The sequence below is a fragment of the Salvelinus namaycush genome, chromosome 23, assembly GCF_016432855.1.
Source record: "Salvelinus namaycush isolate Seneca chromosome 23, SaNama_1.0, whole genome shotgun sequence".
Classification (NCBI taxonomy): domain Eukaryota; kingdom Metazoa; phylum Chordata; class Actinopteri; order Salmoniformes; family Salmonidae; genus Salvelinus; species Salvelinus namaycush.
This window is the reverse complement of record NC_052329.1, coordinates 17,556,292-17,628,380: the sequence shown is the minus strand read 5'-3', so window position 1 is coordinate 17,628,380 and position 72,089 is coordinate 17,556,292. Positions and strand designations below refer to the sequence as shown.

The window sequence follows — 72,089 nt, the reverse complement described above, 5'->3', positions numbered from 1 at the left end:
TCCGTGCAGCTCCAGCAGGGGACAGGCCACTAAAAACGGGGACTGTCCCCGGAAAACGGGGACGTCTGGTCACCCTATTAGAGTCCTGAGTTGATTATCCCTGTTATACAATGTCTACAAATGAAAACATTTGCTACTAAAAATGTTTTCATTTGCCAGTAGAAATGTGTTCAACATCCACTGAAGAAGCTAGAAAGTTTACTAGATAGCTACAGTTGTTGCCGTGGTAACCAAATAACCAGACTTGCTAATTTAGCTATCCAAACCATCAGTCCTAGCTTGCTATTATGAAAACTGAATTCAACAATAGCAATACTGTTTTCAATTTGTCATTTGCTTTCAAAAGCAGCTCAAACATAACTTGTAAAATGAACTATAGCTATTGAATTCTACCGTGCAAATATAGTGTGAGTTATTGAAGCAATAAGCCCTAAGGGGGTATGGTTTAGGGAAATAATGCACGATCTAGAATGCCCTTTAAGCCAATCAGAAAGGAGTATTCAACAATGCCATGGTACACACCATGATAACATCATACAAAAATCATATCTTTGAATACTGTTTGTAAATAGGGTAATAATATGTATTTCATAGATTGCAGGGGATCATTTATAGCATACATGCCAGATAAATGTGATAAAGGGCTATATACAGGATCATATCTCTATCCATGGCTCTACAGTTGTTGGCTAGTAGCGTTGGCATTTCATGCTTCTCATATTGCCCTTAACCTTTTGAAACCCAATGAGGATGAGACAGGGAACATGCATTTGTCATTTTATGTGGTGGACAGGGAATTAATTTGTGGCTTTTATTTTGAAAATTATTAGGTCTGCTGTTTTGTAAAAAGCCATTTGATTTCTGAAACAAATGACAGCCACTATACGTCAAGTTGCCAACGTGTCAACGGTAACCTTTTGAGGAAATTTATGAAATTTGAAAGCCCAGGCAACATTTGAGAGCAGTGGAGTGTATCATCATTGGTCATTAGTTTGAAGCTAAACCGTCCAGTGGTTTTAATTTGCAGCCACAGAATGTAAGTTAATATAGGCACTCAGTGGAAAGGCTTGTGTGAAGCAAATTGTTATTCGCAGCCACAGCTTCATAGGAAACGGTTTGTATGGTTTTTGTGAACTTTAAAAAGGTTAGTGTCAAAGCAGATAATCCTGACTAAACAATGAGGGGTTAGATGATAAGATTCTAAAGACCATTTTACAATAATTCCTGTCTTGCCTGATCGTGGCCTGTTGTACATGTCACTTGGTATCCACATTGTATTATGTGTTACAAAAGAAGGGGTCTGTGGAGGAACAGATAAAAAAGTCTTGATTGTTCCACCAATGGATTAGGGAACATCCGTCGTAAATACTGGGGACTACTTTCAACCTGTCTGTCCATATCCTATACAGTAACTTGTTCACACAAATCTACCACTATAGTAAATTGATGATTTTAAACTGTACATTTCAAGTTGTCTTTCAAGTATTTAATGGTCATTTTCAGCCATACATTCATATGTCATTTTCAAATGAGAGTGCTATCTCACTCTCCAGACATTTCTAAGCAATATATGGATGAACAGCCCTCATTGATTATATGTAAATTCTTAACAAGAGGTGTATTATTTGTCCAAGGCACAAAGGATGAGCCTTCCTGTGCCAATATGGAATAAGGACTTTGACAACACTGGGTCCTCCAGCTGAGAGAGATAGTGTGTTCTGTGATCTCTGTCGGAAGCTTCAGCTTTCACAAGCTCAAATGCAAACTGTGGCCTGCTAAATAGCTCCTTTTGTTGACATTCCTTATGTTTTGTTTATGTGGAGCTCATGAAAAGTTTTCAGAGATTAAGATTGCACAGCGGATATGTTATGGACACAGATCTGCCAAAATAATAAAAATAGGAAAAGTTAATCTTGCTACAGTTGGGATTTCTTCTCTAACTGTAATTAACTGTTGAACAAGTTGGAGAATTGTGTGAATTGCAGTCATACATTGACCATTCATCGCTGCCAATGCTTGAGAGGTCAAAAATATATATATGGGGCACCGGTTAGCCTAGTGGTTAGAGCGTTGGACTAGTAACCGGAAGGTTGCAAGATCGAATCCCCAAGGTGAAAAATCTGTCGTTCTGCCCCTGAACAAGGCAGTTAACCCACTGCTCATAGGCTGTCATTGAAAATAAAAATTTGTTCTTAACTGACTTACCTAGTAAAATATATATTTTGTATTTTTTGTAATTGGGCCACACAGAATACGTACTCCCTTCAACCTGTTATTGTCCTTTTAAAGGTCTTGATGCTCCAGGTTGCCTGAGGTACTTGAGTAACTCCTTTTCCATGATAAGAAAAATGATGCAGAACAAAATAAAGTGTCCTTAATCAGTAGATGTATTGAGCTGTGACATGCCACAACCGGAGAGTGAAGTGGAGGATTTAAACCACTGTCAGTTTCATCCATGGTCCGGTCGGCTCTGATAACAAACCGTGGAAAGTGTTCAATGTTTCAATGGGCGTGATTGAAAGGTTGCCTTCCAAACTTTTCACAGAGCCTTTCAAATGTCTTGTCTGGTGTCTGGAACAATGTTTTTGTCTTATTCCATCTGACCGGTCATGCTTGACAAGAGAGTACTGTGTTGAAATGTATCTGAACTGAGATGATGAAATGTGTGTCTGATCAGATATGAAATAGGAAAGAAGTAGTCACACATTGAACAGTCTGCCGAGTGCGCCTCTACTGCATCAGATGGGTGTTAATTCTGTCGATGGTTATTTCAGATTACATTATAATCTCCATTATGCCCAATTAAATGCACTAACAACAGACTCTATGCATTAATCAAATATAATACTGAGCTAGACCTTTCCTGTTGACTTCATCATAACTTACTAATTGGATTCCTTCCATAGATCTCATTTCTAATTGGCTAATGAGTCCATTTAATAGGAATGGGTCCAATCTCAAATTGGTAATTTCATGACCAAACACTTCATGACCAAGGATGTTACACAAAACACACACAAAAAAAATCACAGATACTTGTTTTACATACAGTGGTGCCCGAAATTATAGACACCCTTGAAAAAGATTAGCAATAATGACTATAAAATAAATAATTCAAATACCGAGCTCTATTATATGCTCCAAAAAATTGGGAAATTATATTATCTTATACTAATACAATTGCTCACAGAAAGAGATTTTGTTTAACATGTAATACTTTTTTTCTAAAAGGTATGGGTCAAAAGTTTAGTATTTGGTCCCATATTCCTAACACAAAATGACTACACCAAGCTTGTGACTGTACAAACTTGTTGAATGCATTTGCAGTTCATTTTGGTTGTTTCAGATTCTTTTGTGCCCAATAGAAATTAATGGTAAATAATGTATTGTGTCACTATCATTGTAAATAAGATTAGAATATGTTTCTAAACACTTGTGGATACTAATGTGGATGCTACCATGACTATGGAAAATCCTGAATGAATCGCGAATAATGATGAGCGAGAAAGTTACAGAGGGTGAAAGATGCTAACCTGTTATTGGTAATGGTGAGAGGTAATAATAATCTGAAAATAATCTGAAACACAACCAAAATGAACAGCAAATGCATCCAACAAGTTTGTAGAGTCACAAGCTTGATGTAGTCACAGTTAATAGCCTAACTACCAATCAAGCAACATTATGAACTAAACATTAAAATCCTGTTGCAGCAGGATTATTTTGCTGCAACAATACTGGTCAAATTAAGATCCTACATCTGTATTTGCAGTTCGTGTAACTGGACATTTCCCAATGTAATCAAAAGGTCTTCTAGCCATACATTTCAGCACCTGACAAGGGCATACGGTCTGTATTAATTACAAAGCATATGTGCCATGGAGAGATATTACTCTCTGGATTTTGTATATGAATATTCATATCTGAAAATATTAATGTTAATCTGGCTGTTCTACGATTCGCATGTTTATTTAATGTCTTACCACTGCTCCCATTTGGATAAAAACCATGTGGGAGGTGAATCACTGAAAATCTGTTAAATAATTAAGAGGTATTTTTGCCGTTTGGACAGTAATATAGTTTGTGCTTTGCTTCCAAGGTGAGTAGAGATGGCTGGAGCGGGACCAAGGCCTCTCTGTGCTCTACTTCCCATATTGGACAGCGAAACACATAACTTCTCATTTTAATCTTCCTTGACGTTTCCCCTGGGATTTGAAACATAAGGCAATTTACCAAAATACTGTACTCTGACAGGTCTCTCAAAAATGTATTTTACAAGTATTCTCATAAGTAAACACTACTGTTCAGTGGCAGTAGCACATGTACATTCACAAATTGTAACCCCTTGCATCTCAACATAATCACCTGCACACTCCACACTGTTCCTTTTCAAAGCACTTACATTTGGGATTCTTCCCCCCCAATGGAATTGCATATCTCACAAAGATATCTTGCAAGTCTGGCCCTGCTTTGTACACAACCATTTGCATTAATAACTGCCTGCAGCACCAGCAGCACTCTATACTGAAACGCTGATTACTTCAACTCCGGAGTCCCAGCCTCCCAGTCAGTGTAACCAGGCTGTAACCAGGCTGTAACGAGGCTGAAGTACATGACAGGGACTGCTGTACTGATTGTGTTGTCTCTAACTGATTACCTGTCTGACCCTGTGTGATAGCCTATTATGCACTGAAGGCTAATATGAAGCAAGGCAACACTGCACAAACAGATGAGTGTAGGTATAGGGTGTATGTGCAAATTGTGTGTATAGTATACAGAAGTCAATTGAAAACCTCAGCAATTCTTTCCTCACTCCCTCATTCCCTCACTCCTAGTTGTTTATGCCAGTGAGTGAGCCCTGAGGAGAAAGTCGGGTATGTATTTTAGGGATTAAGGGAGGAGGAAATGAATGCACAGCACTCAGAGACATGATGGTTATTTGATGGGGTAATATCAAGACATGATGTATGATGATGAGCATATTTTAATAAATACTTAATCATGAGTGGACCCTTTTTATTCCCCATGAACATGACTGGTTTCTTTGGCATCCACACATTTTATTTTGCAGTCTAATCAATAGGGAAATTACTTACAATTCTGATGTCGGATATAGAGTGGAATCTATCTATACTGAACAAAAATATGAACGCAACATGTAAAGTGTTGGTCCCATGTTTCATGAGCTGAAATAAAATATCCCAGAAATGTTCCATATGCACAAAAAGCTTATTTCTCTCAAATCTTGTTAAGAAATTTGTTTATATCCCTGCTGTGAGCATTTCTCCTTTGCCAAGATAATCCATCCACCTGACAGGTGTGGCATATCAAGAAGCTAATTAAACAGCATGATCATTACACAGGTGCACCTTGTGTTGGGGACAGTAAAATGCCACTCTAAAATGTGCAGTTTTGTCACACAACCAAGGCCACAGATGTCTCAAGTTTTGCTCACTTCAGGAATGTCCACCAGAGCTGTTGCCAGATAATTTCATGTTAATTTCTCTACCATAAGCTGCCTCCAACATCGTTTTAGAGAATTTGGCAGTATGTCCAACCAGTCTCACAACCGCAGACCATGTGTAACCACGCCAGCCCAGCACCTCCAAATCCAGCTTCTTCACCGGCAGGATTATCTGAGACCAGCCACCCGGACAGCTGATGAAACTGAGTAGTATTTCTGTCTGTAATAAAGCCCTTTTGTGGGAAAAACTAATTCTGATTGGCTGGGCCTGGCAACTCAGTGGGTGAGCCATGGCTGCGTCCTTGCCCAGTCATGTGAAATCCATCGATTAGGGCCTAATTTATTTATTTCAATTGACTGATTTCCCTATATGAAATTGTTGTTCTATTTTTGGTCAGTATATTTACAATCATACAAGTGATAAAGTATATTTGGCAAAACCATGCAGTAGTATAAAATGGATACATTAACCACACTCTAAAGAAAGGTTATTGTAAATTACTTGAAATGACACAACACTGATTTATAAAGCATTCCTTGCTTTTAAAATTGTTTTAATTTGCCAATACAGTTCACAATACACATGCTTTGTTGTGATATCATTTTACACTTTAACCACAGCTACTTGAGTAAAAGATTGCGTGAATTCCTCTCATAGAAAACCAGGGAGGGAAGGAGGGCGGGAGGGACGCCATGCCAGGCATGCTGGGAATGATCTCCATGTACCTGATCATCACCTAGCCTGCATTAGTCCAACCAATCCCCAAAAGGCTGCCAGTCTACCGACAGAAACTGATGGTATCAGGTGGCCCCAGAGAGAAATAACCCCCATCGTTCTATTCTCCACACCATTCCGTTCTGCGTGAAAGTCTGAGGTCTGAATCATGCGTTTCCATGACCTACTGTCTCTTTACACTACCTGGACTCTGTTACATTATCCAAACCAATCTGAGGGTGGGCTGTTGTTTTAAATTGGCCTGTTTGTCTGTTTCTGTCAGCATCTGTGAAACCCTATGGTGATGAAGCACGGTTACTCATAACCTTGACTTTTTTTGATGTATTCCATGATGGTTTGACTGGCAAGTGAGCCATCCAAAACAAATTCCTCTTATATAAATGGCTGGTAACAATTTAAATGGCGATGCATTTTTTATGCTGTACTTCCCACTTCCTACTCAGATCTTCTCTGAGAGGTACAATGGTTATCACCTTTGCCTCTTTACTGACCTCTCTAAAATCTATCAAAATCTCCTAATTAATTTTCACCCTTTTGGTTATTAACCTCTTTTTTTATTTTTTTATTTTATCCCATTTTCTCCCCAATTTTCGTGGTATCCAATCACTAGTAATTACTATCTTGTCTCATCGCTACAACTCCCGTACGGGCTCGGGAGAGACGAAGGTCGAAAGCCATGCGTCCTCCGAAGCACAACCCAACCAAGCCGCACTGCTTCTTAACACAGCGCGCCTCCTACCCCGGAAGCCAGCCGCACCAATGTGTCGGAGGAAACACCGTGTACCTGGCCCCCTTGGTTTAGCCCGCACTGCGACCGGCCCGCCACAGGAGTCGCTGGAGCGCGATGAGACTAGGATATCCCTACCGGCCAAACCCTCCCTAACCCGGACAACGCTATGCCAATTGTGCATCGCCCCACGGACCTCCCGGTCGCGGCCGGCTGCGACAGAGCCTGGGCGCGAACCCAGAGACTCTGGTGGCGCAGCTAGCACTGCGATGCAGTGCCCTAGACCACTGCGCCACCCGGGAGGCCCCATTAACCTCTTTTTATATAAATCTCGGCAGGTCACATAGCAAATGGACTCTGACACAGTATCAGAATGAGCACCCGCTCTCCAGGCCTGCCTTTCCTTTTAGTTAATCTGCTTATCGTTCACACATAGGGAGCTTGAACGGGCCTCGGTAATGGTGTCAGGCTCATATAATGGTGTTTTCAATACTAACCCTTGGGAACTGTGTGTCTGTAAATGGTGTGCATATGCACTAGCCTCAAGTTTTATATGAACAATAACATCTGAGAATGTACATACAACCATTAATCCTCTTAGCCTACTGAGATGCTGACGTCCACAGCCCTGGTATCTCTAAACAATGACGATAATGTTAACGTAACTTGAATTAATGTTAGCTTTCATCTGACTGTACAGTAATATCACGACGACAGGGATGATGGGTGTTCTGCTGAGAAATGGAACAACTGTAGCTTCCACAGTTAGCAGTGCCTGCCTCATGAGCTGAATAGCAGCCATTAGATGGGGATCAACAAGCCTATTCCCCTTAGTTTGATTTATGATGGCCTTATCACTGTTTGTGTTATTTTATTTGCCTACATGATAGCGCTGTCAGACATAACCAAGATAAAGTGCCAGCAGTATGTCGAGCATATCTACAGGGATTCTCTCGCTGTCATATTCGCAAAGCTTGTCTCCTTTTTTTCCCTTTTTTTTTAACAGCCTGTTTTCATCCCTGCATCATTCCATTTTAGAAGGTAATGGGAGATTTAAAAGGCTTGGATTCATAAATCCTTGATTTGAGTACGGGTTGATTTAAACTCTGTGGTGCTAATGACAATGTTTGCAAATACAGTGCATCCAGCAGCAGGTAGCCTCGTGGTTAGAGCGTTGGACCAGTAACCGAAAGATTGCTGGATTGAATCCCTGAGCTGACAAGGTAAATCTTTTGTTCTGCCCCTGAGCAAGGCAGTTAACCTACTGTTCCCTGGGCGCCGAAGATGTGGATGTCGATTATGGCAGCCCCCCGCACCTCTCTGATTCAGGGGGGTTGGGTTAAACGCGGAAGACATATTTCAGTTGAATGCATTCAGTTGTACAACTGACTAGGTATCCCCTTTACCAGTGATAACAGAGAATGATCTGAGATTTTCTCACTGCTATAACTTCTATGGAGTCCTTGAGAACAGTTATTTACTGCTAGATTTGTTTACGTACAGAGACTGTAACGCTTAGCTGGGCTAATGTATGAATACCTCTGTGAACTACTTTATTGATAATTAGATGAAGTAGAGCCTGGGTACTTTCCGTTCATGACTTCCAAAGCTTGTCATGTCTTCACTGTAAATTGGCGCTACTTGAGAGTTGGGTCCGGGTGGTGAGATAGTATCCCTTCTGGGGTTGAACTGGATCCACTCTGGCACTATACTGTGCTCATTAGATAGTGCTTTAGCTCTCGTAACACGGAGAGCTGCCATTCAGTCAGCACATTAATCACGTTTCCAGTGGTTGACTGGAGTTTGGAGTTGGCAAGCTCACAGAATGCAAATCCGAAGATTGAAAACCATGAGCACTCGTTTCCCTGAGACCAAAAGGAGAGCATTCTCTACCTTTGATTCAGCTTGTTCACTTCCCAGCTAACAAAATGAGAAAATTAGGAGGGTATTAACACAAGAGGATACTTAGTTGAGTAACCTTACATACCATAGAGTATTCTCTGCAAAATAAACAGATTGTTTGATCATGGAGGATTGCTCAGAAAATGCTTTGGGGGAATACTCATACCATGAGCTGAAATATAGTGTGCAATGAATAATACAAAAAAACCTCATTAACATGCATGCATGTCTTTGATACGTGACCGAAATAAACATTTTTGTATTATTTTTGTCCGATTTGAAGAAAATGATGAACACTGCACTGTCAACTACACATTTCTAGACGCAGTTTCTAGTGTAAACTAGAATCAGCAATTGCAGGAAACAGAGTCAAGTTTGCCACTGAATAATAGATTGCACTATATTGATTGGCAGTCCTCCTCCACTGTTTAGTCCCAATCCTCTGGTTTAATTGGTTGGGTTGAGGTTGATGCGTCAGGTATTTGACAGACAATTCCAGGAGGAAAGAAAACAACATTAATATTGAGTAGAGTATGTAGTGTTAATAATTGTCTGAGTCTCCATAAAACTTCATTTAATTTAGATTCATTTCAGCTTCCTTATGCCTTGCTACTCTGAATCACATTTTATCTGTATCTGAATGACCAAACCCACTATTTCAGTCACTGCACAGGAGCTCCAATAGACCCCTCAAACAGAAGACTGCAGTACTGTACCTATACACCTGTTGTACTTGGCGCATGTGACAAACACAATTTGATTTGATTTGATACAGTATGTTCTGCTGCAGTCTTGCCCACTCTCTGTGTGAGGCCCATCCACAGAGTGTGTTTTGCCTCCAACTAATCTCCTAATTACCACATGAGCTAATTATTTGCTCTGTTGGCTCCACAATACGTTGGTGAGATAGAAGATAAGTTCTAAAATAAACAGGGTTTATGCCATCATCCCTCCATGTATTGACCTAGGCTTTTAGGTGAGATTTGGGGAAGTATTGTGTTTGGAAAAGAGCCTGTCAATTGGTGAATAGTGGAGGAACTTGCCTATGCTTGTGTCGTGTCTTTGGCACATGCTATGCTTTGTTGTGGACACAATATAGGGTCCCAGGTTTGAGCCTATACCATACACTGAGGATTATTGAACGTTATCTAACACATATCCCCGAAGTATAACCATGAAAACAAAACAGCAAATTCTAAATTGCCTTATCTTCAAGAGACATATTTCTGCACTTTCTGCTTCAAGAAATTTTGACCACGTTACATGACACCGGGCATCATGTAATCTTATGGGACTTTATCAATGTTGAGAAGTGTCCTATAAATTCAATTTGAGGGCTTTTTTCTTCCCACTGCACCATCACACTTTACACAGGTGTAATTGAATTTGAAGAAAATTGCTCATGGAACCCCTTGAGCATTATACTGTATATATACAGTGCCTTCGGAAAGTATTCAGACCCCTTGACTTTTTCTACTTTTTTAAAGTTATAGCCTTATATTAAAATGTATCAAATAAAATAAAATCCTCAGCAATTTGCAAACAATCCCTCATAATGACAAAGCGAAAAATAGTTATTCTGTGGAGATGGGAGAACCTTCCAGAAGGACAACCTTCTCTGCAGCACTCCACCAATCAGGCCTTACGGTATAGTGGCCAGACGGAAGCCACTCCTCAGTAAAAGACACATGACAGCCCGTTTAGAGCCAAAAGACAACTACAGTGGCTTGCAAAAGTATTCATCCCCTTTGGTGTTTTTCCTATTTTGTTGCATTACAACCTGTAATATAAGTGAATGGATGTACACAAAATAGTCAAAATTGGTGAAGTGAAAATAAAAAATAACTTGTTTCAAAAAATTCAAAAAAGAATTGCCTGAAAAGTGGTACGTGCATATACGTTCACCAACTTAGCTATGAAGCCCTGAATAAGATCTGGCGCAACCTATTACCTTCAGAAGTCACATAATTAATTAAATAAAGTCCACCTGTGTGCAATCTAAGTGTCACATGATCTCAGTATATATACACCTGTTCTGAAAGGCCCCAGAGTCTGCAACACCACTAAGCAAGGGGCACCACCAAGCAAGCGGCACTATGGAGACCAAGGAGCTCTCCAAACAGGCCAGGGACAAAGTTGTGGAGCTGTACAGATCAGGGTTGAGTTATAAAAAAATATCTGAAACTTTGAACATCCCACGGAGCACCATTAAATCCATTATTAAAAAAATGTAAGAATATGGCACCACAACAAACCTTCCAGGAGAGGACCACCCACCAAAACTCACGGACCAGGGAAGGAGGGCATTCATCAGAGAGGCAACAAAGAGACCAAAGATAACCCTGAAGGAGCTGCAAAGCTCCACACCGGATATTGGAGTATCTGTCCATAGGACCACTTTAAGCCGTACACGCCACAGAGTTGGGCTTTACGGAAGAGTGGCCAGAAAAAAGCCATTGCTTAAAGAAAAAAATTAGCAAACACGTTTGGTGTTCACCAAAAGGCATGTGGGAGACTCCCCAAACATATGGAAGAAGGTACTCTGGTCAGACGAGACTAAAATTTAGCCCAACACCTCTCATCACCCCGAGAACATCATCCCCACAGTGAAGCATGGTGGTGGCAGCATCATGCTGTGGGGATGTTTTTCATCGGCAGAGACTGGGAAACTGGTCAGAATTGAAGGAATGATGGATGGTGCTAAATTCAGGTAAATTCTTGAGGGAAACCTGTTTGTCTTCCAGAGATTTGAGACTGGGATGGAGGTTCACCTTCCAGCAAGACAATGACCCTAAGCATACTGCTAAAGCAACACTTGAGTGGTTTATTAAGAGGAAACATTAAAATGTCTTGGAATGACCTAGTCAAAGCCCAGACCTCAATCCAATTGAGAAGCTGTGGTATGACTTAAAGATTTCTTTACACCAGCAGAACCCATCCAACTTGAAGGAGTTGGACCAGTTTTGCCTTGAAGAATGGGGAAAGGTCCCGGTGTCTAGATGTGCCAAGCCTATAGAGACATACCCCAAGTGACTTGCAGCTGTAATTGCAGAAAAAGGTGGCTCTACAAAGTATTGACTTTGGGGGGATGAATAGTTATGCGCTCTCAAGTTTTCTGTTTTTCTTGTCATATTTCTTGTTTGTTTCACAATTAAAAATATTTTGCATCTTCAAAGGGGTAGGCATGTTGTGTAAATCAAATGATACAACCCCCCCCAAAAAATCAATTTTAATTCCAGGTTGTAAGGCAACAAAATAGGAAAAATGCCAAGGAGGTGAATACTTTTGCAAGCCACTGTAAAGGCTCTCAGACCATGAGAAACAAGATTCTCTGGTCTGATGAAACCAAGATTGTACTCTTTGGCCTGGAGGAAACCTGGCACCATTCCTACAGTGACACATGGTTTTGGCAGGAACATACTGTGGGGATGTTTCTAAGCGGCAGGGACTGGGAGACTAGTCAGGATGGAGGGAAATATGAACGGAGGAAGGTACAGAGAGATCCTTGATGAAAACCTACTCTAGAGCGCTCAGGACCTGACTGTGGCGGACTTTCACCTTCCATCATCACAACGACCTTAAGCACACAGCCAAGACAACGCAGGAGTGGCTTCTGGACAAGTCTCTGAATGTACTTGAGTGGCCCAGCCAGAGCCCGGACTTGAGCCCGAGCGAACATCTCTGGAGAGACCTGAATATAGCTGTGCAGCAACGCCCCCCCATCCAACCTGAGAGACCTTGAGGGGATCTGCAGAGAAGAATGGGAGAAACTCCCCAAATATAGGTGTGCCAAGCTTTTAGCATCATACCCAAGAAGACTGGAGGCTGGAATCGCTGGCAAAGGTGCTTCAACAAAGTACTGAGTAAAGGGTCTGAATACTTATGTAAATGTGATATTTCCATTTATTTATTTTGCTAAAATAAAAAAAATAACCGTTTTTGCATTGTAATTACGGGGTATTGTGTGTAGATTGCGGAGGGAAAAAAACATTTAATCAATTTTAGAATTAGACTGTAACCCAACAATATGTGGAAAAGGTCAAGGGGTCTGAATACTTTCATAAAGCACTGTATATATATATATATATATATATATATATATATATATATATATATATATATTCATAGTTGAAGTCAGAAGTTTACATACACCTTAGCCAAATACATTTAAACTCCATTTTACACAATTCCTGACATTTAATCCTAGTAAAAATTCCCTGTCTTAGTGTCACGAATACCACCGAAGGTGGCTCCCCTTCCTGTTCGGGTGGCGCTCGGCGGTCGTCGTCGCCGGTCTACTAGCTGCCACCGATCCCTTTTTCCTTTTCGTTTATGTCTGTCTAATTGTTTTCACCTGTTCCTTGTTGGGGTTTTGGGAAGGGTGCTATTTAGTTTCGTTTTGCCCGCTAGTGTTTGTGCGGGCTTATTGGTTGTTACGTTTGGTGATGTATCGTGTCTTGTTTTGGGTTTTTCGCTGTCCGGTGTTTGTAACAAGGTTTGGGGTTTGTTTAGCGCCAGTGTTTTGGGCATTCACCCATGTTTGGACCTTTTACGTTTTTGAAGGACATTAAAGCGCTTTCCCGTACATTTCGCTCTCTGCAGTTGACTCCTCACTCATTTCACTCACCCGTCGTTACACTTAGGTCAGTTAGGATAACCACTTTATTTTAAGAATGTGAAATGTCAGAATAATAGTAGAGAGAATGATTTATTTCAGCTTTTATTTCTTTCATCATATTACCAGTGGGTCAGAAGTTTACATGCACTCAATTAGTATTTGGTAGCATTGCCTTTAAATTGTTTAACTTGGGTCAAACATTTTGGGTAGCCTTCCACAAGCTTCCCACAATTAGTTGGGTGAATTTTAGCCCATTCCTTCTGACAGAGCTGGTGTAACTGAGTCAGGTTTGTAGGCCTCCTTGCTCGCACATGCTTTTTCAGTTCTACTCACACATTTTCTATAGGATTGAGGTCAGGGCTTTGTGATGTCCACTCCAATACCTTGACTTTGTTGTCCTTAAGCTATTTTGCTACAACTTTGAAGTATGCTTTGGGTCATTGTCCATTTGGAAGACCCATTTGCGACCAAGCTTTAACTTCCTGACTGATGTCTTGAGATGTTGCTTCCATATATCCACATAATTTTACCTCCTCATGATGCCATCTATTTTATGAAGTGCACCAGTTCCTCTTGCAGCAAAGCACCCCCACAACATGATGCTGCCACCCCCGTGCTTCATAGATGGGATGGTGTTCTTCGGCTTGCAAGCTTCCCCCTTTTTACTCCAAACATAACAGTGGTCATTATGGCCAAACAGTTATATTTTTGTTTCATCAGACCAAAGGACATCTCTCCAAAAAGTACGATCTGATCATGTGCAGTTGCAAACCGTACAAATCTGACTTTTTTATGGCGGTTTTGGAGCAGTGGCTTCTTCCTTGCTGAGCGACCCTTCAGGTTATGTCGATATAGGACTCGTTTCACTGTGGATATAGATACTTTTGTACCTGTTTCCTCCAGCATCTTCACAAGGTCCTTTGCTGTTGTTCTGGGATTGATTTGCACTTTTCACACCAAAGTACGTTCATCTCTAGGAGACAGAACGCGTCTCCTTCCTGAGCAGTATGCCGGCTGCGTGGTCCCATGGTGTTTATACTTGCATACTATTGTTTGTACAGATGAACGGGGTACCTTCAGGCGTTTGGAAATTGCTTCCAAGGATGAACCAGACTTGCGGAGGTCTACAATTTTTTTAATGAGGTCTTGGCTGATTTCTTTTGATTTTCCCATGATGTCAAGCAAAGAGGCACTGTTTGAAGGTAGGCCTTGAAATACACTTCCAATTGGCTCAAATGATGTCAATTAGCCTATCAGAAGCTTCTAAAGCATTGACATCATTTTCTGGAATTTTCCAAGCTATTTAAAGGCTCAGTCAACTTAGTGTATGTAAACTTCTGACCCACTGGAATTGTTATACCGTGAATTATAAATGAAATAATCTATCAGTAAACAATTGTTGGAAAAAGTACTTGTGTCATGAGAGAGAGAGAGAGAGAGAGAGAGAGAGAGAGAGAGAGAGAGAGAGAGAGAGAGAGGTGGATATGACCCTGCCTGACTCTAAACAGCAGGAGTCAGGATCCGAAGCAAAATTGGAATACGGGCTAATTCCAGGCGGTGCATGAACTTTACCGTGCCTCATACTTTTATTGCCTTAATTCCAACAAAGGTTAGGAGTGTGAAGCAATTATTCTTCCAGACCTCAAGTCTCTGCAGGTGCACAACGGCACGCTGTGAAGTCTATGTACACAAATATAATTTCAAAGCTCCTCAACCTGTCACCTGACTTGTCAACAAGGCAACCACACTCACAGTAATGGATACATGACTCCTTATAAATGCTTCGATTCTGCAGGCTTCCTCTGTGCATGTTAGGTGAATGAGGAATTTGATTGCCTTGGATTCGGCCTAGGAATGTTCAATAAGTCAAGGGCTGATTTCAAGGTTTTACTGCTAACCTACAAAGCATTACATGGGCTTGCTCCTACCTATTTTCCGATTTGGTCCTGCTGTACATACCAACACGTACGCTACCGTCACAAGACGCAGGCCTCCTTACTGTCCCTACAATTTCTAAGCAAACAGCTGGAGGCAGGGCTTTCTCCTATAGAGCTCCATTTTTATGGAATGGTCTGCCTATCCATGTGAGAGACGTAGACTCGGTCTCAAACTCTAAGTCTTTATTGAAGACTCATCTCTTCAGTAGGTCCTATGATTGAGTGTTGTCTGGCCCAGGAGCGTGAAGGTGAACCGAAAGGCACTGGAACAACGAACCGCCCTTGCTGTCTTTGCCTGGCCGGTTCCCCTCTCTCCACTGGGATTCTCTGCCTCTAACCCTATTACAGGGGCTGAGTCACTGGCTTTCTGGTACTCTTCCATGCCGTCCCTAGGAAGGGTGCGTCACTTGAGTGGGTTGAGTCACTGACGTGATCTTCTTGTCCGGGTTGGCGCCCCCCCTTGGGTTGTGCCGTGGCGGAGATCTTTGTGGGCTATATTCGGCCTTGTCTCAGGATGGTAAGTTGGTGGTTGAAGATATCCCTCTAGTGGTGTGGGGGCTGTGCTTTGGCAAAGTGGGTGGGGTTATATCCTGCCTGTTAGGCCCTGTCCGGGGGTACCGTCGGACGGGGCCACAGTGTCTCCCGACCCCTCCTGTCTCAGCCTCCAGTATTTATGCTGCAGTAGTTTATGTGTCGGGGAGCTAGGGTCAGTCTGTTATATCTGGAGTATTTCTCCTGCCTTATCCGATGTGAATTTAAGTATGCTCTCTCTAATTCTCTTTCTTTTTCTCTCTTTCTTTCTCTCTCTCGGAGGACCTGAGCCTTAGGACCATGCCTCAGGACTACCTGGCCTGATGACTCCTTGCTGTCCCCAGTCCACCTGGCCGTGCTGCTGCTCCAGTTTCAACTGTTCTGCCTGCGGCTATGGAACCCTGACCTGTTCACCGGGCGTGCTACCTGTCCCAGATCTGCTGTTTTCAACTCTCTAGAGACAGCAGGAGCGGTAGAGATACTCTGAATGATCGGCTATGAAAAGCCAACTGACATTTACTCCTGAGGTGCTGACCTGTTGCACCCTCGACAACCACTGTGATTATTATTATTTTACCCTGCTGGTCATCTATGAACATTTGAACATCTTGGCCATGTTCTGTTATAATCTCCATCCGGCACAGCCAGAAGAGGACTGGCCACCCCTCATAGCCTGGTTCCTCTCTAGGTTTCTTCCTAGGTTCTGGCTTTTCTAGGGAGTTTTTCCTAGCCACCGTGCTTCTACACCTCCATTGCTTGCCGTTTGGGGTTTTAGGCTGGGTTTGTGACATCAGCTGATGTAAGAAGGTCTTTATAAATACATGTGAGTGATAGAGTTATAATTCTGTCACAAAAACAGTCGTGTGCCATGTATATATCTTTTTATATATCTCTATATATCTTTTGTATTTTTCTAAATCTCAACTTCAAAATATTCTCCTGCAACCCACCTCACCCAATGTAGTGTGGATCTGTCTCTTCTAAAGTATTCTTATCCACCTCCGAACAGTTACTCCCCAACAGAAGCTAGCCAGCTAACTAGCTAATTAGTCAGCTAACCACTGCTAGCGATCATCAGCTAACCTTTAGCTCGGAAAGCTCTCGCCAGTTTGTACAACGCGATTCAAAACAGAGCATAACGGACCTATCTTCTCTCCATATCCCCGGCTTCCTACCGCAATCTCTGAACCTTTTCACCTGGATCACCACAGCTAGCTAGCTGCAACCAAAGTGACTATTCCTGGTTTAACTTGACGTCCCTGTCCCGAAGCTAGCACCAATTAGCCTGGAGCTAGGCTCATATCCCGGCTAGCAGAAGAAGCCCAACAGCCACTCCTGGGCTATAATACCCTTTTTGCCAACTGGCCCGGACCCCCTTCTACTGCCGGTACGGGGCACGGAACCCCGCTGATCCTTCACAACTGGACTACCGACAAAATCTGCTCGAGGGGGTACTCAAACTGGCCTGCTAACGTTAGCTGTCTAGAGCACACCGGACTGTTAGCTTAAGAGATCCATCGGACAAATTCTTTGGCCACTATACCTATTTTGCCAATTGGCCTGGTTTACCACACGGAGCCCTGCTGATCCATCTGCCGACATATTCAGCACGAGGGGGCCACAACAGACTTTCTTCCGTCGCGATGTCCTTCTAAGGCCCTTCTGCTAGCTGCTAGCCCCGGCCCTCTAGCTGTCTGAAGCCATTCGCTGGACTCCCATGATTACTCGGCTACGCATGCCTCTCCCTAACGTCAATATGCCTTGTCCATTGCTGTTTTGGTTAGTATTTATTGCCTTATTTGACTGTAGAGCCTCTAGCCCTGCTCAATACGCCTTATGAAACACTTTCATTCCACCTCCAACACATTCGGTGATATCACCTGGTTTAAATGATATTCCTAGAGACAATATCTCTTTCATCGTCACTCTATGCACAGGTTTACCCTCACTGCATTCACATCCTACCATACCTTTGTCTGTACATTATGCCTTGAATCTTTTTTTCCACTCCCAGAAATCTGTTCCTTTTACTCTCTGTTCTGAACGTATTAGGCGTTCAGTTCTTTTAGCCTTTAGCCGTACCCTTATCCTACTTCTCCTCTGTTCCTCTGGTGATGTGGAGGTTAACCCAGGCCCTGCAGTGCCTAGCTCCACTCACATTCCCCAGGCGCTATCATTTGTTGACTTCTGTAACCGTAAAAGCCTTGGTTTCATTCATGTTAACATTAGAAGCCTGCTCCTTAAGTTTGTTTTATTCACTGCCCTGGCACACTCTGCCAACCCGGATGTCCTAGCCGTGTCTGAATCCTGGCTCAAGAAGACTACCAAAAACCCTGAAATTTCCATCCCTAACTATAACATTTTCCGACAAGATAGAACTGCCAAAGGGGGCGGAGTTGCAATCTACAGCCTGCAGAGTTTTGTCTTACTATCCAGTTCTGTACCCAAACAATTCGAGCTTTTAAAAATCCACCTTTCCAGAAACAAGCCTCTCATCGTTGCCGCTTGCTATAGGCCACCCTCTGCCCCCAGCTGTGCCCTGGACACCATTTGTGAACTGATTGCCCCCCATCTATCTTCAGAGCTCGTGCTGCTAGGTGACCTAAACCGGGACATGCTTAACACCCCGGCCATCCTACAATCTAAGCTAGATTCCCTGAATCTCACACAAATTATCAATGAACCTACCAGGTACAACCCCAAATCTATAAACACGGGCACCGTTATAGATATCATCGTAACCAACTTGCCCTCCAAATACACCTCTGCTGTTTTCAACCAAGATCTCAGCAATCACTGCCTCATTGCCTGCATCCGTAATGGGTCCGCGGTCAAACGACCACCCCTCATCACTGTCAAACGCTCCCTAAAACACTTCAGCGAGCAGGCCTTTCTAATCGACCTGGCCCGGGTATCCTGGAAGGATATTGACCTCATCTCGTCAGTAGAGGATGCCTGGTCATTCTTTAAAAGTGCCTTCCTCACCATCTTAAATAAGCATGCCCCTTTCAAAAAATGTAGAACCAGGAACAGATATAGCCCTTGGTTCGCTCCAGACCTGACTGCCCTTGACCAGCACAAAAACATCCTGTGGCATTCTGCATTAGCATCGAATAGCCCCCGTGATATGCAACTTTTCAGGGAAGTTAGGAACCAATATACACAGGCAGTTAGGAAAGCTAAGGCTAGCTTTTCCAAACAGAAATTTGCATCCTGTAGCACCAACTCAAAACAGTTGTGGGAAACTGTAAAACATGGAGAATAAGAGCACCTCCTCCCAGTTGCCCACTGCACTGAGGCTAGGAAACTGTCACCACCTATAAATCCTCTATAATTGATAATTTTAATAAGCATTTTTCTACGGCTGGCCATGCTATCCACCTGGCTACCCCTACCCGGTCAACTGCCCTGCACTCCCCACAGCAACTCGCCCAAGCCCCCCCGATTTCTCCTTCACCCAAATCTAGATAGCTGATGTTCTGAAAGAGCTGCAAAATCTGAACCCCTACAAATCAGCCGGGCTAGACAATCTGGACCCTCTCTTTCTAAAATTATCTGCCGAAATTGTTGCAACCCCTATCACTAGCCTGTTCAACCTCTCTTTCGTATCATCTGAGATTCCCAAAGATTGGAAAGCTGCCGCGGTCATCCCCCTCTTCAAAGGGGGAGACACTCTAGACCCAAACTGCTACAGACCTATATCTATCCTACCCGGCCTTTCTAAGGTCTTCGAAAGCCAAGTTAACAAACAGATTACCGACCATTTCGAATCCCACCGTACCTTCTCCGCTATGCAATCTGGCTTCCGAGCTGGTCATGGGTGCACCTCAGCCACGCTCAAGGTCCTAAATGATATCATAACCGCCATCGATAAGAGACATTACTGTGCAGCTGTATTCATCAATCTGGCCATGGCTTTTGACTCTGTCAATCACCACATTCTTATTGGCAGACTCAACAGCCTTGGTTTCTCAAATGATTGCCTCGCCTGGTTTACCAACTACTTTGCAAACAGAGTTCAGTGTGTCAAATCGGAGGGCCTGTTGTCCGGACCTCTGGCAGTCTCTATGGGGGTGCCACAGGGTTCCATTCTCGGGCCGACTCTCTTCTCTGTATACATCAATGATGTCACTCTTGCTGCTGGTGATTCTCTGATCCACCTCTACGCAGACGACACCATTCTGTATACTCTGGACCTTCGTTGGACACTGTGTTAACTTCTTATGGCTGAAGGGGCAGTATTGAGTAGCTTGGATGAAAGGTGCACAGAGGTGCCCAGAGTAGACGGCCTGCTCCTCAGTCATAGTTGCTAATATATGCATAGTATTACTAGTATTGGATAGAACACACTCTGAAGTTTCTAAAACTGTTTGAATTATGTCTGTGAGTATAACAGAACTCATATGGCAGGCAAAAACCTGAGAAGTTCCACTTCCTGTTTGGATTTTTCTGGGGCTGGTAGTTTTTCAACCAAGCTCTCATTGAAATTACAGCGAGATATGGATGAGTTTTCACTTCCTACGGCTTCCACTAGATGTCAACAGTCAATAGAACTTTGTCTGATGACTCTGCTGTGAAGGGGGGCCGAAGGAGACAGGAATGAGTAACCAAAGCCATGAGGTGACCACGCTTTGACCACGCGCGTTCACGTTGGAGGCAGCTCCGTTCCATCGCTCAACTGAAGTCAATGTAAATCTCCGGTTGGAACGTTATTCAAGATGTATGTTAACAACATTCTTAAGATTGATTCAATACATCGTTTGACATGTTTCTACTGACTGTTACGGGACTTTTGGACATTTCGTCACGCTATAGTGGACGCGCTTTGTGACTTTGGAATTGTTTACCAAACGCGCTAACCAAAGTAGCTAATTGGACATAAATAACGGACATCATCGAACAAATCAAGCATTTATTGTGGACCTGGGATTCCTAGGACTGCATTCTGATGAAGTTCATCAAAGGTAAGGAAACATTTATCATGTATTTTCTGGTTTCTGTTGACTCCAACATGGCGGCTAATTTGGCTATTGTTCTGAGCGCCGTCTCAGATTATTGCATGGTTAGCTTTTTCCGTAAAGTTTTTTGAAATCTGACACAGCGGCTGCATAAAGGAGAGGTATATCTATAATTCCATGTGTATAACTTGTATTATCATCTACATTTATGATGAGTATTTCTGTTGAAACGATGTGGCTTTGCAAAATCACTTGATGTTTTTGGAACTAGTGAATGTAACGCGCCAATGTAAACTCTGATTTTTTTATAAAAATATGAACTTTATCAAACAAAACATGCATGTATTGTGTAACATGAAGTCCTATGAGTGTCATCTGATGATCATCAAAGGTTAGTGATTAATTTTATCTCTATTTCTGCTTTTTGTGACTGCTATCTTTCGCTGGAAAAATGGCTGTGCTTATTGTGGTTGATGGTGACCTAACATAATCGTTTGTAGTGCTTTCGCTGAAAAGCATATTTCAAATCGGACACTGGTGGGATTAACAACAAGATTCCAGCAGGTACATCTCACTGGTCACCCCCAAAGCCAATTCATACTTTGGCCGCAACTCCTTCCAGTTCTCTGCTGCCAATGACTGGAACGAACTGCAAAAATCACTGAAGCTGGAGACTCATATCTCCCTCACTAGCTTTAAGCACCAGCTGTCAGAGCAGCTCACAGATCACTGCACCTGTATATAGCCAATCTGTAAACAGCCCATCCAACTACCTCATCCCCATACTGTATTTATTTATTAATCTTGCTCCTTTGCACTCCAGTATCTCTACTTGCACATTCATCTTCTGCACATCTACCTTTCCAGTGTTTAATTGCTATATTGTAATTACTTCGCCACCATGGCCTATTTATTGCCTTAACTCCCTTATCTTACCTCATTTGCACTCACTGTATACAGACTTTTTCCCCCTTTTTTTGTACTGTATTATTGACTGTATGTTTTATTTATTCCATGTGTAACTCTGTGTTGTTGTATATGTCGAACTGCTATACTTTATCTTGGCCAGGTTGCAGGTGCAAATGAGAACTTGTTCTCAACTAGCCTACCTGGTTAAATAAAGGTGAAATTAAAAATTAAAAACATAAACTAGCTAACAACAGGTGTTCTGGGAACCATTTATAAGCTGAATTGCTGGCATTTGTTTTAATTCCTTTACACAAAGACAGGGTAAGGTTAAATATTCATGATGCTTATTTAAAACTAGTCCAATAGCTTGAATAGCATTGTGTCTGCCCTTCAAATACCCCCAAGCCATAAGACTGATGAACCGTTAATCAAAAGGCTACCCGGACTATTTGCATTGACCCCCTTTTTCACACTGCTGCTACTCGCTGTTTATTATCTATGCATTGTCACTTTACCACCACCTACATGTACATATTACCTCAATTTACCTTAACTAACCCGTACCCCCGAACATTGACTTGATACTGGTACCCCCTGTATATAGCCTCGTTATTGTTATTTTACTATGTTACTTATTTTATTTTATTTTAGCAAATATTTTCTTACTCTGCATTGTTGGTTAAGGGCTTGTAAGTAAGCATTTCACGGTAAGTTGTATTCGGTGCATGTGACAAATATATATATATTTATTTGGCTCTTGTAGTCTCTTGCACTCTGAAACTCGGTTTCTGTTGAGAGGCATCAGTTAAACTGGGATGCAAAGACAGCAGCTCCTTAAGTGTTAATCTGCCTTTGCTTTGATTAGAATCCATCCCCCATCCCACCTAGACTAAGGCGGTATAGCACAGTACAGTAATACCTATTTACTGTTGTTACAGCGCCATCTGCTGGTCTAAGGTACTCCTAGAGTCCTCTGAGATCTACAGTAGCCTGACGCACCTCTCTCTGCTCAAATACAAATATAATATGCCTTTCCATGCCCACTCTCGCATAATTCACTGATGTGAGTACTATGTGTCCCCTGCATGTTTAATGCGGTGCAACAGAAAGAAAAGAGGCTGCTTCAGCTGTTTGCACAGCTATTTATTTTATTAATACCCCTAGGCTTGTTTTATATTTTAAAGCACTGAATCATTTATCATCCAGCAAAGGGACATTGTGATTTTAAAATAAATTAGAGGAATAGTAGCAGTAAATCCACCACCCAACCTAATTGCCACTGGCTTTGATGCAGTCTATTAATAATACATGGGGTAAAGAGATGTTTCTTTTTTTAGACTCAATGATGAAAGAATAGAGTTGTAATTCCTGAGGGATTTTCTTTTGATGACATACAGTATGTCTAATGCCCATAACGTTGAGATGCATAGATGATCAAGGATTTCAAAATATAGTTTAGCTCTGAACTTAAAACACTTTCAGACTGTAGTGTTGAGAAAAATAACCCTTATTAATAAATCCTTCTTGATAGAGATGCATTAGTTCTACCCTACTTGAGCTACTTCTTAGACCTATAAGTAATCCAACCATCAGAGCTTGCTGTAAGGGTGGACTCTCAATACACTGGTGCCTTTGAAGTACACTTTTTTCTTGCCTATGTAAAGTCTCAACAGTGCCCATATAACCCTCATGAGCTCAAGTACATTACTTCGTACTGTGGCCTACACCTCCTCTAAGTGCTAACAAAAGCACTACCAGGGAGAAAATCTGCCTTAAAAACATTTTTGAACTCAATATCTTGTGTCAGGAAACCACTCCTTAATAAATAGTGCATGGACATGGGTGTAGAAAGAAAATAATTGAGAGTGACAACACTTTCCCTCACATCTTCCTTCTCCTTATGCATGCCAACTTCTAATTATCTACCTGACAATCTATTGCAGCTCTACCCTCTCCTCTTCCCTGGAGCAGAGAGGGGGTTGCTTGGCAACAGGGCTGCAGAGTACATGTTTGGTAAAAAATATATGTAAAAAAAGGGGGAAAAGTTGGTTATTGATGCTTGGCCAATGACACCTTCTTCAAACTGATGCTAAGACATATAGTAGCTAATGTATCTGACACGGATTGCTGTTAATCAGATTTATAGCTTTGTAATATAAAGATGGGAAGGACAAGAAAGTGTTAACAACTATCTGTCATCCAACATCTCAAAACCTCAATTGATTTGTGTGTGGCACAACTTGTAAATAAATGTATGCATGTGTTCCGAATGCAGGGTTCATTGTTGATGAGTCAGACGCTACTATTTATTCAATTGATTGTCCTTCACTCAGAATAGTTCCCTGGGGAATCACATCAATGTAGTCTTCTCTTATGATCTAATGGTTAGCCATTCAAATATAAAAGGTCATTAATAATGGTTTGCCATCCATTTGCATTTCGCTTTGTAGGGATAGTGTCCCTTAAGCTATCCACATTATTTTATGATATTACAAAGAACATGTTTACCCATACAGTGGGCTCCAAAATTACTGGCACCCCTGACTGGCAATGCACAAAAAAAATATAAACAATATAATTATAGAGATAAACTCAAAATACCAACATGTGAGAAATACTGTACTTTCTTAATGTTTCAATGGAACCAACCAAAATCATTCAATTATTTAATACAAAATAAATTTAACCAAAATCAAGGTTTCATAATTATTGGCACTCCTCATTTAGTACTTAGTGCAACCACCTCTGGCAAGGATAACAGCATGGAGTCTTTTCCTGTAATGTATGACGAGGTTAAGGAACACATTTGGAGGGATTTTGGACCATTCCTCTTATGCAGATCCTTTCAAGATCCTTCACATTCTTGGGTTTGCGCTTATCAACTGCCCTCTTCCACTCAGCCCACAGGTTTTCGATTGGATTGAGGTCCGGCGACTGAGATGGCCATGGCAGAACATTGATTTTGTTGTCACAGAACCATTTCTGTGTTGATCTTGAGGTATGTTTTAGGTCATTGTCTTGTTGGGAAGTCCACCTACGGCCAAGTCCCAGCCTTCTGGCAGAGGCAACCAGATTGTCAGCCAAAATTGCTTGATACTTGGTAGAATTCATTATGCCATCAATCTTAACCAGTGCCCCTGGACCTCTGGAATTAAAACAACCCCAAAACATCACTGACCCCCCCTCCATATTTCACCGTGGGTATGAGGTGCCTCTCCTTGTATGCATCTCTGTTTCGACGCCAAACATGCCGATGCTGTATCTGACCAAAACGTTCAATTTTGGTCTCATCTGACCAGAGCACCTTCTTCCAGTCATAATTTAAATGACGTTTGGCAAACTCCAAGCGCTTGCGTCTGTGTCTTGGGGTCAGAAAGGGCTTTCTTCTGGCAACCCTTCCAAAGAGCCTGTGGATGTGGAGGTGGCATTTGATGGTGCTTTTTGAAACCTGGTGACCCCAAGACGCCACCAAGGCCTGCAATTCTTTCACAGTGATTCTTGGGGATTTTGTTGCTTCTCTCATCATCTTCCTCCCTATCCTGGGGGGCAAAATGCATTTGCGTCCTCTACCCGTGAGGTTTTCAACTGTTCCATATCTTTTGAATTTTCTAATAATTGCCCTGACAGTGCTCAGTGGTATATTAAATAGTTTGTGGATCTTCTTGTAGCCATTACCAGATTTATGAAGGTCTATGACCATCTGTCTCTTTTGAACTGCTAGTTCTTTTCTTTTCTTCATGGTGTTGGATGACAGTGGGATATTGCATGTGTGTTACCTCATTTTTATACCCTAGTGAAACAGGAAGTGATGTAATGGCTCAATATAGTTCCTTAAGACTTAGATAAACTTAAATAAGTGGAATTTAATGTGTGGTTTAATTTTGGTAGATGCTATTTACAATCATCTTTAAGGGTACCATTAATTGGGAAACCTTGAATCGAAAACCTGTGGGCTGAGTGGAAGAGGGCAGTTGATAAGCGCAAACCCAAGAATGTGAAGGATCTTGAAAGGATCTGCATAGAGGAATAGTCCAAAATCCCTCCAAATGTGTTCCTTAACCTCGTCATACATTACAGGAAAAGACTCCATGCTGTTAACCTTGCCAGAGGTGGTTGCACTAAGTACTAAATGAGGAGTGCCAATAATTATGAAACCTTGATTTTGGTTACATTTATTTTGTATTAAATAATTGAATGATTTTTGGTTGGTTCCATTGAAACATTAATAAAGTACAGTATTTCTCACATGTTGGTATTTTGAGTTTATCTCTATAATTATATTGTTTATATTTGTTTAACCATTGTTTGTGCATTGCCAGTCAGGGGTGCCAGTAATTTTGGAGCCCACTGTATATATCAAGGCACTAGGCCAGACCCAAATGCAGACACAGGAGGCAGATGGTTGTAGTCTTACAATGTTTAATAATCAGGCAAGAGAATGGTCGTGGACAGGCAAAAAGGTCAAAATCAGATCCGAGTCCAGGAGGTACAGAGTGGCAGACAGGCTCGTGGTCCACGCAGGCAGAATGGTCAGGTAGGCGGGTACAAAGTCCAGAAACAAGCAAGGGTCAAAACCGAGAGGACAAGAAAAAGGAGATTGCAAAAAGCAGGATAACAGGAAAACCGCTGGTTGACTTGGAAACATACAAGACGAACTGGCACAGAGAGACAGGAAACTCAGGGTTAAATATACTGGGGAAAACAACCGACACCTGGGGGGGTGGAGACAATAACGAGGACAGGTGAAACTGATCAGGATGTGACAATATAGTCATAATCCTCAGTGGAACTTTATTGAAATACATGGTCCTAAAGGGGATGTGGTGAACACTGTTCTTTGTTAATTCGCCAGCAGTAAATCATTTTGCCTTTGGCAAGTCGCAGTCTATGATAACTTTTGGATTTTACAGATGAATAAATTCCTCTAGATACACTATATAAACAAAAGTATGTGGACACCCCTTCAAATTAGTGGGTTTGGATATTTCAGCTACACCCGTTGCTGACAGGTGTATAAAATCTATATAAAATCTAGCACACAGCCATGCAATCCCCATAGACAAACATTGGCAGTAGAATGGCCTTACTGAAGAGCTCAGTGACTTTCAAAGTGGCACCATCATAGGATGCCATCATTCCAACAAGTCAGTTCGTCAAATTTCTGCCCTGCTAGAGCTGCCCCGGTAAACTGTAAGTGCTGTTATTGTGAAGTGGAAATGTCTAGGACCAACAACAGCTCAGCTGGGAAGTAGTAGGCCACACAAGCTCACAGAAAGGGACCACGAGTGCTGAAACGCGTAGCGCATACAAATCCTGCTGAAGCACGCAACGCATGCAAATCCTCTGTCCTCAGTTGCAACACTCACTCCAAAATGCTTCTGGAAGCAACGTCAGCACAATAACTGTTTTTCGGATGCTTCCTGAAATGGGTTTCCATAGCTGAGCAACTGCACACAAGCCTAAGATCACCATGCGCAATGCCAAGCGTCGGCTGGAGTGGTATAAAGCTCGCCGCCTTTGGACTCTGGAGCAGTGGAAACACGTTCTCTGGAGTGATTAATCACGCTTCACCATCTGGCAGACACAGGAGGCAGATGGTTGGAGTCTTACAATGAAGAATCTGGGTTTCGCGGATGCCAGGAGAACGCTACCTGCCACAATGAATAGTGCCAACTGTAAAGTTTGGTGGAGGAGGAATAATGGTCTGGGGCTGTGTTTCATGGTTCAGGCTAGGCCCCTTAGTTCCAGTGAAGGGAAATCTTAATGCTACAGTGCACAATGACTTTCTAGACGATTCTGTGCTTCCACGTTGTGGCAACAGTTTGAGGAAGGCCATTTCCTGTTTCAGCATGACAATGCTCCCGTGCACAAAGCGAGGTCTATACAGAAATAGTTTGTCGAGATTGTGTGGAAGAACTTGACTGGCCTGCACAGAGCCCTAACCTCAACCACATCAAACACCTTTGGGATGAATTGGAACGCCGACTGCGAGCCAGGCCTAATTGCCCAACCTCACTAATGCTCTTGAAGCTGAATGGAAGCAAGTCCCCGCAGCAATGTTTCAACATCTAGTGGAAAGCCTTCCCAGAAGAGTGGAGACTGTTATAGCAGCAAAGGGAGGACCAACTCCATATTAATGTCCATGATTTTGGAATGATATGTTCGACGAGCAGATGTCCACATACTTTTGGTCATGTAGTGTAAATAAATTATTTTAATTTACCTTCTGAATTCCCTTTAACATGCATGCAATGACAACCACAGTTTTCAGTTTGCTCCTTGCATGTCCAACAACTCTTGTTGATGGACTTTTGAGCTGGATAGAGACGACTGTTCCTCTAGTCTTACTAGTGTAAATGCTAAATCTATGTTTGGTTCTGAATAAACATTACAAAAATATCCCCCTTTAAATATAAACAGCCCCGCTTTACCCCCAGTCTGTTGATAGTGTAGCTATATTTCAGCCTTATAGCTTATCGAGGTGCGTATCCATGTTGAGGCCATTTATCAAACCAGCAGTGTGTCTGACTGACGCTAATGTGTCCAGTCCACCGATAGGCTGTCTTCAACATGAGGCAGTGCAGTGTTTCACCTGCTACAGATACATACCAGGCATGGCATGCTGTATGGACATGGTGGAGAAACTAAAGGGAGGCTTTAATTTATCACATGATGTATTAGAGCCACTGTGTTATTAAACCTGCGACGTTGCTCATTAATCCTGGGTTCGCGCATGAAGCCACAAACGCATTTGCATCTCATCCATGTGAAATTAGCTGAAAAATGTGAAGGAACATTCTAGTCTATTCCATGGGCCGCTAGAGGAGGAACGGCTATTTTCAAACCAATGTCAGCGATCTAATATGAACACTGATTTGGCTGATTTGGCTTCTGGCCTGTAGTGGGGACTGTTTCCACATTATTCACATGGAATGTAGGCCTACTGTCATATCCGTTTGGGTTAGGCAGTCTGTACAGTTGAAAGGAAAGTGCAAAATTGGAGCATGGGAGAACTGCTGCTACACACTGCGTATGGTAGTCCATGGGCAGGTTTTAAGTTATGCATCTGGTTCAAAAATGTCAAGGCATGCAATCATGATACCATTTATCTTGAACACACGTAAACACTTCAGACTGATGTCACAAGATATCTGTATTCAACACATTAAACTAATGCTGGATGTGAAACAAGAATTGCTATAAATCTTGCTTCAAAGTTATACAATTCTCCTTGGATGGGAGACCGCAGTTTGAGGTCCCTGATGCCACTGAAGAGATCTCATATTGATTTTAATTAAATTCTCCTTTTCAATTAGATGTCATACACTAATCTATCTAATTTATTACTGGATATTTTCCTTTGTGCTTGAAGAAATAATGAAACTGAAAAGAAGACTGTTTTCAACTGGAATTGTTATGGATGACTGTAGGAGCCAAATACGTCATATTGTATATTTGTATGTATCAGGTTTCAGGTAAGACACAACAGTGTTAGGCCTGATCACCGACAACGATGAGTCAGCCTACAGGAAGGAAGTCAGAGACCTGTGACAAATAAAATTTGATTTCAGTAGAAGGCCTACTATTAGCCTACTTGCACAGTACAGCTTGGGTTGGTCGGACTGTGATATGGGATTTAGAATTTTTGGTAATTCAGAGTGTATGTCACTGTAGCTGTGTATGAATATTCATGCTAACCGCACTAACCATACTATTTGTGACGTGAATTGAGTATATAGTATGCTTATTGGTCATAGTATGGATAAAGTTAGTATGCCAAAAGTCACACTAAATTCGCCTAAATACAAAGTATACATGCAGTGGACACTATTTAAGTGCTTTTAGGGCCCATAACTTTTTCAGATTTTAAGAAAATGGCGGGAAAATATGCAGCCGAAGTCAGACAAGACCGGATACAATTCATTGCTATAAATAATTATGACAAATGTTAAGAAAATGTTGAGCAATGTAAGAAAGTAATGACTTCTCAAATAAGTTACACGTTATGTAGGCAGACAATTTGTTAGCTACACTATCCTTACGAACCGCATAACATTACAGCAGTATAAGGGCACAAGGCGAGACCCAGATGCAGATGGTTAGAGTCCAAGATGTTTATTAACAATCCAAAAGGGGTAGGCAAGAGAATGGTCGTGAACAGGCAAAAGGTCAAAACCAGTTCAGAGTTCCAGAGGTACAGAATGGCAGGCAGGCTCGAGGTCAGGGCAGGCAGAATGGTCAGGCAGGCGGGAATGGTCAAAACTGGGAAGACTAGTAAAAGAGAGTAGAAAAGCAGGAGCACAGGAAAAACCACGCTGGTTGACTTGCACATACAAGACGAACTGACACAGAGAGACAGGAAACACAGGGATAAATACACCAGGGAAAATAAGCGACACCTGGAAGGGGTGGAGACAATCACAAGGACAGGTGAAACAGATCAGGGCGTGACACAGCAGTATGTACTGGTACTGTATGTTAGCTAGTTAGGCAGTATATTAACTATCTGCTATCTAACTAACTACCCAACGTTTATTGACTTGATTATTCACATCATTCATAGCTAAGTGGTATAGTCGCTGTGTGTTTCAATGGACATTGTTAATTCTGGTTATCTACTCTGATTTCAGAGCACTCTCACGCAGAATAATGAATTTACGAAAGCTCAACACCTATTGAATTTGGCCGGGGTCATTAAACATGGCAAAAAAAAGCGTTAAAAAAAAGCGTAATAAATTGTTGCCAGCAACACAGTTACATGAAAACAGCCTAACCAGCTCTGCGGATGTTGCCTCTAATCCATGGCTTCTGTTTTGGATATGTACGTACAGTCACTGTGGGGGTGACGTCATCGATCCACTTATTGATGAAGCCGATGACTGAGGTGGTGTATTCCTCAATGCCATTGGATGAATCCCGGAACATATTCCAGTTTGTGCTAGCAAAACAGTCATGTAGTGTAGCATCTGCACATTTGATGCTAAATCATTCTGCTGAATTCTGCATTCTCCAGTGCATCTCCCCAGCCCGGTACGTCCGGTGCCAGCTCCCCGCACTCGCCCTGAAGTGCGTGTCACCAGTTTGGTGCCACCTGTGCCGGCTCCACGCACCAGGCCTCCAGTGCGCCTCCCCAGTCTGGTACGTCCTGTGCCAGCTCCCCGCACTCTCCCTGAAGTGCGTGCCACCTGTGCCGGCTCCACGCACCAGGCCTCCAGTGCGTCTCCCCAGTCCGGTACGTCCTGTGCCGGCTCCACGCACCAGGCCTCCAGTGCATCTCCCCAGTCCGGTACGTCCTGTGCCAGCTCTCCGCACTTTCCCTGAAGTGCATGTCACCAGTCCGGTGCCACCTGTGCCGGCTCCACGCACCAGGCCTCCCGTGCGTCTCCCCAGTCCGGTACGTCCTGTGCCGGCTCCACGCACCAGGCCTCCAGTGCGTCTCCCCAGTCCGGTACGTCCTGTGCCAGCTCCCCGCACTCTCCCTGAAGTGCGTGTCACCAGTCCGGTGCCACCTGTGCCGGCTCCATGCACCAGGCCTCCAGTGCGTCTCCCCAGCCCGGAGTCTTCCTCTGCGCCGATGCCCAGTCCAGGCACGTTGTCCAGTCCCGCTCCAGGAAAGGAGCCTTCCTCTGCGCCGATGCCCAGTCCAGGCACGGTGTCCAGTCCCGCTCCAGGGCAGGAGCTTTCCTCTACGCCGATGCCCAGACCAGGCACGGTGTCCAGTCCAGTTCCAAGGCCGGAGCCTTCCTCTGCTCCGATGCCCAGTCCAGGTACGGCGTCCAGTCCCGCTCCAGGGCAGGAGCCTTCCTCGGCGCCGGTGCCCTGTCCGGGCGCGGCGTCCAACCCAGCTCCATGGCCGGAGCCTTCCTCGGAGCCGGTGCCCAGTCCGGGTGCGGCGTCTAACCCAGCTACATGGCCAGGGCCCTCTGCGCAGATGCCCAGTCCAGGCATGGCGTTCAGCCCGGCGCCATGGCCGGATCCGGGGCCTGGGCGGGGGCTACGACCCGCACCGGAGCCGCCACCGACACTAGTCACGCCCTCTACCCTCCCCATTTGGTTTCAGGTTTTGCGGCTGGAGTCCGCACCTTTGGGGGGGTACTGCCACGCCCTGATCATAGAGAGCCCTCGGTTCTCTATGGTGTTTAGGTCAGAGCGTGAGTAGGGGGGTGTTCTAGTTAACCTATTTCTATGTTGGTGTGCTTGGTATGGTTCCCAATTAGAGGAAGCTGATTATCGTTGTCTCTAATTGGGGATCATATTTAAGTTCTCCATTGTTCCCACCTGGGTTGTGGGATATTGTTTTGTGTTTGTGCATGTGCACCACTACTTTCACGTTTCGTTATTGGTTTATTGTTTTTGTTTAAAGTTTCACCGTAATAAAGATGTGGAACTTCAATCACGCTGCGCCTTGGTCCGCTCATTACGACGATCGTGACACTCAGACAAGAAAGAGCACACCAAATGATCAGGTGAAACTCTGAAAAACAATCCAAGAAAGTATGCGTCAATGACAACGCGAGTACAAAATGTTATGACATTGAACAAGGAAACAGAAGAGGAATTCACTCAACAAGAACATTTGTTTTGTGTAGCAGAGTGTTTCCCAAAGGTTGCACATTTAGTTTTATTGACCTATACTACACAGCTGATTAAAATTATCAAAGCTTGATGATTAGTAGATTATTTGAATCAGTTGTGTAGTGCTAGGGAAAAACCAAAACACTGTATGTTTGTTGTCCAAGTTAAACAGACATCTTGATTCACTGATCAGTTTTCTTGAAGCTAAATGTAATCGTTTATTGACATATCATTGTTTGCACCATTTGTGCACTTGTTTTCATGCAAATTAAAGCAGTTTTTTGTTAATACTGCTGGTTTGTTTGCCTACTAGCTTTAGGAGATTTTATATTGTTCGATGCTTACCTCACATGCTATATGCTACACTAAATAACCACTGACCATTTAGTCTATTCTAGCACTGGCCTATCACGCCACATGTTATTGCATCCAACTTTTGACATTCATATTGTTATCTTGTTTCTATATTTGCATAGCTTCATGTATATGCATTTTGCATATTGTGGTGTTACAACACACCATGTCATGTTTCAGAAGACCTTCATATGACTCTGGGGAAGTAGGTCAAGGGCCTCATTGCCAAAATCCCGAAGTATCCCTTTAATGCAAAGCATGTCATTTATTAACTAAAATGTGTAAATATGTCTAATTTGAGTATTAGTTATAATAAACACACTTTTGTTTTAATAAGTTACAATGCTGTTGATGTATACATTTTTGAAAATAGTTATTTAATGTGTGCAGGACTGTCACATCTGTGACCCGTGTTTACAGCAAGCTGGTGAAAGTATAAGGGCACAAGGCGAGACCCAGACGCAGACACGGGAGGCAGATGGTTTGAGTCTCTGATATTTAATATAATCCAAGGGGCAGGCAAGAGAATGGTCGTGGACAGGCAAAAGGTCATAAACAAGGTCAGTGTCCAGGAGGTACTGAGTGGCAGGCAGGCTCGAGGTCAGGGCAGGCAGTATGGTCAGGCAGGCTCGAGGTCAGGGCAGGCAGTATGGTCAGGCAGGCGTGTTCAGAGTCAAGGCAGGCAAGGGTCAAAACCAGGAGGACTAGCAAAAGAGAGATAAGAAAAAGCAAGAGCACAGAAAACCACGATGGTTTACTTGACATGACAAACTGGCAACAGAAAACAGGGAACACCGGAATAAATACCCAGGGACTAATGGGGAAAACGGGTGACACCTGGAGGTGGGTGGAGACAATCACAAAGACAGGTGAAACAGATCAGGGTGTGACAGAAAGAACTGAGAGATGGGGCTTGGATCAATGTTAATAGCATACAGTACATTACTCAATTGGCATACTTGATTACAAAGTAAATGCTATACATCAATTTCCTTATATTAAGCCAAACAAACGGAATAATTGACTCTGAACATTTGATTTTACGGACAGCCAGGGGCACACTCCAACACTCAGACATAAGATACAAATGCAGTATTTGTGTTTAGTGAGTCTGCCAGATCAGAGGCAGTAGGGATGACAACGCGTTATATTGACAGGTGTGTTATTGGGCCATATGTATGTCCTGGCTGAGCATTCGAAATATAACAAGTACTTTCGAGTGTCAGTGAAATGTATTGGTGTAAAAAGGTCAAAAATGTATATCGTAGAGTACAGATACCCCCCAAAACTACTTAAGTATTTTTCTGTAGTACTTTACACCAGCAGAGGATAGTGTGTACATTTGCAAGGCAAGACCACACCATCCACTGTGTTATTGCTACAGTGGCTTTTAAACTTGGGATACAGGTTTATGACATAAGGCACATGGTGCACTGGGGGCCATCCAAAGATCTTAGGAACTACTGACAGGAGGTTGCCAGATGTGTCAAAGATGGGCAACCAGGAAGGCCTCAATGTACAGTACCAGTCAAAAGTTTGGACACACCTACTCATTCAAGGGGTTTCTTTCTTTTACTATTTTCTATATTGTAGAATAAGTGAAGACATCAAAACTATGAAAAAACACATGGAATCATGTAGTAACCAAAACATTGTTAAACAAAACTAAATACATTTGAGATTCTTCAAAGTAGCCACCCTTTTCCTTGATGACAGCTTTGCACACTCTTGGCATTCTCTCACCCAGCTTCACCTGGAATGCTTTTTCAACAGTGTTGGAGTTCCCACATATGCTGAGCACTTGTTGGCTGCTTTTCCTTCACTCTGCGGTCCAACTCATCCCAAACCATCTCCATTGGGTTGAAGTCGGGTGATTGTGGATGCCAGGTCATCTGATGCAGCACTCCAAACCCTCACCTTCTTGGTAAAATAGTCCTTACACAGCCTGGAGGTGTGTTGGGTCATTGTCCTTTTGAAAAACAAATGATAGTCCCACGAAGCGCAAACCAGATGAGATAACGTATCGGTGCAGAATGCTGTGGTACCCATGCTGGTTAAGTGCGCCTTGAATTCTAAATAAATCACAGACAGTGTCACCAGCAAAGCACCCCCACACCATCACACCTCCTTCTTCATGCTTCACGATGGGAACCACACATGCGGAGATCATCCGTTCACCTACTCTGCGTTGCAAAAAGACAAGGCAGTTGGAACCAAAAATCTCCTATTTGGACACATCAGCCCAAAGGACAGATTTCCACCAGTCTAATGTCCATTGCTCGTGTTTCTGAGCCCAAGAAAGTATCTTCTTATTATTGGTGTCCTTTAGTAGTGGTTTATTTGCAGCAATTAGACCATGAAGGCCTGATTCATACTGTCTCCTCTTAACAGTTGATGTTGAGATGTGTCTGTTACTTGAACTCTGTGAAGCATTTATTTGGGCTGCAATTTCTGAGGCTGGTAACTCGAATGAACTTATCCTCTGCAGCTGAGGTAACTCGGGGTCTTCCTTTCCTGTGGGGGTCCTCATGAGAGCCAGTTTCATCATAGCGCTTGATGGTTTTTGCGACTGCACTTGAATAAACTTTCAAAGTTATTTTCCGGATTGACTGACCTTCATGTCTTAAAGTAATGATGAACTGTCATTTTTCTTTGCTTATTTGAGCTGTTCTTGCCATAATATGGACTTGGTCTTTTACCAAATAGGACAATCTTCTGTATACCACACCTACCTTGTCACAACACAACTGATTGGCTCAAAGAAATTCCACAAATTAACTTTTAACAAGGCACACATGTTAAATGAAATGTATTCCAGGTGACTACCTCATGAAGCTGGTTAAGAGAATGCCAAGTGTGCAAAGCTGTCATCAAGGCAAAGGGTGGCTACTTTGAAGAATCTAAAATATAACATTTTGATTTGTTTAACACTTTTTTGGTTACTACATGATTCCATATGTTATTTCATAGTTTAATGTCTTCACTATTATTCAACAATGTAGAAAATTTAAAAAAATAAAGAAAACCCCTTGAATGAGTATGTGTGTCCAAACTTTTGACTGGTACTGTACATCTACCCCTACTCGGTCCAAACAAAACAGATACACAAGAACATGATAGACCTGATAAACAACGCTTTGCAGGACATCTGTTTGAGGTAGAAAATAGTGAATTATTTCTCTCTCTCAGACATGGGGAGAGAAGCGTTAGCGTCAGCATGTGATTATTCGTTTTGTTGCTGTGTGTGTGACAGGGGTCAGTAATAATTTACTCCGATACGTTTTTGGTTATCATAAATTTTATTCATTTAGGAAATGACAATGGCAGATATGAATAATGTACAGCAAATATTTTATCCTGCCATATTAAGGTCACGCCAGTGGTCCATCTCCTCTGCAAGGTTCCTCATCATCTGGCCCATTTTCGGTTGATTCATGATGCTTCTTGTGATGTTGAATTTATTATTAACATGTCTTCTATTTTGCAGTGCACACACGGAGATGGTAGGATGATGAGAGGAGGAACGTCCAAATCAAATTCACATCAAATTGTATTGGTCACATACACATGGTTAACAGATGTTAATGCGTCTGAAGAGAAATGCTTGTGCTTCTAGTTCCGACAGTGTAGTAATATCTAACAAGTAATCTAATAATTCCCCAACAACTCCTAATACACACAAACCTAAAGAGGTGAATGGGAATATGTACATGATCTCAGCATAAAAATAAACGTCCCTTTTTCAGGACTGTGTCTTTCAAAGATAATTTGTAAAAATCCAAATAACTTCATAGATCTTCATTGTAAAGGGTTTAAACACTGTTTCTCATGCTTGTTCAAAGAACGATAAACAATTCATGAACATGCACCTGTGGAACGGTCGTTAAGACACTAACGGCTTACAGAAGGTAGGCAATTAAGGTCACAGTTATGAAAATTTAGGACACTAAAAAGAGGCCTTTCTACTGACCCTGAAAAACTCAAAAAGAAAGATGCCCAGGGTCCCTGCTCATCTGCGTGAATGTGCCTTAGGCATGGTGCAAGGAGGCATGAGGACTGCAGATGTGGCCTGGCCAATAAATTGCAATGTCCGTACTGTGAGACGCCTAAGACAGCGCTACAGGCCGGACTGCTGATTGTCCTCGCAGTGACAGACCACGTGTAACAACACCTGCACAGGATCAGTACATCCGAACATCACACCTGCGGGACAGGTACAGGGTGGCAACAACAACTGCCCGAGTTACACCAGGAACGCACAATCCCTCCATCAGTGCTCAGAGACTCTCCACAATAGGCTGAGAGAGGCTGGACTGAGGGCTTGTAGGCCTGTTGTAAGGCAGGTCCTCACCAGACATCACCGGCAACAACGTCGCCTACGGGCACAAACCCACCGTCGCTGGACCAGACAGGACTGGCAAGAAGTGCTCTTCACTGACGAGTCACGGTTTTGTCTCACCAGGGGTGATGGTCAGATTCACGTTTATCGTCGAAGGAATGAGTGTTACACCGAGGCCTGTACTCTGGAGCGGGATCAGTTTGGAGGTGGAGGGTCCGTCATGGTCTAGGGCGGTGTCTCACAGCATCATCTGACTAAGCTTGTTGTCATTGCAGGCAATCTCAACGCTGTGCGTTACAGGGAAAACATCGTCCTGCCTCATGTGGTACCCTTCCTGCAGGCTCATCCTGACATGACCCTCCAGCATGACAATGCCACCAGCCATACTGCTCGTTCTGTGCGTGATTTCCTGCAAGACAGGAATGTCAGTGTTCTGCCATGGCCAGCAAAGCGCCCAGATCTCAATCCCATTGAGCACATCTGGGACCTGTTGGATTTTAGGGTGAGGGCTAGTGCCATTTCCCCCATAAATGTTCGGAGAGTTGCAGGTGCCTTGGTGGTAGAGTGGGGTAACATCTCACAGCAAGAACTGGCAAATCTGGTCCAGTCCATGAGGAGAAGATGCACTGCAGTACTTAATGCAGCTGGTGGCCACACCAGATACTTACTGTTACTTGTGATTTTGACCCCTCCTTTGTTCAGGGACACATTATTCCATGTATGTTAGTCACATGTCCGTGGAACTTGTTCAGTTTATGTCTCAGTTGTTGAATCTTGTTATGTTCATACAAATATTTAAACTTGTTAAGTTGTCTGAAAACAAACGCAGTTGACAGTGAGAGGACGTTTCTTTTTTTGCTGAGTTTTTTTTGCTAAGTATATGGATGAGCGATGGCCGAGCGGCATAGGCAAGGTGCAATAGATGGTATAAAATACAGTATATACATGTGATATAATGCAAGATATGTGAGTAATGCAAGATATGTAAACACTATTAAAGTGGCTTTATTTCAAGTTGTATTGTTTAAAGTGACTAGTGATCCATGTATTAAAGTGGCCAGCGATTGGGTCTCAATGTAGGTAGCAGCCTCTCTGAGTTAGTGATTGCTGTTTAGCAGTCTGATGGCCTTGAGATAGAAGCTGTTTTTCAGTCTCTCGGTCCCAGCTTTGATGCAACTGTACTGACCTTACCTTCTGGATGGCAGCGGTGTGAACAGGCAGTGGCTCGGGTGGTTGTTGTCCTTGATGATCTTTTTGGCCTTCCTGTGACATCGGGTGCTGTAGGTGTCATGGAGAGCAGGTAGTTCGCCCCCAGTGATACGTTGTGCAGACCGCACCACCCTCTGGAGAGCCTTGCGGTTGAGGGTAGTGCAGTTGCCGTACTAGGCTGTGATACAGCCCAACAGGATGCTCTCGATTGTGCATCTGTAAAAGCTGGTCAGGGTTTTGGGTGACAAGCCACATTTCTTCAGCCTCCTGAGGTTGAAGAGGCACTGTTGCACCTTCTTCACTACACTGTCTGTGTGGGTGGACCATTCAGTTTGTCTGTGATGTGTACATAGAGGAAATTAAAACTTTCCACCTTCTCCACTTCTGTCCTTTCGATGGGGATGGGGGGTGCTCCCTCTGCTGTTTCCTGAAGTCCACGATCATCTCCTTTTTTTTGTTGAAGTTGAGAGAGAGGATGTTTTCCTGACATCACACTCCGAGTGCCCTTACCTCCTCCCTGTAGGCTGTCTCGTCGTTGTTGGTAATCAAGCTCACTACTTTTGTGTTGTCTGCAAACTTGATGATTGAGTTGGAGGCATGCATGGCCACGCAGTCGTGGGTGAACAAGGAGTACAGGAGGGGGCTGAGCACGCACCCTTGTGGTGCCCCAGTGTTGAGGGTCAGCAAAATGGAGATGTTGTTTCCTACCTTCACCACCTGAGGGCAGCCCGTCACAAAGTCCAGGACCCAATTGCACAGGGCAGGGTTGAGACTTAAGGCCTCCAGCTTGATGATAAGCTTGGGGGTTCTATGGTGTTGAATGCTGAGCTGTAGTCAATGAACAGCATTCTTACATAGGTATTACTTTTGTCCAGATGGAAGATGTTAGTGTGCAGTGTGATGGCGATTGCGTCATCTGTGGACCTATTGGGGCGGTATGCAAACCGAAGTGGGTCTTGGGTGGCCGGTAAGGTAGAGGTGATATGATCCTTGACTAGTCTCTCAAAGCACTTCATGATGACAGAAGTGAGAGCTACGGGGCAGTAGTCATTTAGTTCAGTTATCATTGCCTTCTTGGGTATAGGAACAATGGTAGCCATCTTGAAGCATGTGGGGACAACAGACTGGGATAGAGAGCGTTTGAATATGTCCGTAAACACACCAGCCAGTTGGTCTGCGCATGCTCTGAGAACGAGGCTATAGATGCAGTCTGGGCCAGCAGCCTTGCAAGTGTTAACACATTTAAATGCTTTACTCACTTCGGCCACGGAGAAGGAGAGGGTCAGTCCTTGTCAGCGGGCCACGGCGGTGGCACTGTATTATCCTCAAAGTGGGCATAGAAGGTGTTTCGTTTGTCTGTAAGAATGACGTCAGTGTCCGTGACATGGCTGGTTTTCTTTTTGTAGTCCGTGATTTCCTGTAGACCCGCCACATACGTCTCGTGTCTGAGCCGTTGAATTGTGACTCCACCTTGTCCCTGTACCGGCATGTCGCTTGTTTGATTGCCTTGCGGATTGAATAACTACACTGATTATTTTCAGCCACATTCCCAGAACTCTTTCCATGGTTAAACGCAGTGGTTCGTGCTTTCAGTTTTGCGCGAATGCCGCCATCCATCCACGGTCTCCAATGCACCAACATCTCCAATGCACTTCTTTATAAACACACTCACCGAGGTAACGTATAGGTTGATGTTGTTGTCTGAGGCTGACAGGAACATATTCCAGTCCGCGTGATAAAAACAATTTTGAAGTGTGGCTTCCGATTGGTCAGACCAACATTGAATGGTTCTCGTCACTGGTACATCCTGTTTGAGTTTCTGCCTATAAGACGGTAGGAGCAAGATGGCGTCGTGGTCGGATTTGCCGAAGGGAGGGCGGGGGAGGGCTTTGTATGCATCGTGGAAGTTAGAGTAGCAGTGGTCGAGTGTATTGCCCATGCGTGTGGTGCATACAATATGGTGATAGAATTTAGGTAGCCTTGTTCTCAAATTTGCTTTGTTAAAACCCCAGCTACAATAAATGCAGCCTCAGGATATTTGGTTTCCAGTTTACATAGAGTACAGTGAAGTTCCTTGAGGGCCGTCTTGGTGTCTGCTTGAGGGGAATGTGTCAAGCCCTGATCTGTTTCACCTGTTCCTGTGATTGTCACCACCACCTCCAGGTGTCGCTTATTTTCCCCAGTGTATTTATCCCTGTGTTTCCTGTCTCTCTGTGCCAGTTCGTCTTGTATTTTTAGTCAAGTCAACCAGTATGATTTTCCTGTAGTCCTTTTCCTATTCTACTTTGTCTAGTCCTCCCGGTTTTGATCCTTGCCTGTTTCTGGACTCTGTACCCGCCTGCCTGACCATTCTGCCTGCCTTGACCACGAGCCTGTCTGCCACTCTGTACCTCCTGGACTCTGATCTGGTTTTGACCTTTTTTGCCTGTCCATGACCATTCTCTTGCCTACCCCTTTGGATTATTAAACATTGTAAGACTCCAACCATCTTCCTCCTGTGTCTGCCTTTGAAACTCGCCTTGTGCCTTGATAGAATGTACACAGCTGTGACTATAACTGACGAGAATTCTCTTGGTAGGTAAAATGGCTGGCATTTGATTGTAAGGAATTCTAGGTCGGGTGAGCAGAAGTACTTGAGTTCCTTGTATGTTATGATTACACCATAAGTTGTTAATCATGAAGCATACACCCCCGCCCTTCCTCTTCCCAGAGAGGTGTTTATCTCTGTCGGTGCGATGCATGGAGAAGCCCGGTGGCTGAACCAATTCCGACAACATATCCCGAGAGAGCCATGTTTCCATGAAACAGAGAATGTTACAATCTCTGATGTCTCTCTGGAAGGCAACCCTCGCTCGAATTTCGTCTACCTTGTTGTCAAGAGACTGGACATTGACGAGTAGTATACTCAGGAGTGGTGTGCGATGTGCACGTCTACAGAGCCTGACCAGGAGGCCGCTCCATCTGTCCCATCTGCTGCGCCGTTGTTTTGGGTCGGCTACTGAGATTAGATCCATTGTCCTGGGTGATGGACCAAACAGAGGATCCACTTCGGGAAAGTCGTATTCCTGATCGTAATGTTGGTAAGTTGACGTTGCTCTTATATCCAATAGTTCTTCCCGGCTGTATGTAAAAAGACTTAAGATTTCCTGGGGTAACATTGTAAGAAATAATAAATAAAAACCAAAATACTGCATAGATTCCTAAGAACTCGAAGTGAGGCAACCATCGCTGTCGGGGCCATCTTGCTAGCCTCCATAGCCCACCTTGCAGGAGGAACTTGTTTCCATACACCCGACTTTGATATGTGCGTGTGCTTTCATCTGTAAATGTGAGTTACTCATTGCTACAAAGCGAATGAGTGCATGGTGTAAACAGTTAATATCTACAAAGTCTTACGGTTGTAGGTTGTGGCTGTAAAGGCAGCTTAATCCTCAGTTAAAACTTATTGAGCCTATGGGGGCGCCATTTCGACTTTGTAAAAATGAGTTCCCAAATTAAACTGCCTCGTACTCAATTCTTGCTCGTACAATATGCATATTATTATTACTATTGGATAGAAAACACTCTCTAGTTTCTAAAACCGTTTGAATTATTTCTCTGAGTGAAACAGAACTCATTCTGCAGCACATTTCCTGTCAGGGAGTGAGATTTCAGAAATCAAGGTCCCTGTTCTGAGGTCAGTTTATAAGTCCCCATGTAAGCCATCGGGCTACATGCACTGCATACGTCTTCCTCTAGATGTCAGTATTGAGAATTTGAATGGGGTGGATTGCGCAATCTGGGACCCTATATAAGACCGTGGAACGGAAGTACCATCCTTTTCAACGGTGCGCCTGGCGCAAGAAGACATCACAATGGCGTCCTGCAAACGCTTTCGTTTTAGTAGTTCTATATCTCCGGTCATGTTTTTATTCGTTATAGGTGTTAAAGACATCATAAGGTAGTTAATTTAAACCGACTTATAGCAGTTTATAGCAGTTTATTGCGATTTTCTGGGATTTCTTTGTCATGCGCTTTCACGAGTTGGACACGTCTCCAGTGGGTGGCTATCGTTAGCTGCTATTTCGACAGGAGAAGAGGACATCTTTCAACCCAAAGACGATTGTTCTGGAGAAAGGACACCTTGCCCAAGATTCTGATGGAAGCTCAGCTAATAGTAAGCAGTCTTTATGCTGTTAATTCGTACTTATGTTGACAAATGTCAAATAATAATTCCGCCATGAATTATGGTGCGGTCTCGCTTTGGCGCACGCTGTATTGCGCAGTAACGTTAATCTTAAAAATCTAACACAGCGATTGCATTAAGAACTAATTTATCTTTCATTTGCTGTCCAACTTGTATTTTTTAGTCAAGTTTATGAATAGTTTTCGATTAGAATAGGTGCCTCTCCAAGATGGCGCCGGACAGATTGCTTGAATTTTTGGCCACTAATCACATTGTATAACCACGATTTGTGCCGCTAAATATGCACATTTTCGAACAAACTCTATATGCATTGTGTAATATGATGTTATAGGACTGTCATCTGAAGAATTCTGAGAAGGTTAGTGAAAAAATTAATATATTTTGGTGGTTTATACGTTATCGCTATTTTTGCCTTGAATCAATGCTGTTGTGATGTTTGCTATTGTGGTAAGCTAATATAACGCTATATTGTGTTTTCGCTGTAAAACACTTAGAAAATCTGAAATATTGGCTGGATTCACAAGATCTGTGTCTTTCATCTGCTGTACGCTGTGTATTTTTAAGAAATGTTTTATGATGAGTAATTAGGTAATACACGATGGTCTCTGTAGTTATTCTAGTCGCTTTGGTGAGAGTTGTGATGGTGGCTGCAATGGTAAACTATGATTTATACCTGAAATATGCACATTTTTCTAACAAAACATATGCTATACAATAAATATGTTATCAGACTGTCATCTGATGATGTTGTTTCTTGGTTAGTGGCTATTTATATCTTTATTTGGTCGAATTTGTGATAGCTACTGATGGAGTAAGAAAGTGGTGTCTTTTGCTAACGTGGTTAGCTAATAGATTTACATATTGTGTCTTCCCTGTAAAACATTTTAAAAATCAGAAATGATGGCTGGATTCACAAGATGTCTATCTTTCATTTGGTGTCTTGGACTTGTGATTTCATGAACATTTTATTATATGATATCCCTGTGGCTTTAGGCTAGGCTATGCTAGTCAGCTTTTTTGATGGGGGGGATCCCGGATCCGGGTTTGGGAGGTGTTAGAGGTTAACAATAAATTGATTGGTTAGTATAAAATTGTTAATGTTTTGTATTTACTGTGTAATATACGCAGAGTGTATGAAACATTCGAAACACCTTCCTAATATTGAGTTGCACTCCCTTTTGCCCTCAGAACAGCCTCAAGTCATCGGGCATGGACTCTACAAGGTGTTGAAAGCGTTCTAAAGGGATTCTGGTACATCTTGACACCAATGCTTCCCACAGTTGTCAAGTTGGCTGGATGTCCTTTGGGTGGTGGACCAATCTTGATACACAAGAGAAACTTTTGAGAGTGAAAAGCCCAGCAGCTTTGCAGTTCTTGACACACTCAAACCAGTGTGCCTGCCACCTACTACCATACCCCGTTCAAAGGCACCTCAATGGCACACATACACAATCCATGACTCCATTGTCGAGGCTTAAATACATTTAAATTAAAAAATAAATGTACATTTAGTTAAAGGTTAAAGGTTAAAAATTAAAAAATCCTTCTTTAACCAGTCTCCTCCACTTCATCTATCTCCACTGATTGAAGTGGATTCAAAAAGTCAATAAGGGATCATACACTGTTAAAATAAAGTGTTTTGTAACACTAAAACTGAGCTGCCACCAACGTTAAGGAGACGAAACACATGGGTGTATGAGGTTATGAGACAGATTTAAGGTTTACATTCATCTTAACTCATGGATACCATTTGTATGTCTCTATGCCCACTATGAAGGAAGTTAGAGGTAATTTCACAAGCCAATGCTAACTAGCGTTAGTGGAATAACCGGATGTCTTTGTGTATCTGCTAGCAACGCTAGTTATCAATTGCACTTGTGCTAGTTAGCAACTTCCTTCAAACTGCACGCAGAGACATAAAAATTGTAGCCAAGAGTTAATCTGACTGGGGAAGTAGATTAAGGGCCTCAATGCCAAAATCCCGACGTATCCCTTTAAGTTGATTTACTGCATGACTAACACCTGCAAACTTTCCTGCAATAAATTTGTATTTTTTGTGTTCCTCTTTGACTCCTTCAGATCCTCCAGCAACCAGTGCACTGCTTTTGAGATGTCTTGTGATGCACTTTTCTTGATTGAGATATGAATGTTTGGCCTGTGGAATTAGAAAATTAAACCAACTTCATGCAATACCAAATTGGGGTGCATAGAGTCATATATACTCATTACACTGGTGTTACTTGAATGTTTTTGTTCTGGATGAAGCTGTAATTGCATGAGTTAATCAGATATTAAAATCAATAAATACATTGTAACGATCTTCGTCTGGAGAAAGAGAGGAGGACCAATGCGCAGTGTTGTACGTGTTAATTTTCTTTAACAACGAACGAACACAGAAACAAAACAATACGTGAAATACAAACCGAAACAGTTCCGTGTGGAACAAACACTGACACGGAAAATAACCACCCACAAAACCCAGGTGGAAAAAGGCTACCTAAGTATGATTCTCAATCAGAGACAACTAACGACACCTGCCTGTGATTGAGAATCATACCAGGCCAAACGAAAAAACCAACATAGAAAAACGAACATAGATAACCCACCCAACTCACGCCCTGACCATACTAAAACAAAGAAAAAACAAAAGAACTAAGGTCAGAACGTGACATACATTAAATAGTTTATAGTTTTACACTTGCATCATTTTGTAAAAAAGAAAATGTTTTCTCAAATGTTTTCTGCAAATACACATAGGCATAATAATATATTTTGTGACTGTAGTCTACTTTATTAGTATACAGTGTATGCTTACTATTTTTAATAGATATAACACTAAAAAAATTGTTATTCAATATTCCTGACATCAAAGAAAAATGTCACCATTTTGTAACTTCATATTCATCTCCAGCGCCACCCCAACATCATATGTAAAAATGGCGCGTTTCGATGTTTTGTGAATAAAAAGACGTTTCCAATGACAACATCGGTGTGCATCATGTGAGTTTAACCAACTATGAGTAGGCATTAACTACTAATTGGTTAATGATGACATTGGAAACACTTATCTTCCACTATTTTCTTTTCCACAAAACATAGAGATTATACTGCAGAAGAGTTACAAGGTGTTTTGAATGATTGTGTCCCATCCTCCCAGGCTGCCGGCCTGGTGTAGGATCAGATAGGGTAAAAGTAGTGATGAGGTTTAATTGGGTGTAGGGTAGTTGGTAGTGCAATTTTTCACAAAGTGTAATTCATACTACAGAATAATAGGCTGACACACAGCCAATGCATTAGGTGGTGGCATGCACCTATGACATTTGTTTGCGGACCACCATAATGCCGAAGAAGAAGACCAACCTGGATAAACACATTTTTTGATAGCGAGGGACACATTTCCCTTTACGGCTGGTAAGTAGAGTTCCTTTGAGATTATAGATTTCCCTTTGTAGACAGAAAAAGTTTTTGGGGGGATAAAGCCGGCTATATTGTAATATAGTTATTTTTTATCTCCACTTCCTACATTTTTCGCAACCAAGAGTACACCACAATGTATAACTATTTTGTTTGCATCGAAGCTAATATATAGTCATTGGCAGCAGTGCTCTACTGTACTCGCAGTGGCAGAAAGGTGGGAGGGGGACAATTTTCAAGAATCATGAGTTAGGAAAAATGATCTAGTTTGATAGGCAATTCGTTGAATTAAAATTTACAAGAGAGAAAAGAGACAAAATATTAAATAAAAAGTCATTAGTAAAAACAAAAACGCCACCAATCAAAAGCGCACTTTTTTTTATAGGAGGGCAAAAGGGAAGGTGGTACAAGCCTCTCAGACTGATGTTTAAACATTGAGTGCTGTCTGATTAGAATATAAAGTGCCCATCTCCAGAGGCCCATTAGATATTTTCTTTGCTTCTGTTCTGGAGGTGTTCTGAATTCTTGTAATAAACCGGATTGATTTTTGATTGATATTATCATCAACAACTGCTCTCCTTTTGGTTCACCTGAAAATTCCCTTTACACGTGTTTTCCATATATCACTAATTAAGGTTATTAATTTGTGTGACATAAGTGATACTCAGGTGATCATCAGTCATTGACTGGCCATAGAGACATGTATCATTAGACAAAGGGTAATTATATGCATAGGAAGGTATGTTTAACAGTCTTGCAGTAAGTATCAGATATGCTAGAGGAGGAAGTGCATTTGTTGTCCATATGGTATCTGACAGCGTTTGCCTGCAGAGCGCAGATGTCAGGACTGATAATGTCCTATTATCAGATAAAGTGTATCTGCCAGAGATACAGTATTGAATGGAAATTCCATTCAACGGTTTAAGATGAGGGAGGAAGATTCGTATTTTTATGAACATAGCCTTATTTCTATTACAGCATATTGGATGACTGTCATTCATATTCCATTCACCCTGTTCAATGCAACATCAATAGATTTAGGCTCCTACATGATACTCAAATTTTCCATATACCCATCATGAGGTTGCTACAACCTAGCCTATGAATGAAAGTTTACAACGTAGGTGCACACAGGTCAAGAGAATTTTAAGGTGACAGACAGTGACACATTCAATACCGCCTTGCACACTATTTCCTGCATCTAGCTGATCTAGGGTGTAATCGTTAGTCCAACAGTTGCAAACGAGAGTATCTATTGACCAAATTCTATTGGATAAATTCATGTTTATCCCCGTTCCGTGTGCTTCAGCTTAATTAACGTTTTTCAACAGAATCGGTGGAATGTAAAACTTTACAAGCCAAATCATATAATAACCACTGACCACTACAAACAGTCTACATCATTGTCACCATATTAGCTAAAGTAACATCATAGTCAACATAGCTAATAGAACGCGTTACTAAACCCGCTGCAATCATGCAGTACAGTCAGTAAGCAGTTTAGCAGTTTCACAGGCGGGCCCCGGTGGCAATAAATTAGTAAAACTTACCTTTACTTGGATAGTTCCAGCGTTGGATAGTCATAGCCAGCTAGCTAACATAGCATCCCTCTGTTTGAGCTGGGTGTTTGAGTTGACTAAACTAGCTAGCTGCATTTGCTAGCTATGTAAGGGAAAGTGAGAGAAAAAATCTCTTTCATTTTTGAATAAATTAATTTAAACTGTTCAATCATTTTCTCTGTCTCTCGCTTTGAGTCAACTACTCACCATATGTTATGCCAGCAGCATACCACCCTGAATCCCACTGCTGGCTTGCTTCTGAAGCTAAGCAGGGTTGGTCCTGGTTGGTCCCTGGATGGTAAACCAGATGCTGCTGGAAGTCATGTTGGAGGGCCAGTAGGAGGCACCCAGCTCAAACAGAGGGATGCTATGTTAGCTAGCTGGCTATGACTATCGAACGCTGGAACTATCCAAGTAAAGGTACGTTTCACAAATGTATTGCCACCGGGGCCCGCCGGTGTAAAATAAATAAATAAATAAATATCAAAATATACCAATACATTGCCCTGTGTATGGTGCTGTCTTTCGGATGGGATGTTAAACGGGTGTCCTGACTCTCTGTGGTCAGTAAAGATCCCATGGCACTTATTGTAAGAGTAGGGGTGTTAACCCTGGTGTTCTGGCTAAATTCCCAATCTGGCCCTCATACCATCATGGTCACCTAATCATCCCCAGCTTAAAATTGTTAATTCTTCCCTCTCCCCTGTAACTCTTCCCCAGGTTGTTGCTGTAAATGGCAATGTGTTCTCAGTCAACTTACCTGGTGAAATAAGTGTCAAGAAAAAAATGGAGTGCTAGCTGGAGCTTATTCTTCAGTATGAAATGCTTTCAGTATGAAATTCATTCTCTGATCCTTTGATTGGGTGGATGACATGTCAGTTCATGCTGCAAGAGCTCTGGAAGGTTGGAAGACGTCCTCTGGAAGTTGTCATAATTACTGTGTAAATCTATGGAAGGGGGTGAGAACCATGAGCCTCCTAGGTTTTGTATTGAAGAAAATGTACCCAGAGGAGGATGGACGCTAGCTGTCCACTGGCTACACCATGGTGCTACCCTACAGAGTGCTGCTGAGGCTACTGTAGACCTTCATTGCAAAACATTGTGTTTTAATCAATTGTGAATATATTTAGTATAGTTGTATCTAAAAATGATCACTTTTTAAACGTTTCACTTTTTATTTTATGAAATTCACAGAGGATGGTCCTTCCCTTTCTCCTCTGAGGAGCCTCCACTGCTGTATACAATTATTGTTTCCAGGGTTTTAGGCATTTTTATGAAAAACAAAAGATGTTGGTGTACAAAATAGAATTAGGAGGAACTGTCTGCAGCTGTGCACTTGGCCTTTTCTCTTATAAGAAAGGCACGTAGAAATGTATGAAAAAGCATGTCTGAAAGGACGTGTATTTTGTCTGCATATTACTAGCACTTTATGGTACAGTACAACACAGGCATTCTGAGTGTGCACATACCTCCTACACACAGATGTGTGTGCTAGCACTGCAAAATCTCTAAATGTGTGGGATTAGAAAAACAAGATTAGTCTGTATAGCCATATTATAGTCCGGCTCAGACAAAGAAATACATTCAAAGCACTGTCTGTTAATGAAAATCCAATTATTCATATAAATATACTAACATCTAAGAGAACACACAGTTTCTCAGACATTTATAATCCTCTGAGGAGATACTGTACATCTAAATACACAATGAAAAACAATATCCTAATTTTTACAGTGTGTTGTTTATGGTAAACTATACAGTATTTGAATGGCACGTTTTGTAACTCTACTGTTAGAAGTGGTTTGCAGGTGTGCTGACAAGCTTGTAGCTTGATATGACAGCAAGTCCAATTATCAGAGATGTCTGTTGGGGAATGGCCAAGCATGAAGAACTCTAACGACATACAGGGACTTTAAAGTAAACAAATGAATTAACGCTAGCAGAAAAAAACATCTTCAGCAGATATCCAAGTTGTTTGTGAAGCAGACGTGCCAAGAGAACAATTAAGACATAAACATGTAGTATAACTAGCACCTCTCTCTGGAGAACTCCTTTAAAATGTATCAGTTTGTGAAATGACCACAAACATAAACGAATCACTCCTGTGTGTAGCCTTTTCATGGAGCTGAACATATGAAGTGTAATTCTCTCGTTAGTTATTGCGCCATCCAAGGCAATCTTTTCAATTATCTTCCCATCATCTATCACTAATTTCTGCTGAATGGGAAGTTTATTTTAATTATATGCATGCCAGTAAATCATGGCCTGTTCATGTCTTCACAAAAGGCCAACATGTTAAAAAAATCTTACATAAACACATTAATATTGTGTTTCTCATTTGTCACGTTTGACTTATTAAGTCTGTTTTACTGTGCAATAATCACAGTCGCACTATTTAAATATTAACTGGAAGAAACATGTGGCGTCAACCAATAATGAATGCAACAGTAATAACCTGCTATAGCTACCCTACTCCCCCTCTTCATTCAAGATCTTCCATTTTTTAAGATAACCAACATAATAATATGCTTAAAAATATGCCATGATGCTCATACAATTACATTTTTTATTTTCATGCAACATTTGTCTGATGCACTCACACGCTACTGAGGCACTTACCGGAGGATTCAACAACTGTCTCGGTCAGCCAGAGTTGGATGTGGACCAATGAATCTGTAGGCTACTAACATAACGTTTTCACTGTCGCACTGTTTGTCCTTCGCAGCAGCTGTAGTCTTTGCATTTTTTCCGTTCACAAATCAAAACAAAAGTTGCCGAACTATGATAAATAGTACTGTAGCGAGCTTGATTATTGTCAATGTGAACATGTGTGAGCGACAGACTGATACGTATCACACTGACCTTCAGTAGATTGTTAGAAACAGCGTTATAATGTCCCAGATGAAATATGAAGAAGAATCACGTGACATTTAGCGTTTAAAAGGCAATTACTTCCTTGTTTGGATTGTAGTGTAGCCTAGCTAACGTTAGCTACAGTAGCAAGTCAAGTTTAACAATGTGTCTGAAGATATGTTTGTGGTTTCTCACTATTTTAGGATCCTTATATGCCTCTGGTGAGTGTTAATTTCTTGTTTAATACATGTTTTAATTTTAATTGCTACCCATGGAATTAGAATACTAGAACCTTCTTATGATGGCCGAAGGTCAGCCATGTTGGTCAGGGAGTTGGTCAACCTTGCTTTGCCAGTGCTGTGATAAGATAATGTGTAAAACAATGAATGTGAAGAATTTATGTGCACTGTATGTGTGTTAGCTACCTAGCCAGACAGTTTGAGGAATAATTCCATACACTTTTTCAAATTAACTGCCAATATGCCAACATTCCATTCAAACAATGTAGTCAATCCACAGCCATACACTGTCTCAAATCAGTTGATGATAGGGACCCATGTCATCCAAAAAGTTATAATTTTGACTTTATTATTATTTGTTTTACTTTTTTATTTAAGTCCGTTAAGAACACATTCTTATTTACAATGACGGCCTACCGAAATGCAAAATGCCTCCTGGGGGACGGGGGCTGGGATTACACATATTACGACGAGACAACACTACATAGAGAGAGACCTAAGACAACAACATAGCAAGGCAGCAACACATGACAACATGACAACAATATGGTAGCAACACAACATGGTAGCGGTACAAACATTATTGGGCACAGACAACAGCACAAAGGGCAAGAAGGTAAGAGACCACAATACATCACACGAAGCAGACACAACTGTCAGTAAGAGTGTTCATGATTGAGTCTTTGAACGAAGAGATTGAGATAAAACTGTCCAGTTTGAGTGTTTGTTGCAGCTCGTTCTAGTCGCTAGCTGCAGCAAACTGAAAAGACGAGCGACCCAGGGATGCGTGTGCTTTGGGGACCTTTAACAGAATGTGACTGGCAGAACGGGTGTTGTATGTGGAGGATGAAGGCTGCAGTAGATATCTCAGATAGGGGGGAGTGAGGCCTAAGAGAGTTTTATATATAAGCATCAACCAGTGGGTCTTGCGACAGGAATACAGAGATGCCCAGTTTACAGAAGAGTATAGAGTGCAGTGATGTGTCCTATAAAGAGCATTGGTGGCAAATGTGATGGCCGAATGGTAAAGAACATCTAGCTGCTCGAGAGCACCCTTACCTGCCGATCTATTAATTGTCTCTGTAATCTAGCATGGGTAGGATGGTTAACTGAATCATTGTTAGTTTGGCAGCTGGGGTGAAAGAGGAACGATTTACAATAGAGGAAACCAAGTCTAGATTTAACTTTAGCCTGCAGCTTTGATATGTGCTGAGAGACAGATGGTGTGCTGTCTAGCCATATTCCCAAGTACTTGTATGAGGGGACTACCTCAAGCTCTAAACCCTCCAAGGTAGTAATCACACCTGTGGGGAGAGGGGCATTCTTCTTACCTAACCTTGTTCTGAACACCTCCAAAACAAACGGTAATTTGGTTAAGGGCAGAGAAAGCTTTGTTGTAGAGCATTTAACACAAAATCCGGGGAGGGGCCAGCTGAGTATAAGACTGTATAATTTGCATATAAATGGATGAGAGATCTTCCTACTGCTTGAGCTATGTTGATGTAAATTGAGATGAGTGTGGGGCCTAGGATCGAGCCTTGGTGTACTTCCTTGCTGACAGGCAATGGCTGAGACAGCAGATGTTCTGACTTTATACACTGCACTCTTTTATCTCCCCCTTTAAATAAAGGATGAACTGTGGCTGCCTTCCAAGCAATGGGAACCTCCCCAGAGAGGAGAGGCCGGTTAAAAGGGTCAGAGATAGGCTTGGAGATGATAGGGGCAGCAACCTTAAAGAAAAAAGGGTCTAAACCATCTGACCCAGATGTTTTTTGGGGGTCAAGTTTAAAGAGCTCCTTTAGCACCTCGGACTCAGTGACCGCCTGCAGGGAGAAGCTTCGTAGCAAGGCAGGGGAAAAAGAGAGAGGAGCGTCGGGGCTAGTCGCATTAGAAGGGGTGGGAGATGAGGAAATGTTGGACAGGCAAGGAGGCATGGCTAAGTCAAATACGAGTCCTGACTTAATGAAGTGTCCATTGTGTCCATCTGTCATAGATCATTCTTTCAAGAGTTTTGATGATCATCCAGGTGCTTTTTGGCAAACCTGAGTCAACTTTTTGGATGACATGGGTTCTATTATGTCTGGCGAAAACCAAACTCTGCATTCCACAGTAAGAACCTTATACCAACTGTCAAGCGTGGTAGTGTGATGGTTTGGGGATGCTTTGCTTCCTCGGGATCTGGACGACTTGCCTTTAATAGAAGGAACCATTAATTCTGCTCTGTATAAGAGAATTCTACAGGAGGATGTCAGGCCATCCATATGTGAGCTGAAACTGAAGCGCAGCTGGGTCATGCAGCAAGACAATGATCCAAAACAAACAATCCAGTCTAAATGAGAATAGCAACACATTTGAAGTTTTGGAATGGCCTAGTCAAAGTCCAGACCTAATCCCAATTTGATGTTGTGGCAGGACTTGAAACGAACAGTTCATGCTTGAAAACCCACAAGTCGCTGAGCTAAAGCAGTTATGAATGAAGTGGGCCAAAATTCCTCCACAGCGAGGAGGAAGCATTTGGTTGCGGTCATTGCAGCTGAAGGTGGCACAACCAGTTATTGTGTGTAAGGGGGCAATTACTTTTTCATAGGAGAATTGGGTGTTGCATGAGTTTGTTAATTTTACATTAAGTATTTTTTTAAATTTTTTGTATACTCTGGTTCCCTTGATCTAATATTAGGTTTAAGATCTTATAACATTCAGTATCAAACATATGAACAAATAGAGAAAATCAGAAAGGGGTCATACTTTTTCACAGCGCTGTGTATATATGTAAACTCAGCAAAAAAAGAAATATCCTCTCACTGTCAACTGTGTTTATTTTCAGCAAACATAACATGTGTAAATATTCTTATGAACATAAGATTCAATAACCTGAGACATAAACTGAACAAGTTCCACAGAAATTGATTAATGTGTCCCTGATCAAAGGGGGGTCAAAAGTAAGTCAGTATCTGGTGTGGCCACCAGCTGCATTAAGTACTGCAGTGCATCTCCTCTCTCAAGATTTGCCAGTTCTTGCTGTGAGATGTTACCCCTCTCTTCCACCATGGCACCTTCAAGTTCCCGGACATTTCTGGCCGGGAATGGCCCTGGCCCTCACCCTCCGATCCAACAGGTTCCAGATGTGCTCAATGGGATTGAGATCTGGGCTCTTTGCTGGCTATGGCAGAACACTGACATTCCTGTCTTGCAGGAAATCACGCACAGAACGAGCAGTATGGCTGGTGGCATTGTCATGCTGGAGGGTCGTGTCAGGATGAGCCTGCAGGAAGGAGGAGAATGTCTTCCCTGTAACGCACAGCATTGAGATTGCCTGCAATGACAAAAAGCTCAGTCCGATGATGCTGTGAGACTCCGCACTAGACCATGACGGACCCTCCACCTCCAAATCGATCCCGCTCCAGAGTACAGGCCTCTGTGTAACGCTCATTCCTTTGACGATAAACGCGAATCCAACCATCACCCCTGGTGAGACAACTGCGACTCGTCAGTGAAGAGCACTTCTTGCCAGTCCTGTCTGGTCCAGCGACTGTGGGTTTGTGCCCATAGGCGACGTTGTTTTGCCGGTGATGTCTGGTGAGGACCTGCCTTACAACAGGCCTACAAGCCCTCAGTCCAGCCTCTCTCAGCCTATTGCGGAGAGTCTCTGAGCATTGATGGAGGATTGTGCGTTCCTGGTGTAACTCGGGCAGTTGTTGTTGCCATCCTGTACCTGTCCCGCAGGTGTGATGTTCGGATGTACCGATCCTGTGCAGGTGTTGTTACTAGAGGTCAACCGATTCAGATTTTTTTTTCAACGCCAATACCGATTATTGGAGGACCAAAAAAGCCGATACCGATTTTAATAAATAATATTTTTTTATTTAATGTTTTTATCTATTTGTAATAATGACAATTACAACAATACTGAATTAACACTTTAAGTTAATATAATACATCAATAAAATCAATTTAGCCTCAAATAAATAATGAAACATGTTCAATTTGGTTTAAATAATGCAAAAACAAAGTGTTGGAGAAGAAAGTAAAAGTGCAATATGTGCCATGTAAAAAAGCTAACGTTTAAGTTCCTTGCTCAGAACATATGAAAGCTGGTGGTTCCTTTTAACATGAGTCTTCAATATTCCCAGGTAAGAAGTTTTAGGTTGTAGTTATTATAGGACTATTTCTCTCTATACGATTTGTATTTCAAATACCTTTGACTATTGAATGTTCTTATAAGCACTTTAGTATTGCCAGTGTAACAGTATAGCTTCCGTCCCTCTCCTCGCTCCTACCTGGGCTCGAACCAGGAAGACATCGACAACAGCCACCCTCGACGCATCGCTCTACAAAAGCCGCGGCCCATGCAGAGCAAGGGGAACAACTACTCCAAGTCTCAGAGCGAGTGACGTTTGAAACGCTATTAGTGCGCACCCCGCTAACTAGCTAGCCATTTCACATCGGTTACACCAGCCTAATCTCAGGAGTTGATAGACTTGAAGTCATAAACAGCTTGATGCATTGCGAAGAGCTGCTGGCAGAACGCACGAAAGTGCTGTTTGAATGAATGCTTACGAGCCTGCTGGTGCCTACCATCGCTCAGTCAGGCTGCTCTATCAAATCATAGACTTAATTATAACATAACACACAGAAATACGAGCCTTAGGTCATTAATATGGTCGAATCCGGAAACTATCATCTCGAAAACAAAACGTTTATTCTTTCAGTGAAATACGGAACCGTTACCTATTTTATCTAACGGGTGGCATCCATCAGTCTAAATATTCCTGTTACATTGCACAACCTTCAATGTTATGTCATAATTATGTAAAATTCTGGCAAATTAGGCGTCCCAAACTGTTGCATATACCCTGACTCTGCGTGCAATGAACGCAAGAGAAGTGACACAATTTCACCTGGTTAATATTGCCTGCTAACCTGGATTTCTTTTAGCTAAATATGCAGGTTTAAAAATATATACTTCTGTGTTTTGATTTTAAGAAAGGCATTGATGTTTATGGTTAGGTACAGTCGTGCAACGATTGTGCTTTTTTCGCAAATGCGCTTTTGTTAAATCATCCCCCGTTTGGCGAAGTTGGCTATTTCTTCCTAACAAAGACAGTCTTCACAGTTTGCAATGAGCTAGGCGGCCCAAACTGCTGCATATATCCTGACTGTTGCAAGAGAAGTGACACCATTTTTCCTAGTTAAAATAAATTCATGTTAGCAGGCAATATTAACTAAATATGCAGATTTAAAAATATGTACTTGTGTATTGATTTTAAGAAAGGCATTGATGTGTATGGTTAGGTACACGTTGGAGCAACGACAGTCCTTTTTTGCGAATGCGCACCGTAACGATTATATGCAACGCAGGACACGCTAGATAAACTAGTAATATCATCAACCATGTGTAGTTAACTAGTGATTTATGATTTATTAAAAAAAACAGTTTAATGCTAGCTATCAACTTACTTTGGCTTCTTACTGCATTCGCGTAACAGGCAGGCTCCTCGTGGAGTGCAATGTAATCAGGTGGTTAGAGCGTTGGACTAGTTAACTGTAAGGTTGCAAGATTGAATCCCTGAGCTGACAAGGTAAAAAGCTGTCGTTCTGCCCCTGAACACGGCAGTTAACCCACCTAGGCCGTCATTGAAAATAAGAATGTGTTCTTAACTGACTTGCCTAGTTAAATAACGGTGTCCAAAAATACCAATTTCCGAGTGTTATGAAAACTTAATCGGTCGACCTCTAGTTGTTACGTGGTCTGCCACTGCGAGGACGATCAGCTGTTCGTCCCGTCTCCCTGTAGCGCTGTCTTAGGCGTCTCACCGTATGGACATTGCAATTTATTGCTCTGGCCACATCTGCAGTCCTCATGCCTCCTTGCAGCATGCCTAAGGCACGTTCACACAGATGAGCAGGGACCCTGGGCATCTTTCGTTTGGTGTTTTTCAGAGTCAGTAGAAAGGCCTCTTTTTAGTATCCTAAGTTTTCATAACTGTGACCTTAATTGCCTACCGTCTGTAATCGTCTTAACGACCGTTCCACAGGTGCATGTTCATTAATTGTTTATGGTTCATTGAAAAAGCATGGGAAACAGTGTTTAAACCCTTTACAATGAAGATCTGTGAAGTTAATTCGTAAAAATCCAAATATCTTTGAAAGACCGGGTCCTGAAAAAGGGACATTTCTCTTTTTGCTGAGTTTGTGTATGTTTAATTGCCATGTAAATGCACCAGTACTTATATTCTATCGTATAATAGCGCTGAGCTTTCCAAGAAAACAAAATCGGAGAACTTACTACAAATAATTGATAAAAACCTGTATAAACTGAATATATATTTGACAATATTTCAGGTTGACTATAATTCCATTTACATGTTGGATACATCACATGCCTTTTTATTTTCCTGCATAAGTAAAAGCAGGAAATGCATTGCCTCTACTGCCATTCATTCCAATTAGACTGGTTTTGGATCTCTCCCTGACCAAGATGGCTGCTATTTTGGAACTTTGAGGGTTTATTACATACCCTCTCTAGTAATTTAATAGGATTGCCAGAATGTGCAGCATGAGCTGTCAACAACATGAATCAGTCACGAACTGTAGCTATGACTATTTATTCCTTCTAAAATGGTGTGGCAACTGTAGGCTAGATCTTTGATAGATTGTATCATTGTTTGTAGCTACACTGCATTTGGGAAGTATTCAGACCCCTTGACTTTTTCCACATTTTGTTAAGTTACAGCCTTATTCTAAAATGTACTAAATTGTTTTTCCCCCTCATCAATTTACACAATACCTCATAATGACAAAGCAAAAACGGGTTTTTAGACATTTTTGCAAATGTATAAAAAAAATCTAACTGTCACATTTACATACAGTACCAGTCAAAAGTTTAGACACCTCATTCAAGGGTTTCTTTATTTTTTTTACTATTTTCTACATTGTAGATCAATAGTGAAGAAAGACATCAAAAATATAAAATAATGTAGTAACCAAACAAGTGTTCAACAAATCGACATTTTAGATTCTTCAAAGTAGCCACCCTTTGCCTTTAACAGCTTTGAACACTCTTGGCATTCTCTCAACCAGCTTCAAGAAGAATGCTTTTCCAATAGTCTTGAAGGAGTTCCCACATGTTGAGCACTTGTTGGCTGCATTTCCTTCGCTCTGCGGTCCAACTCATTCCAAACCATCTCAATTGGGGTGAGGTTGGGTGATTGTGGAGGCCAGGTCATCTGATGCAGCACTCCATTATCTCCTTGGTGAAATAGCTCTTACACAGCCTGGAGGTGTGTTTTGGGGTCATTGTCCTGTTGAAAAACAAATTATAGTTGGGACTAAGCACAAATCAGACGGGATGGTGTAATGCTGTGGTAGCCATGCTGGTTAAGTGTGCCTTGAATTCTAAATAAATCACAGACCGTGTCACCAGCAAAGCACCATCACACCACCTCCTCCATGCTTCACGGTGGGAATCAAACACGCAGATATCATCCGTTCACCTACCCTGCGTCTCACAAAGATACGGCCAAAAATCTAAAATTGACTCATCAAACCAAAGGACATATTTCCACCTGTCCAATGTCCATTGCTCATGTTCCTTGGCCCAAGAAAGTCTCTTCTTATTGTTGTCCTTTAGTAGTCGTTTCTTTGCAGCAATTCGACCATGACGGCCTGATTCACGCAGTCTCCTCTGAACAGTTGCTGTTGATGTGTCTGTTACTTGAACTCAGATTTCTTTTGAGGGGGGCTGCAATCTGAGGTGCAGTTATCTCTAATGAACTTATCCTCTGCAGCAGAGGTAACTCTGGGTCTTCCTTTCCTTTGGCGGTCCTCATTAGAGCCAGTAATGATGGACTGTCATTTCCCTTTGCTTATTTCAGCTGTTCTTGCCATTATATGGACTTAGCCCTATTTGGTAAAAGACCATCTTCTGTATACCACCCCTACCTTGTCACAGCACAACGGATTGGCTCAAATGCATTAAGAAGGAAAGAATTCAACAAATTAACTTTTTAACAAGGCACACCTGTTAATTGAAATGCATTCCAGGTGACTACCTCCATGAGCTGGTTGAGAGAATGTCAAGAGTATGTAAAGCTGTCATCAAGGCAAAGGGTGGCTACTTTGAAGAATCTCAAATATATATTTTAATTTGAACTTTTTTTTTTTTTTGGTTACTACATGATTCCATATGTTATTTCATAGTTTGACTTCACTATTGATCTACAATGTAGAAAATAGTAAAAATAAAGAAACCCTGGAATGATTAGGTGTGTGTGTGTACAAACTTTTGACTGGTACTGTAAATATTCAGACCCTTTACTTTGACAGTGATTACAGCCTCGACTTGTTGGGTATGATGCTGCAAGCTTGGCACACCTGTATTTGGGGAGTTTCTCCCATTATTCTCTGCAGATCCCCTCTAGCTTTGTCAGGTTGGATGGGAAGCGTCGCTGCGTAGCTATTTTCAGGTCTCTCGAGATGTTTAAGTCCAGGCTCTGGCTGGGCCACTCAAGGACATTCAGAGACTTGTCCTGAAGCCACTCCTGTGTTGTCTTGGCTGTGTGCTTAGGGTCGATGTCCTGTTGGAAGGTGAACCTTCACCCCAGTTTTCATCAAGTATCTCTCTGTACTTTGCTCCGTTCATCTTTCCCTCGATCCTGACTAGTCTCCCAGGCCATGCCGCTGAAAAACCATCCCCACAGCATGCTGCCACCATGCTTCACCGTAAGGATGGTGCCAGGTTTCCTCCAGATGTGACACTTGGCATTCAGGCCAAAGATTTCAATCTTGGTTTCATCAGACCAGAGAATCTCGTTTCTCATGGTCTGAGAGTCCTTTAGGTGCCTTTGGGCAAACTCCAAGCAGGCTGTCATGTGCCTTTTTTTTTTTTACTGAGGAATGGTTCCGTCTGGCCACTCTACCATAAAGGCCTGATTGGTGGAGTGTTGCACAGATGGTTGTCCTTCTGGAAGTTTCTCCCATCTCCACAGAGGAACCCTGGAGCTCTGTCAGTGACCATCTGGTTCTTTGTCACCTCGCTGACCAAGGCCCTTCTCCCCTGATTGCTCACTTTGGCCGGGCAGCCAGCTCTAGGAAGAGTCTTGGTGGTTCCAAACTTCTTCCATTTAAGAATGATGAACTGTGTTCTTGGGGACTTTCAATGCTGCAGAAATGTTTTGATACCCTTCCCCAAATCTGTGCTTTGACACAATCCTGTCTCGGAGCTCTACAGACAATTCCTTTGACCTCATTTCTTTCTCTGACATGCACTGTCAGCTGTAGGACCTTATATCGACGTGTGTGCCTTTCCAAATCATGTCCAGTCAGTTGAATTTACCACAGGTGGACTCCAAGTTGTGGTAACATCTTAAGGATAATCAATGGAAAGAATGCACCTGAGCTCAATTTCAAGTCTCATAGCAAAGGGTCTGAATACTTATGTAAATAAGGTGTTTTTCTAAACCTGTTTTCGCTTTGTCATTATGGGGTATTGTGTGTAGGTTGAGGAATTTTGTTTTTATTTAATACATTTTAGAATAAGGCAAAAAAAAAATGTTGCAAAAAGTCAAGGGGTCTGAATAATTTTTGAATGCACTGTACATTGAATGATGCATTTTACTGTCAAGGCAACTGAACAGGTAAATGTGTCAAGATTATATTTTATTGGGCTTCATGCATACTGTCAAAACATTGAAAGAGTAACTTTGAATATGTGTAATGATTGTTTGTTTAATTGACTTGGATAAATATGTTCTAATACAGTAGATTTAATAATATTGTTTTTGTTTCCAGACGGTGGGTTCCGCTTTGCCTCCTATTATGGCGATCACATGGTTCTGCAGAAGGCCCCAGAGAGGGCTGTGTTGTGGGGCTATGGACCCGATGATGCTGAGGTCACAGTCTTTCTATCAGGAGGACCAGTCACTAACAATGCACCTGCTGTCAGTGTGGCTGCCGGTGAGTTATCTGATCCCAACAATGCCTTTAGTTTAGCGTGCCTATCCAGTCATGTCATGAAGTTGAGGATGAAGTAAGCAGAACTGTAATTTCAAGAAGAGTTGATAAAACCCTAAGCTCTTGTCAAGGTATTTTTCTAACAAATGTTATTATCGTACTGTAAAGGTGACTGACGTCTGTCAGAATGAGGGGAAAAAGCTGAGGAAGTGCGAGGGACAAAAAAAGCACGTTGTTTGAAGTTAATTGTGCTCCGTGTCCCACTTTTTCTGCCTTGCAATGTACTGTACAGTGTATTTGGAAAGTATTCAGACACCTTTACTTTTTCCACATTTTGTTACGTTATAGCCTTTATTCTAAAATGGATTAAATAAAAATAATGACAAAGCGAAAACAGGTTTTTAGAAATGTTTGCAAATGTAATTTGCTTTGTCATTATGGGGTATTGTGTGTAGATTGTCTCCCCCCCCCCCCCCCTTAATGTAATCCATTTTAGAATAAGGCTGTAACGTAACAAAATGCAGGAAAAAGGGATTCCGAATATGCTAAGGTATTGCTGTTTTTTGTTTTGTGCAAAATTTTCTAAAAACCTGTTTTCGTTTTGTCATTATGGGGTATTGTGTGTAGATGAGGAATTGTTTTTATTTCATCCATTTTAGAATAAGGCTGTAACAATGTAGAACGGGGGAAGGGTTCTGAATACTTTCCGAATGCGCTGTATGTTAAGACATTAGCGTAACCTTCACTGATCCATGGTTTTGGATCTCTTCCTAGGGATATGGAAGGTGGCCCTTGTCCCAATGGAAGCTGGCGGTCCCTACAACTTGACTGCAGTCCTCCAGAACAACCACAGTATCACTCTCACAGATGTGCTGTTTGGGGATGTCTGGCTGTGTGGGGGACAGAGCAACATGGCTTTCACAACTTCTCAGGTATACTCTGCAATGTTCAAGTAAGTCTGAGTTTGCATAGTTGTAATAATAACCATTATTATGTCTTGTCCTCCAAGGTGTTCAATGCATCAGAGGAGCTAGCGCTGGCCTCCAAGTTCCCTCAGGTGCGGATCTTTATGGCTGCCTTGGAGCAGAGCTACACTGAGCTGACTGACCTGGCTGGAGTGGAGGTGCCCTGGTCTGTCCCCACAGCAAGTATGGATAGGCTCCATACAGTCTATTAGCTCAATTAGATGTGAAATGTCATGCAAATGATAGCTGTCAGCCAACTGACTAAGTGAAATGGTATTAATACATCTAGTTGATAATGGGAATTAATCTTAAACCTCCTGAACAGAGTTGCTGGGTGGTGGGGATTTCAAGCACTACTCTGCAGTGTGCTGGATGTTTGGGCGCCACTTGTACAAGGTGCTGAAGTACCCCATCGGCCTAGTGACGTCCTGCTGGGGAGGCACACCTGTAGAGGCATGGTCCTCCCCACGAGCACTCCAACACTGTGACCTGGATAGGATTAACGGGTAAGTGTACAGGGACCCTGGAGCTTTACTCTTGCAATAGAGATGTTCGGTAGGTATGCTACTTTACATCTTACATCAGCAATTATAGACATCTTCTTAAGGATTGTAGATGGGCAGACTAGTGAATATTTTTGTCTTGTTTCTTTTGGACTAAGTTAATGTGAGCAATGTTACAGAAATATGCAGGTAGCATGCACCTTAAAATATCCTCTCACCTATGGTACTTGATATCAGTTGGCCTATGTCTTGTTCTTTTCATCCAGATTTCCCATGCCATATACACCTTCAATGTATTTGTCTGTGTGGACTAACTCTATTTTGTGGAATGCCATGATCCATCCACTTCTCAACATGACCATCAAAGGAGCTATCTGGTACCAAGGTAAAACAGCTTGGGGTCACATCTGTTTTCTCCCATCTTTTAGCATACAGTAACAGCATAGAAACTGAAGACATGTCTGACCTGACCCCTGTGATAGGTGAGGCCAACACAGACTACAATCAGAAGAAATACTCCTGTTCCTTTCCCTCCATGATTGATGACTGGAGGATGGCTTTCCACCAGAGCTCAGGGGGACAGACTGCACCAGATTTCCCCTTTGGATTTGTACAGGTACTGACTAAATGTTATGGTTATAGTTTGAGACTGAGCTGATAACATATCTGTGATTCTGCAGCAGCTGATGTTGAGACGTCCTACAAGCCTCTCGGCTGGTGTTTACAGAACATTCAGTGCTGTGTGATAAGGCCCTTATCGTGACAACACCTAATCCCCTGTGAATGTAAACTCAGCAAAAAAAGAAACGTCCTCTCACTGTCAACTGTTTATTTTCAGTAAATTTAACGTGTAAATATTTGTATGAACAAAAGATTCAACAACTGAGACAAACTGAACAGGTTCCAAAGACATGTGACTAACATAAATGGAATAATGTGTCCCTGAACAAAGGGGGGGTCAAAATCAAAAGTAAGTCAGTATCTGGTGTGGCCACCAGCTGCATTAAGTGCTGCAGTGCATCTCCTCCTCATGGACTGCACATGGACTGCACCAGATTTGCCAGTTCTTGCTATGAGATGTTACCCCACTCTTCCACCAAGGCACCTGCAAGTTACCAGACATTTCTGGGGGGAATGGCAATGGCCCTCACCCTCCGATCCAACAGGTCCCAGATGTGCTCAATGGGTTTAAGAGCCGGGCTCTTCGCTGGCCATGGCAGAACACTGTGTCTTGCAGGAAATCATGCACAGAACGAGCAGTATGGCAGGTGGCATTGTCATGTCAGGATGAGCCTACAGGAAGGCAGGACATGAGGCAGGACGATGTCTTCCCTATAACGCACAGCGTTGAGATTGCCTGCAATGACAACAAGCTCAGTCCGATGATGCTGTGAGACACCGCCCTAGACCATGACGGACCCTCCACCTCCAAATCGATCCCGCTCCAGAGTACAGGCCTCAGTGTAAGGCTCATTCCTTCGACGATAAACACGAATCCGACCATCACCCCTGGTGAGACAAAACCGCGACTCGTCAGTGAAGAGCACTTCTTGCCAGTCATGTCTGGTCCAGCGACTGTGGGTTTGTGCCCATAGGTGACGTTGTTGCCGGTGATGTCTGGTGAGGACCTGCCTTACAACAGGCCTACAAGCCCTCAGTCCAGCCTCTCTCAGCCTATTGTGGAGAGTCTCTGAGCACTGATGGAGTGATTGTGCGTTCCTGGTGTAACTCGGGCAGTTGTTGCCATCCTGTACCTGTCCCGCAGGTGTGTTGTTCGGATGTACCGATCCTGTGCAGGTGTTACACGTGGTCTGCCACTGTGAGGACGATCAGCTGTCACAGTACAGACATTGCAATTTATTGCCCAGGCCACATCTGCAGTCCTCATGCCTCCTTGCAGCATGCCTAAGGCACATTCCCGCAGGGACCTTGGGCATCTTTCTTTTGGTGGTTTCAGAGTCCGTAGAAAGGCCTCTAATGTCCTAAGTTTTCATAACAGTGACCTTAATTGCCTACCGTCTGTAAGCTGTTAGTGTCTTAACGACCGTTCCACAGGTGCATGTTCATTTAATTGTTTATGGATCATTGAACAAGCATGAGAAACAGTGTTTAAACCCTTTACAATGAAGATCTGTGAAGTTATTTGGATTTTTACGAATTATCTTTAAAGGACAGGGTCCTGAATCTCAGCAAAAAAATAAATCTCCCTTTATCTAGCATAGTAGCAATCAATACATTGCTTTGTCAATGTATCATATCAGGATGTTATCAACTGCTGCTTATGCTGTTACATTGATTCTGTCTATATATTTGTCCTCAGGTCTCTACGTCTAGAAAGGTTGAAAAAGTATGTGAACCCCTAGGCTAATGACTTCTCCAAGCTAATTGGAGTCCAATCAATGAGACGAGATTGGAGATGTTGGTTAGAGCTGCCTTACCGATTAACAAAACTCAAAGTGTGAGTTTGCTATTCATAAGAAGCATTGCCTGATGTGACCCATGCCTCGAACAAAAGAGATCTTAGAAGACCTAAGATTAAGAATTGTTGACTTTCATAAAGTTGGAAAGGGTTACAAAAGTATCTTTAAAAGCCTTGATGTTCATCAGTCCACAGTAAGACTAATTGTCTATGAATGGAGAAAGTTCAGCACAGTTGCTATCTATTCTCCCTAAGAGTGGCCAACCTGCAAAGATGACTTCAAGAGCACAGTGCAGAACGCTCAATGAGGTTAAGAATCCTAGAGTTTCAGCTAAAGACTTACAGAAATATCTGGAACATGCTAACATCTCTGTTGACGAGTCTACAATACGTAAAACACCAAATAAGAATGGTGTTCATGGGAGGACACCATGGAAGAAGCCACTCCTGTCCAAAAAAAACATTGCTGCACGTCTGAAGATTGCAAAAGTGCACCTGGATGTTCCACAGCGCTACTGGCAAAATATTCTGTGGACAGATGAAACTACAGTTGAGTTGTTTGGAAGGACCACACAATACTATGTGTGGGGGGAAAAAAAGGCACATCACACCAACATCAAAACCTCATCCCAACTGTAAAGTATGGTGGAGGGAGCATCATGGTTTGAGGCTGCTTTGCTGCCTCAGGGCCTGGACAGCTTGCTATCATCGACGGAAAAATGAATTTCCAAGTTTATCAAGACATTTTTCAGGAGAATGTTCACCAATTGAAGCGCAACAGAAGTCGGGTGACGCAGCAGGACCATAACCCAAAACATAAATAAATCAACAGAATGGTTTTAAAAGAAGTGGCCTGACTTCAACCCGCTTGAGATGCTTTGGCAAGAGAGCAGTTCACACCAGACATCCCAAGAATATTGCTGAACTGAAACAGTTTTGTAAAGAGGAATGGTCCAAAATTCCTCCTGACCGTTGTGCAGGTCTGATCCGCAACTACAGAAAACGTTTGGTTGAGGTTATTGCTGCCAAAGGAGGGTTAACCAGTTATTAAATCCAAGGGTTCACATACTTTTTCTTGCCGCTATCTAGCATAGTAGGAATCTTGACAATGTATCACTCCAGGATGTTATCCAATGTTGCTTACGCTGTTATGTTGATTTTGTCTATATTTGTCCTGAGGTCTCTACGTATAGAAAGGCCACCTTAAGTGAGGGATTTCCAAACATACGCTGGCACCAGACTGCAGACTATGGCTTTGCTCCCAACCTGCGTATGAAGAACACATTCATGGCTGTTGCTATGGACTTAGGAGATGAAATGTCTCCTTTTGGCAGGTAAGTAACAATCATAGAATGGATACCACAGTATTTGATAGGCCTGTACTCTTCTAAAAGCTTTAAGCAGTTCACATTTGAATACTGTGAGAATACAAGGCTACGTTCCAATATGGAAACTAACATACCACTTAGGATGCATGTATTGAATCATTCTAAGTGGTATGCTAATGAGGGTATTAGAATGTGGAACAAGATGTTTACCAGTGACTTTGTTCCAGTATCCATCCCCGGGACAAGCAGGACGTGGCCTATAGACTGTCTCTAGGGGCGAGAGCTGTGGCTTATGGGGAGGAGGGTGTCTCATTCCAGGGGCCTTTCCCTAGCCGGGTCCTGGTCAATGACCAGTATATCAACGTAACCTATGACCAGAGAGTGTCTGTCACTCAATCCAAAGATATCTTTCAGGTAAGTGTGATGGCTGTAGTTGTAATGTGTTCTAAAGTATGGGGTAGCATTTAGCCTAGTGGTTAGAGTGCTTGGCTGGTAACCAAAATGTTGCCTGTTTGAATACCCGATCTGGCAATGTGAAAAATCTGTTGATCTGCCCTTGAGCAAGGCAATAAACTCTCATTTGCCCCAGAGGCACCACACTACTATGGAAGACCCTGTAAAACAACACATTTGACTGCACCTATCTGGTGTATGTGACAGTACAACATTATTATTAGTGTTTCTACCGATCATGATCAGGTTGGGCTGGATGAACTGGGTCTGAATTCTTTCTTTGTCAGCAGCTTGGCATGTTATCATGTAGGCTTTTCCACCTTGCTAAAAAAGTGTCAGGGGAAACCATTTCTTAACCAGACTGTTTCTTCCTCAGATTTGCTGCTCAGTGGTGAGGGCACCCTGTGACTCTCTGTCACTGTGGGTCCCAGCTCCCATACTGCAGTGGGGCCTTAGCGCCGTCCAAGTGTCCACGAATTACTGTTCCATGAATAATGTAGCCGGCCTGCGCTACGCATGGAGGGACTGGCCTTGTGACTTTAAGGCATGTCCTGTTTACAGTGCTGATGGGGTTCTACCTGCACCTCCCTTCACTCTCAACCGCTGGCCAGACAAGCAGTGAGATGAGAACCCCCCCTCTGCTAGGAATGGATTATTCCACCCAAATATGGTGTGGTGGTTAACAAGATGCACTTGTGTCAAGACTGGAAATTAAATGCTTACATTTCCTCTTGAGTCATCAGTGTGAAGCTGATTGCAGTCTTTCAGTGTGTGTATCTTTGAATTGTCTTGAACATAATTATGTAGTTATCTACAAAAACCAATAACCTCTTTGGCTTGTTTACAATTGCACTGAAGCTGAATCATTCTATAATTTTTCATATTGTATTCTACGTTTATTTACGCAGTGGGAAATGTGTTTTGAATGATACAATATGAGCAATGGTTGCCAATCACTATTGCCTTATTTCATTTTACTATCATTGATCATCAAATAAATAAACAAGTTAGTGGGTTTTTATTGAAATGCCAGGTGTGGTCCATCTACATTGTCCACCAAATCAATTATAGTTCTATCTACACAGTGCTACAGGGGTCAGCTTGAAGGTGCTCTACACAAAGAGACCAGATTAACTGTTTCTTTCACATGATAGCAACAATGTGGTATGCTAATGAGGGTATTAGAATGTGCAACGAGGTTTACCAGTGACTTTGTTCCAGTATCCATCCCCGAGACAAGCAGAACGTGGCCTACAAACTGTCTCTAGGGGTGAGAACTGTGGCTTATGGGGAGGAAGGCGTCTCATTCTAGGGGCCTTTCCCTAGCCGTTACCCATGAGCAGAGAGTCTGTCACTCAAGCCACAAATATGTATATACTACCGTTCAAAGGTTTGGGGTCACTTAGAAAAGCACTTTTATTTGTCCATTAAAATAACATCAAATTGATCGAATATCTACAGAGGCCCATTATCAGCAACCGGCACATTGTGTTAGCTAATCCAAGTTTATCACTTTAAAAGGCTAATTGATCATTAGTAAACCCTTTTGAAATTGTTAGCACAGCTGAAAACTGTTGTTCTGATTTCAAAGAAGCAATAAAACTGGCCTTTACATGAGTTGAGGATCTTGAGCATCAGCATTTGTGGGTTTGATTACAGGCTAAAAAGGGACAGAAACAAATACTTTCTTCTGAAACTCAAGTCTATTCTTGTTCTGAGAAATGAAGGCTATTCCATGCGAGGAAATTGCCAAGAAACGGAATATCTCGTACAATGCTGTGTACTACTCCCTTCACAGAACAGAGCAAACTGGCTCTAACCAGAATAGAAAGAGTGGGAGGCCCCGGTGCACAACTGAGCAAATAAACAAGTAACAAGTAAGGACAAGTAAACCCTCTCACTGTCAACTGTGTTTTTTTTCAGCAAACTTAACATGTGTAAATATTTGTATGAACAAAAGATTCAACAACTGAGACATAAACTGAACAAGTTCCACAGACATGTGACTAACAGAAATTGATTAATGTATCCCTGAACAAAAGGGGGGGTCAAAATCAAAAGTAATAGTCAGTATCTGGTGTGGCCACCTGCTGCATTAAGTACTGCAGTGCATCTCCTCCTCATAGACTGCATCAGATTTGCCAGTTCTTGTTGTGAGATGTTACCCCACTCTTCCACTAAGGCACCTGCAAGTTCCCGGACATTTCTGGGGGGAATGACCCTAGCCCTCACCCTCTAATCCAACAGTTCCCAGACGTGCTCAATGGGATTGAGATCCGGGCTCTTTGCTGGCCATGGCAGAACACTGACATTCCTGTCTTGCAGGAAATCATGCACAGAACGAGCAGTATGGCTGGTGGCATTGTCATGCTGGAGGGTCATGTCAGGATGAGCCTGCAGGAAGGGTACCACATGAGGCAGGACGATGTCTTCCCTGTAACGCACAGCGTTGAGATTGCCTGCAATGACAACAAGCTCAGTCAGATGATGCTGTGACATACCGCCCCAGACCATGACGGACCCTCCACCTCCAAATTGATCCCGCTCCAGAGTACAGGCCTCGGTGTAACGCTCATTTCTTCGCAAATCCCAACCATCACCCCTGGTGAGACAAACCCTCGACTTGTCAGTGAAGAGCCCTTTTTGCCAGTCCTGTCTGGTCCATCGACGGTGGGTTTGTTCCCATATGCGACGTTGTTGCCGGTGATGTCTGGTGAGGACCTGCCTTACAACAAGCCTACAAGCCCTCAGTCCAGCCTCTCTCAGCCTATTGCGGAGAGTCTTTGAGCACTGATGGAGAGATTTTGCGTTCCTGGTGTAACTCGGGCAGTTGTTGTTGCCATCCTGTACCTGTCCCGCAGGTGTGATGTTCGGATGTACCGATCCTGTGCAGGTGTTGTTACACGTGGTCTGCCACTGCGAGGACGATCAGCTGTCTGGCCTGTAGCGCTGTCTTAGGTGTCTCCCAGTACGGACATTGCAATTTATTGCCCAGGCCACATCTGCAGTCCTCATGCCTCCTTGCAGCATGCCTAAGGCACATTTATGCAGATGAGCAGGGACCCTGGGCATCTTTCTTTTGGTGTTTTTCAGAGTCCGTAGAAAGGCCTCTTTAGTGTCCTAAGTTTTCATAACTGTGACCTTAATTGCCTACCATCTCTAAGCTGTTAGTGTCTTAACGACCGTTTCACAGGTGCATGTTCATTAATTGTTTATGGTTCATTGAACAAGCATGTTTAAACCCTTTACAATGAAGATCTGTGAAGTTATTTGGATTTTTACGAATTATCTTTCAAAGACAGGGTCCTGAAAAGGGGACATTTCTTTTTTTGCTGAGTTTGTATTAGTGTGTCTAGTTTGTTAAACCGACGCCTCACAAGTTTTCAACTGGCAGCTTCTTTAAATAGTACCCGCAAAACACCAGTCTCAACATCAACAGTGAAGAGGCGACTCCGAGATGCTGGCCTTCTAGGCAGAGTTGCAAAGAAAAAGCCATATCTCAGACTGGCCAATAAAAATAAAATATTAAAATGGGCAAAAGACCACAGACACTGGACAGAGGAAGATTGGAAAAAAGTTTTATGGACAGACAAATCTAAGTTTGAGGTGTTCAGATGACAAAGAAGAACATGCGTGAGATGAAGAAAAGATGTTGGAGGAGTGCTTGATCAGTCAAGCATGGTGGAAGCAATGAGATGGTCTGGGGGTGCTTTGGTGGTGGTAAAGTGGGAGATTTGTACAGGGTAGAAGGGATCTGGAAGAAGGAAGGCTATCAATCCATTTTGCAACGCCATGCCATACCCTGTGGACGGCGCTTAATTGGAGCCAGTTTCCTCCTACAACAGGACAATGACCCAAAGCACAGCTCCAAACTATGCAATAACTATTTAGGGAAGAAGCAGTCAGCTGGTATTCTGTCTATAATGGAGTGGCCAGCACAGTCACCGGACCTCAACCCTATTGAGCTGTTGTGGGAGCAGCTTGACCGTATGGTATGTAAGAAGTGCCCATCAAGCCAATCCAACTTGTGGGAGGTGCTTCAGGAAGAATGCGGTGAAATCTCTTCAGATTATCTCAACAAATTGACAACTAGAATGCCAAAGGTCTGCAAGGCTGTAATTGCTGCAAATGGAGGATTCTTTGAAGGACACTTATTTAAATTAAAAATAATTTTTTATAACCTTGTCAACTTCTTGACTATATTTCCTATTCATTTTGCAATTCATTTCATGTACGTTTTCATGAAAAACAAGGACATTTCTAAATGACCCCAAACTTTTGAATGGTAGTGTATCTTTGAGGTAAGTCTGATGATTGTACTTGCAGTCGCAGTGCGTGGGTAAAATCACGGGAGAAGCCAAGCCAGAAATAAATGCCATATTACAACTTTTATAAGAAGCCCTATTACAACCTATGGATTGTGATAATTGTGTTGTTTACTCTATAATCTGTTATGCCGATATCACAGTGGCAAGGCATATGAACTAAGGCCAAGGCAATAAAAAAGACAGTGGTAGAATAAATTCAACCTCACCTTTGTTTCATCACAAAACCGGAGATTAACATCTCTCCGGTGAAGTCCACAAGCATATTGCATGTAACAAACAGTTACATTACCTATAGCATGGTTAAGCAAATTAATGGTTCCGATATTTTCGAACGACTAAATAACTAGTCATTTTGATTTAGACCCACGAAGAGTTACTGCAAGTCACAAAGAAAACAGGAGCTACCTCCACTATTCCAGCACCATTTCAACTTCAACATTTCAACGTCATCAAATCACCTATGCTTAGTCTAATACAGTGAGAACTAAAATATACCAAAAACGATGTAGTCCATTCAACGTAAGCTAAATATGATGTTGATGTCCATGGTACTGGATTGTGTGTGTGCTTTCAAGTAAAAAAAAAACATGTTGACTCACCCTACTTGTGGAGAAATGCCAATGCCAACCTTCTTTCATGTTGCCGAAACAGTCTATGACTCTGTCATGCAGTACACCAGGGGTAGGCAACCCTGGTCCTGTAGTGCCGCAGGCACTTCATGTTTTTGATTTAACCGACCTGGAAAACCAGGTGTGTTGTATTTAGGCAATCACTGAACTGATCAATTGATCAAGCTCAACTGGTCAAGCTCAGTTGGTCAGATGTAGTGCCTAGTTGGAATAAAATCCTGCGGCATTCCAGGAACACGCTTTTAGTAGTTGTTGTCCTAGGCTACAGTACCTGGCTGAAATGCTTGCTCGCTAGCCTAACTTCCTTCCATGGGCAACGACGAGCCAGCTAGTTAACATTAGCCTACTACATCTAGCTACATATTGAACTTCCATCCTCTCAGGCCAGGGGCACAATGTATGAATTTATGGTTGGATCAGAACTGCCGTTATAATCTTTGGCCAGTACAGAGAATTAATTTATAGTCCAAATCCATATTTCCATCCATGGATAATTTAGAAGAGGGACAATTTTAGCTAGCTAGTATCCACGGGAGGACAACGACGCAACAATTTTAAGTATTTTCTGTAAATGACGTTTGGCATGTGAAGCCAAATCCAAACTGTCTTCCCTTGACACTTTTTGTGGTGCGTCAGGACCATTCAGTTGAGCTCACTCAGTTTACTTCGCTGATTAGCTATTTATTATAAAACATTTTATTATCAAGGGAGACCAAATGCTCGCTGGCTTCCTTCGCAATAATGTCACTCTTTTTGACCACACAGCATCACATAGATGGGCTACACATACAGAGATAGAGGGGCTTTGTTTTGCTTGCTCAGATGCTTTCTCCGGTGCCTCTTGCAAATAGAAAATTATGAAACACAGACGAAAGAGATTGTATATTTCAATTTTTTTATTGGTACATTTTTGGGGGGAAGCCTGGCTTCTGTTGGCAACCATGAATACATGCCAATGTGTAGTTGTAATGTATACTTGGGTATAGTGTAGCATTTCTACCGACCA

The 72,089-nt window shown here is 42.5% G+C and overlaps 1 protein-coding gene across 1 annotated transcript; it reads left to right on the top strand.

Annotated features, from left to right (window-relative positions):
• The first annotated feature begins 50,161 nt into the window (after positions 1-50,161).
• On the top strand, positions 50,162-67,153 carry siae (sialic acid acetylesterase). The gene is made up of 10 exons (XM_038961138.1): positions 50,162-50,489; positions 60,297-60,461; positions 61,233-61,390; positions 61,468-61,606; positions 61,749-61,929; positions 62,193-62,311; positions 62,409-62,542; positions 65,525-65,679; positions 65,901-66,087; positions 66,503-67,153. Exons 1-10 carry the CDS (start codon positions 50,432-50,434, stop codon positions 66,746-66,748), a joined length of 1,542 nt encoding a protein of 513 aa, XP_038817066.1. The 5' UTR covers positions 50,162-50,431; the 3' UTR covers positions 66,749-67,153.
• The last annotated feature ends 4,936 nt before the right edge of the window (positions 67,154-72,089 follow it).

What these genes read in the sequence shown, in the direction of transcription:
- siae (XM_038961138.1), top strand. Translation starts at nt 50,432, where the DNA reads ATGTGTCTGAAGATATGTTTGTGGTTTCTCACTATTTTAGGATCCTTA. An exon ending in TGCTGTCAGTGTGGCTGCCG is followed by an intron (nt 60,462 to 61,232) that starts GTGAGTTATCTG and finishes ATCTCTTCCTAG; the next exon opens with GGATATGGAAGGTGGCCCTT. An exon ending in CTGGTCTGTCCCCACAGCAA is followed by an intron (nt 61,607 to 61,748) that starts GTATGGATAGGC and finishes CCTCCTGAACAG; the next exon opens with AGTTGCTGGGTGGTGGGGAT.